Below are 60948 nucleotides of genomic sequence, written 5' to 3'. Positions count from 1 at the left end.
GCAGCGAGGGGCCCTTATCCCTGAGGAGTCTCTCTAGCAGGAAGCCAAACCCCCACAAACAGAATGAGGTGAGGAAATGTCTCTTCCAGTAAAGGCAAGCACCTTCCTTTCTGGGGTCACAGCCAGGCCACAGCTCCCCATCCCCCTCAAAGGAACCATAATACACACACACACACACACACACACACACACACACAGGAGACACTGAGAAAAACAGAAGAGAGAAGCTGAGGAGCACAGGAAGGACAAGCCTCTTTTATTATCCCAAAATGCAAAGTCTTGAAGGCACTTACAATAACAAGGCAGGAGAGGAGGGAAGAAGGGGGAGGGGAGAGGTGGGAAGCATGGAGGTCGGAGGTCAGAGCACAGAGGTAAATCAACAGGCCCCACCCTGGTCACCACCCTGCATGAAGGAAAGGAAAAGCTACAGGGCCAGGTCTGAAGCCAGTCAGGGTGTCTAGCTCTACAAAAGATACAAATCCATTCTACAGAGGATTAGGAAATTAGGAGCACAGGGCATCAAGGGGCAGGGCTGGCAGTCACGAGTTAGTGGTTCTTTGAGGAACACGCTCAGCAGTAACACGGGCCCTCAGGTCCCCTGCTGGAAGAGGTCTCTGTACATCTCGATGAGACGAGCGGCTTCACGCTGTCCAGAGAGCAGAGCACCATGGGTGGTAGAGTAGTACTTGCGGTGGGTGGCCTCACCCGAGAACAGCACCTGCATGGGCTGGGCAGGGGATGGGGAAGTTGAGGGTGGAGGAGCAAGAGAGACCAAGAGGCTACCTGTCTGCCCCGGAAACCCCCATCCGTACTACAAGTCAGAGGACTGAGCAGGCATCTGAGATGCAGGTTTTGCTGCTTGCACAGGATGAAGAGTTGCCCACCCCACCTGGCCACCTTCCCCTGCTTCTGCCCCAACACCAGGACTCAGTTCTGTCTGCTCCAAGGCTTTTAGGGGTCCTGGCTCTGCAGTCTCAGAGGCTCACTGTGCCTCTTTAGCAGTGAACTCAGGGAAAGCAGTTTAACCTCCCTAAGCCTTGGTGTTCTCATCTGCAAAATGGTTTATACCACCTGCTTCCTAGGGTGGTGGAAGGATCAAGTGAAACAACGTATCTAAAGCACTTAGAACCTGGAAGAACATAAGCACTCAATAAAGTTAGGCGGCAATTTAACAAACCTTTATGGAGCCCCTGTTAGGATCCAGGGACTGTTCTGGGCACTTGGAAGATAAAAGGTGACCAGGCTGCTGCTTTGAGGAGCTTCCTTGCTGGTGGGGAAGCCAGACACGAAACCCAATTATTAATGGTGTCATATGTGATGTGATGAGTATTTGGGTGAGGTGCTGAGAGCCCAGAAAAGAGGTTCATGGTTGGGAGGTGGGGGGGAGCACACAAAGCTTCCCAAGGACAGGACCTTGGGCTGCTTCTTGGAAGACGGTAGGTAAATAGGCAAAGGACGTTTCAGAAAGAAGTGGGGGCAAAAATGCACCAAGGCAGGCCTTGTTCAGGGGACAGTGACAATTTTGGTACAGCCAGGTCTCAACCTCGAGAAAATGAGCTATCTAGCTGGAGTCCAGGCAAAGCACAAGCGCTTGCATTTTAAGCTTGAGTTTGGACTTGACCCCAAGGCATCTCAAACTGAGTGAGCAAAGGCACCAACTGGGGACCCTGGCAGGTCTGGAGTGGGCTGGGAGTCTGCATTTGTAACACGCTCCCATGTGATGCTGGAGTTGCTGGTCTATGGACCACCCACTCTGAGTAGGGAGGCTTTAACCCACCAAAAAGGAGCACACAGAGGTGACAAAACTGAAAGGGGGAACTCATATTATGGCGGAGGGCAAGGCTGCCTGCTCCCACATCCATTCTCCTTTCTCCTCAGTAACAAAGCCCTGCTTTTTTAACTGGGCCCACTGCCATCCAGAATAAAAATGATGTATCCTAGCCTCTCCCACAGCTGGAACAGTCATGTGACTGAGTTCCGGCCAGTCAGCTTCAAGGGCACTGCTGCTCAGAGACACTGGTGCAGCCCCGAGGGTCCCCTTCCTTCCAGCCTAAAAGGCGAATGTGAGAGCAGCAGCCTCTGCAGCCCTCTGGGACCACACGGGGGCCTCGAAGATGGCGCAGGATGCTCGCAATGCGAGGTCCTGACACCGCCTGGATTTCCCTTGGTGTGATACAAGCAACCTTCTGTCTGGCTTAAGCCACAGTTGTTTTGGTTTTGTTTTGCTTTTCAGGAGGATGGCTGCAGCAGCAGAGAGGGCCTTCTCCTCTCTCCACCTGGCGCGGCGCACCTTGCCGGCTGTTGGCTCCACACTGTCAGATGGAGAGAGGCTGGTGGAAGCACCAATTCCACACACAAAAAAATTGTTTTAATTTTGTTGGAGTTTTAACATTTACTGTACGTGCATGCTTACAGGGAGGGACTCAAAATCCACTTTATGGGAGCAGAAATATGCATAACTTTCTTTCATATTTATTTACCTTACATATTATTTATTATATAGTTGACATACTTCGGGGAAGGATAGGTAGTCTCAATTTTATATTCTAGAACACTGAGGGCAAAAAGGGAAAACACATCGGGGAAACTCGGTTCCCCTGAATCGCTGCTGTCCGACAGAACTTTTCAGGGCCGTAGAGATGCTCCAGAGCTACAAACCCTAGCGTAGCAGCCACCGGCCACCTGTGGCTATTGAACCTGAAATGTGGCCAGTGCAGCTGAGGAACTACGATTTTAATTTATTAATTTGTGTTTTAATTGACTTACATGAAATGTGACTCATGGCTACCAACTGGCCCGCACAGCACTGAATGGCTGTTTTTATAACCTTAAGAAAGTGTTTAAGGTCTCAGGCTGATTCCATTTTTTCTTCCAGATGTTAAGTGCGCAATTTGTTTTCTCTTCCATTCTAGGAGGCCCTCCACCCTGTCTCACCTTGGCACCCCTCAGTGAATACCACCCTTCTCCCTCCTCCCCCTGGGCAAGCACTCATGCAGGTATGCAGCCCACCGCTCCAGGCCCTCCTCCCCCTGACCGCCCCCCACCACAGACTGAGCACACCCACACTCACCGCTGTCTTGGAGCTCTCTGTGTATGGCAGGGGCTTGGCCAGCTTCTCCACGTCTGCCCCACTGGAGCCCACCTGCGTGTACGAATAGGAGCCTCGGAAGTAGGGATTGCTGCCCCAGGCCGAGCGCAGGATTCGCCGCGGTTTGGGAATGTTGGGGTTCCCTGTTGGTGAGTCAGGAGAGCCAAGAGGAAGAAGGGTAAGAAATGGCCGCACACGGAAGACGCCCTGAACAGAGCACCCCCATCCACCTCCAGGCTCCCAAGAGGCCCAGGCTGCTGTGAGCAGGCTGCGAAGATGGAGGAGGAGGGAGGCTGAGGTTCAAGCTGTGTACCCCTCACGCCCCCTTGTGACCCCAGAAAACCACTGCATCTCCCTGGGCCTTAATTTTCCTATCTGAAAAACATTCTAGAGAATCACGTTTCCTTCCAGCTTCAGGGGTTCTTGTGGGACTTCCCAGGGGCAGTGGATGAAAGATGTTCAACCAAAAGAATCCAACAATAAAACACAAATCCATCTCTTAGCAGGGCAATGAGGAAGATACGGGCAATCTGAGGTTTGGCGGTGACCTCTCAGTCAGCGCCATCAGCCCTTAGGGAAAAGAAACACAGAGCCTATGGTTTTGAGCGTCTCGAGCTCCAGACAGGCGAGAGCCCGCAATTTAGGAGCCTGAGGCGGAGACGTGGCACCCGGTGGCAGCTCTCCCAGCGGCGGCGCCACCCCAGTTTCAAAATGCGTGCAAAGGAGAGCTACCACACGGCTCAGGGGACGCAGAGGCCCTGGCAGGGGATGGCGGGGGGCTGGAGAGAGGCGGGTGGGCACGGGCAGCGGTGGCGCAGGGCCGCACCTGTGAACTGCCGCAGCATCTCCGTGCAGATCTCGGCCACCGCCTCGTCGTCGCACTTCTCCATGACCAGGGCCTCCTCCCCGCAGATCCAGCCGCTCAGCACGTGGCCGTAGCGCTCGGGTGGGTAGAGGACGTCAAAGCCGCAGATCTTGCGGTACCACAGCTCGGGAGGGTAGGTGAGGGGGCGGCTCTCCGCCTCGTCCTCCCACACAAATTGTAGGCTATTGCACTCGGGGCCCCAGAAGGGCTCCTCGAATTCCAGAAAGATCTTGTCGGTGGTGCCGATGCCCAGACGGTGGATGGCAGCCACCTTCTCGGTGGGCAGGCCGGGCCGGAAGAAGCTGGCGTGCTGCTTCTTGAGCACACCCAGAGACACGGTCACGATCACGTGGTCCGCCGGGATCACCTCGCAGTCCTCGCACTCCACCAGCACGGGCCACTGCTCGTCTTCGTCCCGCCCGCCTCCCGGGGGCTCCCCTCCGCCCCGGCCACCCTCCCCGTTGTGATTGTGGTCACCCCTGCCCCGGGGCTCAATCTCAGGCCCCCGGGGGTGGCCCGAGGCCTGGTCCCAGTGCACGCAGCGGACGGGTTTCCCCAGCTGGATGACGTGGGCTGGGATGCCCTCCGCCAGCAGCTCCACTACACGCATGAAGCCTGAGGGGATGATGTGGTGGGCCCCGGGGATCTCCGTCCACTCCCCGAAGGCGCTCAGGGACACCTCGTCCATACTGTGCGAACTGCTCTCACAGCTCTCCACCTGCGGAAAGAGCCACAGAGAAGCCAGGTGACTCCCAGGGCCAGCCAGGAGTCAGAGTCTGACCTCAGAAGAGCATGCCCTCCTCAGACCCACATTCCCTAGAACGGTCTTCCTCACTCTGGCACCTATACTCAGGTAAGCTCCCACATGCATAAAGATACCTTCAGGTACTGCTGGATCATGGCGAGCTTCAGGCGCTTGGTGTCCTCTGGGTCGTCAGGGTCGTCCCTGATGCGGTTGCGCACCTCATCCCGGGTGAACACCCCCACGCTGTTCTGACTCTCAGCATTGACTGGTTTACCATGCCGGAAGAACTCCTGGGTCAAGTTATAGACCTGCCAGAGAGACCCGAGGACACTGAAAACATACTCCCTCATCTCACCTCCACCTCAGACCAAAGGGCCCCGATACTTCCCAGGTGTCCCCAGATACACCAGGCCTGCGACCCCTCTTCCCTTGGTGCATCACTGTGGTGCTCAACGCCGCAGTGGGACTCAACGGGATCATGGTTTGAGGGTGGCAAGCTCCCCAGGGCAACCAGCCTCCGCCAGGCGCCAGCTTCCAAGGCCTCCTGGGCTGTGAGGGAGGTGGGATGGGCCCTGGAGGCCCTGTTGCTGAGCCCTTGCTTAGAAAAGTGAAATATTTGGTGTTTGTCCAGTTTGTGGGAAAGGAACCGCCCCTCGTGGGCTCTGCATGGCCAAGCGGACCACCGCTTTAGCACCCACTGCACACGTTTCCCTTTTCCAAGAACCAAATGCACTCACCCCTTCCCTGCCACCTCTGCCCAGGCATATCTGCTTCGCTCTCTCCCAAGAGGGCAGTCTGGAATGGCAACCTGGCCAGTGTGTTTGGGGGGTTTTTAACCCTCACCTGAGGACATTTTTTCATTGCTTTAAGGGAGACAGAAGGGGAGGGAGAAGGTAGAGAGAGAGAAACACTGACGTGAAAGAACACTGATCAGCTGCCTCTCATACACACCCCAACCAGGGACTGAACCCACAACCTGGGTATGTGCTCTGACCGGAAATCGAATCTGCAACCTTTCAGTCTACAGGACAGCACTCCAACCAACAGAGCCATACTGGCCAGGGCCTGGCCAGTGTCCTGAGAGGAGGGGAGCAGCGGGGGCTCTGAAGTTTGACTCCCAGTAGATGCTGCCTGGCCCTGCTCATATCCACACAGGGTGCTCCCTTTACTGAGGACTCAGACTCAGGTGAAAAAGAGGGCTGTGGAGGGGCAGGCACGTGGAGGGCAGGGAGGCCCCAGCGTGCCAAAGAATGGAAGTGTGTTCCACAGGCATATCTTATGAAGAACTTCAACCCACATCTCGTCAACAGAAAGAAATGAACAACCCCTTGGGTAGGTCCCACTGCCTTTCCTGCCTGCCTGGTATATCACCCCCACCAAACACTGGGCAGGTCTTCCTGAGGAAAGGAGGCCAGCCCTGGGCCAGACATGGGATTCCCCAAAGGCAAGGTCCAGGCCCCAACACTCATCAACAAATGTTTACTGGGCTCTTTGCCAGACACAGGTTGTAAAAGTGAACCAGACGGACATGGTCCTGAACATCTGCCCTCACTCCAGCTGGGGAGACATCATAAAACACGCTACGGCAAGAAAGAGCCTGGGGGTTGTGAGACCGGCCCAGACAGCCTTGGACAGCCAGGAGATAGCCAGGTTGGCAGTGGGAGGGAGAGGAAAAGTGTTTCAGGCAAAAGGAACAGCATAGTCAAAGATGAAAGAGAGGGAGAGAGGGGGAAGGGGAGAGAGAGAACGTATCATGCACTGCAGTTCAGTGTTGCTGACGTGAGCAGCGAGGAAAGAGAAAGTTGCAAGAGATGACTCTGGAAAGGCAGGCAGGGGCTGCGGCATAAAGGACCAGGGGTCTTGTCAAGAACTCTGGCATCACTGAAGGGTTGTGACCGTGACCACATGCCCACTCTCCCTCCCTGAACACCGGCAAATGCAGGCTCCTTGGCCAAACATCGGTGGCTAGTGCTGATTAATGGTGTTTTTCCCTTCCTAAAGCACACATTTGTGGGAATGACATCTGCCCTTTAACCCAGTCCTGCCACCGACCCTCAGGCTGCAGAGTTGGGGTGTCACTGACCACCCCAACCATTCCACTCGAGGAAAAGACCGCCACATGAGAGACAAAAATGAATTAAACATGCCTCTGAAGTACAAAATATAAAGAAGTAAATGAGTTAAATTGTTTACTTCTCCTCCCTTTAGTCACAGATGCTTATGTTGACTAGAGGCCAAAATGCCCAGCTGAGGAGTAACAAATTTAGGCCACCTATATGACTCTGTGTCAGTCACCAACCAAGACAGACATAACTGAACATGGGTTTTTCATATGGGTACCATCTCCTAACCTGGGTTAAGTGACATCTTCCTAATGTGACCCAAAGGAAATGGGACAAGCCTATAACAGCTAATATTCACCCCAATCCTCATTAAGCACCTTTCATCAGAATCTCATTTAATCCTCATGACACTATGTAGTAGATATGACTATGTCCATTTTACAGATGAGGAAAGTAAGGCTCAGAGGGGCTAAATAACTCACTTGAGATTATACAACTAATAAATGGGAGAGGCTGGTATTTGAGTCAAGGCAGCCTCGCTCTAGAGAGTAAAGTCTATGACACTATTGCAACTCATTTATTTGTTAACAAAGATAATGCATTCAAATGAGAAGCCCTTCAAAGTCACCACCTTTGGAGGGAAGCTGCATGTTTGTTATGAAACCACCCTCAGGCAGGGCTTCACAGGCTTAGAGCCCACTTCTCTAGAATGGCCTCCAGTACGGGCTAGCAGCCACACAGGGAAATCTATCTCTGGACCTCATCGTTAACACCTTTGCCCTCAGACCCAAAGCATCACCACCCAGACTGATAACCCACCTCATCCATCTTACTTTCTACAACTCACACTCTTGGATTTCAAAAATCAAAACCACAAGCAGAAGTTCACGATGATCTACCTTTAAGGACATTTAAAAGAACAAGTAAGTCATGGACCCTGAAGGTAATTCTCAAGAGGCATCCATGCTTGAAACACTCACAACCTGAGAATCAAAGCATTACTGATTCCCAGTAGACCAGGAAGTTGCATACTGAAGAATACTGGTTCTTATCTACTCATTAATACTTCAGTCTCACACTGGCTAGGGTGGCTCAGTGGATTGAGTGCCGGCCTGACAACCAAAGGGTTGCCAGTTCGATTCCCAGTCAGGGCACATACCTGGGTTGCAGGCCAGGTCCCCAGTAGGGGGCATGCAAGAGGCAACCACACATTGATGTTTCTCTCCCTGTCTTTCTCCCTCCCTTCTCCTCTTTCTAAAAATAAATAATAAAATCTTTTAAAAAAATAAAAAATAAAAATAAATAATTCAGTCTCTTTGCACATGTGTGAAAACACACAATACCAAGGGATTGTACACAACATACCTTGTGGGTTCACACACATTAAGCCAATCTCAGTGAGCAGGGATTACCCCAAAACAAGGGTGATTCCTCCATTCCCATGCCCAAGAGACATAGAAAATGTAAAATTGGTGTTTCTTGGCCAATTACAGACCTGGAATAAAGGATCTTTATAGTATAAATAACAAGGTATCAGAGGGCAGAGCCTACATGTTACCTTGCTTGTCCAGTGCAGTTCACAGCACCACTGAAAGATACTAAAAATATTAACATTTTTAAAAACCTGAATAAGACAAGGATATATGCCACTTCTAGCCAACATTGTACTGGCAATACTGGCCAATGCAATAAGGCAAGAAAAATAAATAGTCTTAGGCTGTGCTGTCCAATACCGTAGCCACTAGACACCTGTAGCAACTTAAAATTAAATTAAATCAAATTAAATTAAATTAAATATTTACTTACTCAGTTTACTAGCTACATTTCAAGAGCTCAAGAGCCACGTGTGGCTAGTGACTACAGTACTGGATAGTACAGGTATAAGACATCTCCGTTACAGTGGAACGTTCTATTAGACATTGCTGGTCTGAGGATCAGAAAGGGAAAAAAACAGAATTCTCATTTTTTGTATAGAATTATAGACATACAATTCCAAAACACAATTAGAATATAAATTAACATATTAATAGATACAGTATTAGACTTAAAATAATAATTTACCAAGGTAGCTAAAATCAATATATAAAAAATCAGTTATAGTTCTATGTACAAGGAACAACCAGAAAATAAAGTTTTTTTAAATTACCATTTACAAAAGTATCCAAAAGCAGTAACAACAATCACCACCTAAGTATCTAGCAATAAATCTAATAAAAGATGTTTACAGCCTTTGTGCAGAAATATTTAATCATGTGTACCAATAATCTCTTATCTAGTAGTTCTCCACTCGTCATCATTCTATCCATACATTGTCCTGATGTTCCAAATGCAGGGTCCAGAGAGTGTGCAAGGACATGACCAGGATCTTAGAAGGCCCCAGCAGGTCACTTGACTCCCTCCGTACTGCCAAGGTGCTTCCTGCCCCCATACTCTATACCTAGCTGCCCTGCTAACATCTCACCTCGTTGTATAAATCGCTGAATTCCTCAACCACGTCCTTGGGGATCCTGCGGCCACGGTTGGTAAGGTAGCAAGCCACGCCATTCTTGGAGTAGAGGCTGATGCGGCCCACGCTGCGCTCCCCATCAGTTGTCTCTTCCAGAAGGCCGTTGGCCTCTGCTAGATGATAGATGGGATTCCCCTGGGAGCCATGGATCCAGGTAGCTCCCAGCTCAAAGGTGGTGTGTCCTGATGATGACAACAACAGGCTCTTAAAGGTGTGGAAACTTCTTCAGAGAGGGCTAGAACACTGCCTCACCCTCCTTCCTCTAGAAGAATCATTCCACCCCCACAACAGAGTAGGACGGGTATTAGGATCGCCCTCTAGCAACCACCAAGGTTTTCAGTGCATGAATTACACTTTATAGCTGAGATAACTGCCACCCTGAATGACTCAGTGACTTGCCCCAGAGTCACCACACCAAAATAATTAGAAGTGGGCAGACCAGAAGGCACCAAAAGCTGAGAACCCAGTGCCATCTCCAGTGGGTTCTTCATGGGCACTGGGAGCATTAATTACTAATCCTTCTTTAGAGCCTCAGGCTTGGGGCTCCCCAAAGAATCTTGCTTGGTTTGAGCTCCCAACAGGAACAGAAGAGGGCCAGCATCCTGGAGACCCTAGTAAACCCCAGGGTACAGTAGGGAGCTCCAAGTCACACAGCCACTGCGAAGTGATGTCCAGGCATGTGGTATCCTTCCTGGCTCCAAACACTCAGCAAAGCAGGAACAAGGGAAGCATTGCAAGGTCAGTGTCCCACCCCTATCCCCAGGCTCTGCCAGGGGGCGGAGCAACACAGAGCAGGCCCCAACCTGAGGATACTTCCTGCCCTCTCCCACATGCTCCTCTGCCTGTGTCATCCTTGCTACACCCCTGCATCCAAAGGGTACTAGTTACTCTCTCCAGGTCTATACCCCCCCACCCCCCAGTGTCCTGGGGGCCGTTCACTCTTGACCCTTGCTCTTACTACTGAGATTCACAGCTTCCATCTCACACTGCAACAAGTCCAACTGTAGCCTGGGCTTTCAAGCCTGGGTGTCTCATACACATCACATGCATGTATGACCTTGCCTAGACATGTTCTCCCCTCTCCTGGCAGGTCTGCCTTGGTGTTCCTCACATACATCATTGTACAAGTACTGCCTCGGTCTTCTCACTCCTACCCAACTCCCCCCATCACTTGAGACCCACTCACCTCCCTCTCCTGGGTCAGTCTTCCTGCTGGATTGTGCATCCTCACAACCTCCTGAAGCCTCATGTCCTCCTCCTCGCTGCCCGTACCATCATTTCGCTGCACAGCATGTCTCAGCAGTCAGCTACCACTGAAACTGGGCTATCTGTCCTCATGTGTTCTGCTTCTATGTGAGACTCTAAATGTCTTGTCAAGATTCAAAAACCACAGAGGCAGCAGCCCCTTCTCTAAGACTCCAGGCCAGCCAGTCAGCTGTAAAGCAAAGAATCCCGTGCTTCCCTGCCGGCTGTCTCTAGGTTTACAAATGCCTTGGATGGCACCTCCATCCTTACTGCTGACACACTCTCCTGTGTGTGCTGTGTGTGCCAGGTGAAGACAGGTGCAACTTCACATACGCCATCCAGTAAATTCTACAGGGGAAGACTCCTAGCGTGATCAAAGTCTCTGGAAGAAGAGAGAAGGGCCCCATGTGTCTAATTTTGCTTAGTCTAAGGCCTGACCACCTATTTCTCTTGCCCCATTCATCAAAAATGGGCACACAGCATCTGCTTGGCCTTGCTGCCCGTGAGGGAACAGACACAAAATCCTATGGTCAATGCAGCCCAGAGTGCATGATTCCTGCCTGCTCAACCTCTCAATGGTCAGAGCCCCTGGCTGGGAAGCCCTGGCCTCCCACTGCATTTCAGGCAATTCCCCATCTTCTAGGACCCTGGCATAATGTGCTCACCCCTGGGGTAAGTCTCTTAACCTGGCTCCTCTCTCCAGAGTCCTCGTTACTCTGCAACCTGGACAGACCCTCGTCCCAGACAATTCTAAGACCTGTCCATCATTCACAAGGAGGCCTCAAATCCCCTTCCACTTCCACTGCCCCAAGCTTCTATTGTCCCAGTTAACTCTTAGTCATAATATATTAATTCACACTCAAAAGTTAATGACTAATAGAAGCTCACAGAATTCCTTCTTGTGAAATAGAAACTGGTCTGTCCACAATGAAGAGAGTTTGATTCTGGCTATCCCCTCCCTCCTAAACATTGTGAATCCAGGTTCCAAAAATGGAGGCCAAAACCCTACCCTGCCTACCTCAGAGGGCTACTGAGAGGGGCAAAGGAAGCTTATGGAAAACATCCAGGCAACATGCACGATGGAACACTTACCCAAGAGAAGAAGCTAAAATAATGAGGTTCCATGCAGGGTCAAGGCACTGGGGGGCAAAAGGTGGCACTCACCGAGTTTCACGCTCTCCACACGGCCTCCGATGCGGCTAGAAGCCTCAAGCACAGTGACATCCGTGAAGCCCTGCTCCAGAAGCGCTTTGGCTGCAGCCAGGCCAGCCAAGCCGGCACCGATCACCACCACACGAGGCTGTCCCCTTCTCCGAAGGCCACGACTGAGAGGGTCATCCGCACTGTCGCCACTGGATTCACAACTTTGCATACCGTCCGCACTCGCCTCCTAGAAACCTGAAGGGAGCAGGGATGTCACAGCTCCCCTACGATGGCTTCACTTCCCATCTGCCCCTAGGGGCGCTCAGGGGCTCTGCCCTCAAGGGGAGACCTTGAGCCCTCCCTGTCCTCCTCAAGGCCCTGGAAATAAGAGCCATATCCAAAGGATGTGGGAGGGAAGAAGAGACACAGGGAAGGAGAATGGAAGGGATGTATTATGGGCCCCCACCAGCAAGCTGGAGAGCTGGGGGCCCACTTTGAGCCCCTGAAAGCCATCAATCCCATCCAAAACCTATTAGGCACTACTCCTTCCCCAAGGCTGAGACAAAAGCCAGCCAGGAAGAGGGTGACCAAGAAGAGAAACTGACCCTGGCACTACTGACCCTGGACCAGCTGGGCCCAGCATAACTGCTGTGGTTCAGCTCACACCAACCCAAGGATGCTCACACCAACCCCAGATACTTACACAGCACTGGGCCCTCTGCTCTCCCTCCCTTGCCTCGCTCTTCCCTAGCACTCTCTCTTCCTTGCCCCTTCTCCTCTCCTCTGGATTTCTATTGGTCTTTCACAGCCTCAATAAGGTGGCAATTTGGTGGGAAGGACATAGTACTGCCCTCCCCCCAGAAATGCCACAAGGCCAGTATTGGATGAGCCTCTGCTATTCCGGGTAGACCTCTGGTTGTTTTCCCCCAGCCATCCAGCCCCTCAGCCACCACAAAGCAGCAAGGAGCCCAGGAAACAGTGGACCATGAGGACCCGTGGCACCAGAGGCCAGACATCAAATTGACAGTTACACTAAGCCAGCTTGCTCAGAGACGCCAGGCTAGGGAGCTGATGGCTAGGAGGCCAAGGGGGTCCCTGAATCTGGCCCAAGGGCTGGGAGAGGCCACCCTCCTATTCCCAGAGTGACCACAAAGGTCTGAAGGTGTCCATGGGTCACCCCCAGGAGGCCACTCAGCTCTGATTCTGTCCCTGTTTCTTTCTGACCCAAGCAACTGAGATTCCAGTTGCCTTTGCTGAGGTTTCGGTGGCAGAAGATGCAGATTCTATCAGCATCCAGGACCTAACAACAGAGCAAATACGGGTGGGAGGTGGCTGCTGGGTGGCAGACAGGGGGCAGCTAAAAAGCTGTCATCTGTACCTAATATGGCATATTCCACCAACCAGCCATGCTAAAGAATGTTCATAGCAGGTTTATTCATAATAGCCAAAGCCTAGAAACAGCCTAAAGGTCCATCCACAGGACAATGGATAAATTTACTGGGCTATGTATAGCATCCATGCAAGGGAATGTTCTCAGCAATAATCCCAACATTACACTGGGCCAAAGAAGTCAGAGATAGAAGAGCTCATACTCTGACTCCATTCCCTTAAAGTTCACAAAGAGGTCAAATCAATCTGTGATGACAGAAGAGATGGTGGGAGGGAGCCTGCAAAGGATGAGGAGGGGACGTTCTGGGGTGGAGGAGCATATATCTTGGTCTGGGTGGTGGTTACAATGTATGTATAAGGATCCACAGAGTTGGACATTTAGCATGCGGGCCGTTGCCTGCCTGCGTGTGTATACTCACAACCATTCAGATATCCATTCCTGGCTCCCTATAAAAAAAAAAAAGCTGGCACACTGACTTCCTTCTCCACACATTACAAGGTCTAGTAAAGGGGTCTTTTTCCCAAAACGCTCAGGCTGAGAAGCTGCTCCTCATGCCTCCCCCCATCCACTCCACCTGCCCACACCACATCTGGGCATGGGCTACCCCCAAATGCCCTCCAAAGCCCCCAGGCCCTGGTCAACTCAGTGCAGAAATGATCTCTCAGAAGGCCAGAAGGTGGTGCCCAAGGCCCAGAGCTCTAAGGAGGGGCTGGGCAACTCAGACTGGTGCCCTGCCCCCCTCCAGGACAGCTGCGGTCTCGGCTTTCCCACTCTCCCTCCCTCCTCCTTCAGGCCTTTTGTCCGTCCACCACCCCCTACTCCCGGCCAACCCCTCCTGATGTTCCATCCATGCCACAAGGGGGTCAGGGCTGGCTGAAATCCATTCCTCCCCTCCCCCTTTCCTCCCCCAGGTTCTCCAAAGGGAAGTAAATCTAGAGGTGAGGGTGTGGCTGCCTGCACCCCCTGCCAGGGCAGCCAGCAGGTCTGTAAACACACTGGGTGGGGGTGCCCGGAGCTGCCGATGATGCCACCACTGCTGGGCACCCAGCGATGACGCGATAGGATGTGGCTCTGCTGCCCTCCCTGCTCCCACACCCAGGTCCCCAGGGCTGGGGGGTTCTGCCTACACGTTTATTTCTGGGCCTCCATTCCTATCCCCAGCCCTAGGCCACACCCCCCAAAAAATCTCTTTTATACAATACAGGGGTGGGACCAATGCAGTGGTTCTCAAACCTTATTAGTGGAACCTCTTCTCCAAAAGCTCCTGTGGAACAAGGAGTGTGGCTGGGATGAAACTGGGGACCTACCCCCACTGAAGTCTCATCACCAGACCCCCCAGGTTCCCAGGGCAGTACACCTAAAAACCCAGGTCTAAATGAGCTGCTACCTTGGGCAGCAGGTCTCAGGAAAGAAGGCCTGGGGTGGCAGCACCTTCCCAGCCAGCTACCTGAACGTCCTCCTCTCCGAAGTGGCCAGCTTGTCCTCACTACATTGGTGTAACCATCAGATAAGGCCCTAGTGGATGTCACAACACTGTCATCATTTTCATGATCTTCTCATGTGTGAAAATAATTTGTAGAGTTCTGTAGCTAAATTATGAGCACACTGTCTTTGGGACCCGGTTCAGGAATGGGTTGTGGGAAGTGCAGGCAGGCAGCTTGCCTTTAAAATGAACACAGAGAGAGCCCTGGCAGGTTGTGGCCCAGTTGTTTGGAACATCCAGTATACCAAAAGACTGAGGGTTCAATTCCCATTAAGGGTGACTACCAGAAGCAGCCAGTCAATGTTTCGGATGTTTCTCTGTTACATCAATGTTTCTCTCTCTCTCCCCTCCCACCCCCCTCTAAAAACAATTAAAAAAATATCCTCTGGTATCCTCTGGTAAGGATAACAAATATACAAATAAATAAATGTTTAAAATGAACACAGAAAGAACCCTGAGTTCCCAGTATCAGAGACCTTGAACTCAGACAGGCATCACACATGGGGTGCCACAGAGGAAAACAGGTAAGTGGGGCCATAGAGGTCCCCTGACTTTCAGAGCTAATTCCAGATGGGCCTGTCAACCCCTGGGACCCCCAAGAAGCCAGAGAGGCCACTCACACAGCCCACAGAGGGCAGAGAGATAAGGAGTCAGTGCCCCATTCCCCATATCAGCCTTCGGTGCCAATACACCCTAGGGCCCAAACTGAAAGGGAGAGAGCAAACCAGGTGCAGGGGACACCTACTGTGTGCTGGACCCTCAGCTAAATGCTGAACTGGGCCTTCAGGTGCTCTGTTACCTGGTTGGGGGTGGGGGGAGCAGCTTGTGTGCCACCGGGTTGTGTCATCTTTCCCTTTCAAATTGTTTTAGTTTTGAGAAAATGCCTTACTGAGGAAGAAGAATCACTTAACACTCCTCAGTGCCGGCCTGCCCTTCTGTAGACTTGGAAGAATAAATAAATAAATAAATAAATAAATAAATAACATCCGCTCCTTGATCTGTATGCACCGGAGAAACAGGACACCCTGTACTTTTCGAGCAGATAAAGGAGAGAAGAAAAAAGTGCTGGCTCAGCCAGGCAGGGAGGAGGAGGAGGAGGAGGAGGAGTGGTGGGGAGGAGAGAGGCGGGAGGCACAGGGCAACAGCACTTGCCTTCTTGTTCCTGCTTCTACAGCAAAATGGGGGTGGGAGCCTGGGGACCCCATGTTCCCAAGCAGGCCAAGCCTGGTGAGCTTCAAGAAATCAGGCCAGACTCTGCATGAATGTCTCCCTGCCATTCAAGATGCCCCAGTGCCCCAGTGCCCCTCCCCCCATCCTTCTTCCCATTCTGGCCTGCAGGCTACCATTCCCCGGGCTACCCAGAGCCAACAATGCCCCGACTGCCTTGCCCAAGAAGCCCAACAGGAAAGAGGGCAGCAGGGGGAAGAGAGAAGAAACAGGGAAGAAAAACCCTGTCCCGTGGCAGGGTCACCAAACAAGGATGGATGGAGATTAGGAGGCCACCCAATGGGAACAGGCTCTAGCAGCCAAGCATGTGTCCACTTCCCCCTTCCACCCCCCTCTCTCAATATCCTCACCAGTTGCATTGGTCACCCTGAAATCTACCCTCCAAGAACTGCCTCCTAATCATCAATTCCTAGAGACATGTTTTAATCCTGGGCTCCCACATCTGACCCTGCCCATCCCCTCCTGGAAATGCCCAGAACTGAGCTGGGGGCACCACGCATGTCCTTACACTTTCCCCATGGTGGTTAAAAGCACTGGAGTGCCAAGCACTCCCAGGCTCAAAAATGAAGGCATCCTTCATGGAACACCTGCCCTTATCCATCAGGTCAAGCCATGTCAACCCCACAGCCCAAAAAGCTATTACCTCCACCTTCAACTCCCCTGGGCGGCGGCCTGCCTCCTCCACCTGAATGGCACTCCTGCAGAATGGCTCAGCCATCCCCTCAAAGACAAGCATGGCCAGGCCTCTCGTTGACCAGGAATAAATTCTAGCCATTCACTGAGCACCTACGATGTACCAGGCATGAGAAAGGCCTTAGCCCTTGACCCTCTGGTCCTAGCTGACCTTTCTGGCTTCAGTTTTCACTCACACCCCTCAAACACACACACATACCCCAGCTTCATCAAAGCCTTGAGCATCCCCAGCACAGCCCAGCTGGTGGCCCATGGGAAACATCCCTGCCACACATGGCAGCGAAGCTGGCTCTCGGTTTTCTTAAATGCTCCCCGTGTGCAGGGTACTATGGATATGCAGCTGTGTGGCTGCATAGCTGTCTGTTACTTGAACGGTATACCAGCAAGGTCTACTCCACTGATGTTTCCTAAAGCAACAGACCTGGAAATGCAAATTTCTTGTGCTGATTCTGCTCTGCACCCACCACCACCTGGCCCCTGCCTATTCTCAAAACATGGGCATCTCACCCCCAGGAAATCCTGTTGCCTATTATTCCAGAGTGAGGCTACAACCCCATGATCACTGAGCAAGGCCACGGTCCCAGGCTAGACTGATGACCCCTCCCCAAGCCTAGGAGTCAACTGCAAGGAGGGTCAGTGGTCCAGCTCAGCACAGGGTGCCCCTTCCCCCTCAGTGTTGGAGTTCACTTCCCCGTCCCCAGCAGTGGTCACTACAACGAAGGGCCAGTTCCCCAAGTACCCTTCCAAATTCACCCCTCAGGAGAAACAAAAGATGTCTACACTTCCTTGGCTCCCCTCTCAACACAGGCTACTCCCAAACGTGTCTTCTTCCTGTCCTTTTCTCAAGGTCACCCAAGTGAAAGACCCGAAGGAGAAGAGCACGGCCAAGGCACCTAGCCCACCTGACTCACCCCTCAGGGTCCAGCCTCCACCAGCTGAAGCCCTCCAAAACAAGCCTACCCCTTCCAACCAGCAGGCTCCTCCCCTCCTCTAAGCCCTATGACTGCTGGCGTGAGCCCTCCCAGGGCTGGGGTGACAGTGGGGGGGGGGCACCTGCACCCCTCCCAACCAACCTTGGGGAATTCCAAGTCTCTCCTCCCAACCCATACTCCTAATGATTAAGGGCAGCAGCCCTACCTCAGTTTCCCTGGAGGGACCCCTCTGCCTCAGGCTTCCAACAGGAGGGGTGGGGTGGGGGGCTTTCAAGGGAAATCTCTTTGGACTGCCTGGCAGGTCTGGGGAGGGATGTGGATTCTCTAGGGGCCCCCCAGACAATGCAATTATTCTTCAGATATAAAAACACCCAGAAATCCCAGACCAGCTGCTTTGCACAGTGGCCCAGACAAAGGGGCTCTGTGTCTGCCTGCAGGGCCCCTCCCACCCCTCAATCCCGGGAAAGGGCTGGGCCTGAACTCCTCCCAGCCAGACCCTCCTCACCCAGGCTGGCCAGCCAGGAAGTGAAAGAGGCAGGAGAGCTGGGCCAGGCCTGGCCAGTGACTGATGGCAGGGCGGGGGAGGGTCAGATACAGGACAGGGACAACTTGTGAGCCCAGGACACACAAAGGAAGGGAGAAAACACTGGCCTGGGAGCCCAGGTCCCAGCTCAGTCTGTCCCTTGCCAGGTGACCCCTTCTCTGGGCCCCACCTGGCCAACACATCTGGACTCACCCCATGGATACAGCACATCTGTACCCCTGGACACACTTCTCTAAGTCCCATCAGATGCTTAACTGCCTCCTTTAGCCTTCAAGCTTTCCCATCTGTAAAATGGGGTCAGGTACACTACCTAGTAGGACTGCAAGGGCCACCTCAGAGAGGGAAGGAGAGGGAGGAAGGCCCCAAAGAGACTAGTACGGAGGTGGGAGCCACCTCTCCTAGGGCCCAGAGCTTCATGGCAGTTGAGAAACCCCAGCCTTCACATGAGCTCAGACCCTGGTCTCAGCCTGGGCTGCAACCCTAATTCCAGACTGGGCCTTGAGCCAGACATCAATCAGGCTCCACACTGTCTCCACCCCCAACCCTATCTCCACCCCCAACCCTGTCTCCACCTACACAGTTCTGGGGGTCAGGCCAGGTCTCAGAGATGGGGGCCATTGGCCAAGTCCAAGCTCATAAAAGGGAAAAGGCATGGGTGCCTCATTCTGCAGAGCCCTCCTTCAAGCAGTCCTCCCTCATAGGCTGAGGTGAGGAAGGGCTCTGGGGGGCGCCCTTCATCCTTCCTGGCATTTAAACTTCTCTCCAAATGCAGTGTCTTTGTCTGGTTGTGGGGAACATCTCTTCCCCACAACCAGATGCATAAAGTCCCTAAAACACAACTTTAAAAGCCTTTGTAAGCCTTTTCAGAAGTGGGGAGCCAGCACTACATGGAGAGAGGCAGCCCTAGACGGGGTGTTTGGGGGGACAGAGCCAACGTCATGGCCTGCACAAGCACTGGTGGCAGGGGACTATCATTCTCGGAGAGGTGAGCACTGTGGGCCAGCCTGCATTTCCCAGGATGTCCTGCAAGGCCAGAGACTCAGATGGACTGTTCAAGGGACCTCAGCTTATAGCTGCCTGCAGGGACAGACCCTGAAGACCACCCGCCTCTGGCTAGAAGCCTAGGTGTGGACAGAGGAGAAGCAAACATGGAAAGAAGCCCGAGAAAGGGTAGGGTGTCTCTGATGGGCATAACGCTCAGCTGGCAGCCTTGACGACTGTGCAGCTGGAGAGCAAAACAGGCGGAGATGGGCCAGGACAGAGCCTGGGACTGAATTTCTGTCCCCATGCCCACCCCCAAACAGCTTTACCCCAAACGCCATCCTAAAGATCCCACCTTCAGCAAAAACAAGTGAGTGAATCACTCTCTAACAACAGATCAGATCAAGTGCTGGCCTTGACGGTTTCTGAACATCTGTGAACCTTTCAAAGCCGGGGCCAGCCCCATGGCTCAGCTTCCGTCTCCCACCCCAGCTCCTCGCACTCCAAGCCCTTGTTTCCCACCTTCGTGTGTGTCTACCTGCAGACGTTATGTCTGGCAAGGGAGGTATTTACCTCTCTGCCAACAGAGCCCACATTCTTCCACTCAGACCTTAACAGAGGCAGGAAAACCCCATTCCCCCTCGGCCCAGACAGAAGTCAGGGTCTTAGAAAATGACCATGCCAACCCTGGACAGGAGCGGAGGAAAAGAAATTGCCCAGGCAATAACTTCTACTCCTAACCAGGGTGGCCTTTGGAGAGTCCATTGGTTTGAGCCTTGGTTTCCCCATCTGTAAGTGGGAGTAATCACTCCTACCCTGAGCAAGGCCAGCACCAACCCCAGACCAATTAGCCAGCCTCCTATACCCCCAGAAAAGTCCTAAAGGCACCAGTTTCATGGTGGCTCCCTTGAGCAACCCCTAGGGTGAGACCCCGTAGCCTGGATTCCCTCCCTCCAAGCAGAACCTGACCCCTCAGCTCAGGACCCCTCCAGGAAGCCAGCAGCCACAGGACTGTAAGAGACCACAAAGTTGGCCACTGTCCTAGCTGACGGTGTTATTGCAAAACTGCCTTGGGCGTGGGCAGGAGAAGGAGGGTCAGTGGTCCTCGGGTACTCACTCCCTGGGAGGAAGTTCTCCTAAAAGGGCTGAACGTAGAGAAAAAAAAAAAAAACGCCTCAAAACGCCTCAAAAACACCTCAAAAGCCATGTTCTGAACCCCCCAAGTCACCAAGGCCCTTGAGGACCCTCAGACACACACACATGATCAGAAACACACACTTTGCTATGTTTCACTTGGTGATACAACTTGATAAATAGTCCCCTCCTTCAGGACACCTTACAAAGCCATGCTTTTCATATAGGCTGCGGGGCCAGGTCACTCGTTGAATACCCGCAGTGTCTCTACTACTGATTAGGTGAGCAACCTGAGCATCGGTCTCCTCATCAGCAGAGTGGGAACAAAAGGGAGCCTGCCTCACAGGGTTCAGTGTGACGATGAAGAGTGCTTAGCCCACAGCCGGGCACGAAACAGCGATGGTTCTTATGTTTATATTCCTACAGGCCCAGGACACCGGCTGTGGTGGGGGCAGGGCGAAGTCCAGCCAACAGAGAGGTCACAGACCCTGCTGCGTGACAATTCCATGACCTCCAGGCCTCAGAGACCACCACGCACCCTGCAGTGACATGCTGCGATCTGATGCCAGGGGAGGCACAGAGGACTAAAGGAGAAGCTCCCCGCCCCAACTTGCTGGGGCCACTTGGCCCTCCCCGGAAGGTCTGTGAGACTGCAAGTGTAATGACAGCAATCTGGGTCCTGTCACCAGCCTCCAAGACGGCCCTCAATGCCTCTTGCCTCCTTAGTCCTTGTGCCCTAATCTAGTGCCCTCCCCAACTGACCTGTGTAACCAATAGGACGTTGTGGAAGTCACAGAGTGAGGCTTCTGAAACTAGGTCGTAAACACAGTGTGCAGGTACCATATGATTTAACTTGCATGTGGAATCTGATGAACAAAATTAACTAACAAACAAAATAGAAGCAGACTCATTGATACAGAGACTGACAGCTGTCAGAGGGAAGAGGGGGTGGGGGGCTGGGTGAAAAAGGTGACGGGATTAAGAAAAAAAAAATCAGACTTGGACAACAGTATGGTGATTACCAGAGAGAGAGGGGATGGGGGAGGTGGAAGAGGGTAAAGGGGGGGATTAATAGTGATGGAAGGAGAATTGACTTTGGGTGGCGAACACACAATACAATGCACAGATAATGTATATTAGAGTTGTATGCCTGAAACCTATATCATTTTATTTACCAATGTCACCCCAATAGATTAAATAAATTAAATATATAAATGAAAACACACTGTGGCTTCCACCTTGCTCTCATGGACCGATTCCTCGAGAAGCCAGTCACCACATCCCAAGGCCACTAAAGCAACCCTATGCAGAGGCCCAGGAGTCACGGAACTGAGTCCTCCCACCAAGGGCAAACCATGTTCCCAAGCATGTGAGTGAACCATGGTGGAAGCAAACCCTACCCCCCAGTCAAGCCTTCAGATGACTGCAGCCCAAGGCATGTTGCAACTGCTACCTCCTCAGGGGCCTTGAGCCAGAAACACCCAACAAAACCATTCCCAAGTTCCTGATCCACAGAAAGTGTGAGGATAATGTTTCTTGCTGTTTTACACTACTAAGTTTTGGGGTGGCTTTTACATAGCAAGAGGTGACTGACAGAGTCATCAATTCTTTCTCCCAGGGAACCCCTCAGGGTGGGGATCCTAGGCAAACTCGCCATTCCCTCGGGGCCACAGCTCCCTCTGTTATGAAATTCAGGGCTGGGGTGGAGTGAGCAGAGAGCCTGGCCTAGGCCCCACCACTCACAAGGCCGGGAGATAGGAACTCCTTCCCAGCCAGCACGCTAGACTCACCCGGGGATTAAAAGACTGACACCCAGCCCCCACACTGAGTCATGTAATCAGACTGTTGGGGTTGGGGTCCCGGCATGGATATGTTTTTAAGGGCCCTACATGATGCTAGGGTATAGCCGAAGTAGAGAATCACTGCTCTATAGCAGACTCCAAAGGCAGACTCCGGGCCCGCCCAGGGACATCGAGTCTGCCTGTGCAGAACAGGAGGAGGCGGAGAGAACAGCAAGCCAGGCAGTGCCCAAGATCTACTCCCCTTCCCCCAGCTTAAGCTGAGGGTCTCCCTCTATCCCCACTCCCTTGCAGCTGCCCAGCTCCCCAAGTCTGTAATGTGCCTCAAGCTAGACGGGGCCAACCTCCACTTTTGGGGACCACTCCCTTCAAAAGGACCCTGGGTGCAGGATGGGGTCCAGCTCTGAGGGATCTGGGGGAAGACTGTTCCTTCATCTGAAAAGGAGGATTAGTACCACACCTGCTCTGCCCTCTCAGGGGTCCTGGGCTCCCCCTCAGACATCTTCAGAAAGATTTATATGTTTTGTCTCCCCCAAGGCACAGCCCCGGGGAGAACATGGCAACGGATTCAACAAACAGGTACACAGCCAGTTAACTCACAGGTACAACCTGCAGTGATAAGAATTTAATAAGGACTGTAATGAAGAATGTGGGAGGGGCACCTAACAGGGGCAGGGAAAGGGCTCAAGAGAAGATTTCTAGGAGGGACAGAAGACGTGAGCTCCAGGCAGGGGAGACTGTAAGTGCAAATTCTCAACACTGCTTTTCCCACCCTCTGGCAATCACCCTGCAAACCCCAGCCCCACTTTTCTCAGGTGGCCACTCACCTGACCCGAGCCACAGTGCAAGTGTGGGGGGCTTTCCCTGAGCTCCCCAAGTCAGTCAGACACATGTAAGCTTACCCCCACGAGGACACCCAAGAGAAAGGGCAGAGTGGCCCCAGCTCCCCAGATGGCACAAGACCCCACGGGCAGTGGGGTGTGCAGAGTGGCCCCTCTCCCAGCCCCACTTTATCAGGCATCACCTGCAGCCCCACCACCCAGAGAAAGTGGGAGGAGGTGGGCAGAAGGGTCACACAGTCACTCAGCAACAGCACAGGCACGCGGGGCCAGTGCACGGTGTGGGGAGAAGTCTGCGTGGGCACAGGACACCCTTACCACAGTCAACTATGATCAAAAAATATTAAACAAAAAGTTCCTGAAATAAACAATTCATAAGTTGTAAATTGTGTGCGACTCTGAGTAGCGTGGTGGGAACCTCACACCATTCCATTCCATCCTGGGACGTGAATCACCCCTTTGTCCGGCAAGTCCGCTTACGGGACAATAGGATACTTGACAGGCAGAGAGACCACGTCCACATAACTTTTATTATAGTACATTGTTGTAATTATTCTATCTTATTGTAAGTTATTGTTGTTCGTCTGTGTCTAATTTATAAATTAATCTTTATCATAGGTATGTATATGTTCAAAAAACTTACTATATATGGGGTCTAGTACTATCCATAGTTTCAGGCAAACACCGGGGGTCTTGGAACATGTTCCCCGTGGATAAAGGGGGCTACCACATTTAAAAATGGTTAAATGGTAAATTGTGTGTTACGTATATTTTACCACAATAAAAAGAACAAGAACAAAAAATCTAGTAAGCACCACTTTATGCCAGGCACTCGGGACACAGCAGCAGCCAGAAGCCTCCCCTTGGAGGATCTAACATCAGGGTAACAGGTGCCACAAGAAAGGAAAATCAGGGTGAAGGGAGAAACAGCTGCTCTGTGTGGGGAGGTGAGGGAGGCCTTGCTGGTGAGGTGACAATGGAGCAAAGAAGTGACAGGCAGGAAAACAAAAGTGCTATGGTGACTTCCTGGGAACTTGCTGAATGACAGGATGTGGGGGTGAGGGCAAGGGTGGGGTCAGGATGACTTGGGTGACCAGTCCTGACTCTGCAGGGACAAACCTTGACACGTTCTGCGTCAACTGGTTACCCCCCCTCCCTTCGACAAGAAGCCTGTGTGGGGCAAGAAAGATGAGAAATTGAGGCCAAATAACTTGGTGCAAGACCTACAGGGGGTAGGAGAGCCCCGGTGGTCCAATTCCAAAAGCCAGTTCTCCCCTCAAGACTATCACCAGCATTCCTAAAGCTTCCCCAGGCCACCTGACCTCCCGCTGCAGGGCCCAGCCCATCCCCACACACACAGCTCCGGGCCCCTCTCCCAGCCCCACCTCATCAGGCATCACCTGCAGCGCCACCCTGACCAGCCCCTGGGGTAGTGTCCCCGCACAGACAGCCACCCATCTGCACCTGGAGCACTTGAAACCTGGGAGGTGTGAGCTGGCAGGCGAAGAGGTAGCTTCCCTGCCAGGTTCCTCCCCTCTCCCTGCCAGGAGCGCAGCCCCACAGTTCTGGGGTGAAGGAGGACTGCCCAGTCAGCACTTTCCACTGACTCTTTCAAAACCACTGACAAAAACCAAGGCCTGTGAGGCAAGCTCAAGCCCAGGCGTAGTTCCCCCTTGCTGGCCCCTCATGACTCTGCACAAAGCCTGACTGTGCTTCAGCGCCAGCCCCCAGGGGGAGGGGGTTCGAAAAGGGGGGTCTCCAGCAAGCCCATCCTCTCTCCAAAGCCAGCCTGGGACCCGTGCTCTCTGCCTCCAAAGAGACACTGCTGCGCCGATGGCAGAGCTGAGTATCCAAGGCTTGTGGGGTGCAGGCAGCAGTTCTGGGAAGGGGGGCCTCCCTTCACTGTGAGCTCTTTTCCCACAAAGCTCCCTCTCCTATGGCCCCCACCCAGCACAGTTAACCACAGAATGAAGGTGGCATGCATGATCCCAAAACAAAAAAAGAAAAATATCCCCCCAAATCCAGCCACCAGGTGAACCACACAAACCCCTACTTATTGAGTCCATCATGGGCCAGGCCCCATGCTGGGCACTCTCCATTCAGGGTATCATTTAATACTCCCAAACACTTGGGTGCCTGTATTACGGGTGGGGAAACAGGCTCAGGGAGGGTCACAGGTGCGATGGAGGCCCCCCTGATAAAGTGAGGGCAGAGCAGCGCTGGACGACACTGAGCTCATCGCTTTCTGCCCAGCGCTGGCTCGGCTCTCGGGCCTGCGCCAGCCTTCCGAGGCCGCAGGCCTGAGGACAGCCCCAGCCTGGCCCTTCTCCTGTCTCCCCCCCTCCCCGCCCCCCACAGACTGACACTGCACACATTGTGCCAGGCCCTCGGGGCTGCCCGGCAGGAGTCGTCCCCAAGCCTGGCAGCTCAACCTGGCTGCGGTGCCAAAACTTAGGGCCACCATGGGGAGGCCACCTGCCTCCTGCCCGGGGGGATGGTGGGTGGGCTTCAGGCCATTCGAGTCTCCCTGCCCCAGGGGGGCTGGCTCAAGGCTCCCCAGGCACTACGTTATGCCAGGCCACAGCCCTCTGCCCTAATTTTCATCCTCCAGAAACAGGGACAGGGATGCTGGTCCAATTGCTGTGCCTGCACACACACAAGAACAATTCAAAGAGCAGCTAACAGACTTCCCTATACACAGCCACCTCCTCTCTCAATGACCCAAGACTTCTCCTACCTGGTAGCCACAGGGTGCTGTGACCGCTTTTCCTTTCTTTTCTTTTTTTTAATATATTTATTGATTATGCTATTACAGTTGTCCCATTTCCCCTCCCTTCACTCCACTCCATCCCGCCCACCCCCTCCCTCCCACATTCCCCCCCTATAGATGATGTCCATGGGTCATACTTATAAGTTCTTTGGCTTCTACATTTCCTATACTATTCTTACCCTCCCCCTGTCTATTTTCTACCGACCATTTATGCTACTTATTCCCTGTACCTTTTCCCCCTCTCTCCCCCTCCCACTCCCCTATTGACAACCCTTCATGTGATCTCCATTTCTGTGACCGCTGTTCTAACAAGCTGAACACAGGGTGACAAGAGCCCAACAGAGGGCTCTCCGTGAGCTCAAGACCGAAGCAGGGCCCCCAGCAAGAACTGAAACCGGGTCTGCAAAGCCGATGGTCTTCATTTCAAAATGCACACGTGGACCCTGAGCCCACGATTTAATCCATGAAACACTTACGCAGTTAAGACAGTGAGCTTGGACAATGAAGGTATTCTTCCAAGTCCTTTTGTTGCGTTCAAAGAGAGACTTAATAATTCACCAGCTTTTGAAATCTAGAAATGTTTATTCTTATAATCCTGTCATCATTATCACTATTTCTCACTGAGCCCGCCTGAGGTACAGAGCGCAGTGCTAAGCATTTCAGGTGGAATGAAGCAGCGAATCCGCAAGTCAATAGCCCCATTCTGCAGAGGTGGAAACTGAGGTCCAGAGAGGTTCCACACCTGCCGACTGGCAGAAGGCACTCCAAAATTCACTTAGGCCCTGGCCGGGGAGCTCAGTTGGTTAGTGTGGACCTGATACACCAAGACTGCAGGTTCGATCCCTGGTCAGGGCATATACAAGAAAACCCGTGAATGCATCAATAAGTGGAACAAATCAATATTTCTTTTTCTCTCTCTCTGTCCCTCATCCCCGAACCTTTCTCTCCCTGCCCTCAAATCAGTAAATTTTAAAAAAGGAGAGAGAAAGAGAGAGAGAGAGCGAGAGAGAGAGAGAGAGAGAGAGAGAAAGGAAGGAAGGGAGGAAGCCAAACAAAATTCACTTAATAAAATATTAAGGTTCCAGCTTTACTCTTTTTTAAAACCAAGGAATGAGTCGAGTTTATTGTCTTGAGTTACTGTTTCAAATTAAGTCCAAAGTTTTCCATTAATTGTATATGATTTTTTTAATTAATTTTCAATAAAAAAGAGAAAGAGTAAAAGGGACCTGTATGTTTAACATTTGCAGGCCTCGTTTAAAAATCTTTCTCAAGAATGTTTGTCCATTGGTGGTCCTGAGTGTCTCTGCTTAAGTCATCTTAAAATCTAGCTGACTCTAGGTCTAGTCTTTTACAGTCCAAAAACACCCACCAGCCCCCACACCCCGGGGTCAGGAGTTCAGGAAGCTGGCCTGGCTTGGGGTAGGGGGAGGGGATCTGGTTGTGCTTGGGAGGAATGGTTGAAGTTTTGGGGACAGGCCCTGAGGGATCTTTGGGGTGAAGAATGGGCATCAGACCAGATGTGCAAGAACCTGGGTTAGAGACCCAGTCGTATCATTTTCTGGGGGTGCCTGCGTCTCCTTCTGTCTATGAAATGGGCTAATAGCTCAGGTCTCACGAAGCCGTGAGGGAGGACAGGCACTGTGGGTGTGCCAGGACCTGGCACAAAGTTGGCAGAGGGTGGCTAGGTTCTTTGTTCTGTTTTCGAATAAATTACAACTTATTTCCAAGTACTTCTGGGCTTCAATCACACCTTCCTTTACACCCTCCTCCAAGTGGCTAGAGGGTAAAGGAATCGGACTGGGGTGTTGGGGGTGCTGCACTCCCCCAGCCAAGCCACCCTGCTCTGGCTGAACCCAAATGCTTTTCGTCCTCCCTCCTCCTCCCAGCATGTTTAGAGAGATCAGGAAAAGTCCCCCCACCCCCTCCCCGCCTCGCCCTGCTTATTTGAGGAAGAAAGAGAAGGGCAAAACAGGACAGGAGAGTGTAGCTGGGCTGGGTAAGCAAGCTTGCTGAGCATCCTCTGCCAGGGCCCTCCTGTCTGCCCGATTTTGCACCATTAAAGTGACTTCCCCTGGGACACGGTTTGAAATGCCGCACCCCGTCACCCCCACCTGAGCTGCTGAACAAAGAGTCCTCAGAGTTCAGAGGAAATGAGTTGTGGCAAGGGGCAAGGCAGAGTGGCCTCTCTGACCACCCCCACCAACCACAGGGGAGGACAGGGAGAAGGGAGCAAGGGGCCTGGAACTCCCCCTTCTCCCTTCCTGCACTTGCAACACCCCTTCCAGGATGGCGACAGGATGAGATTCTCAACCTTTTGGGGAAAATGACTCAGAACTCTGAGAATCTGAGGATAAGAGTCATGTTAGCAACCTGACCCCTCCCCATGCTTTGAGTTGTGAAGGGGCATAGCAATTCAGTGAGGAAACCCAATGCTGGGGGGGGGGGGGGGGGGAGTGTCCTGTGCTTTCTACCCACCACCACACCCCTGCCACGTTTCTCACTCAAACACTGCCCTGCTCCAAAACCTTCGATGGCTTCCCTCGGTCTAATGAATGGAGGCAGGAGTCTGACACCCCCTTCCCACCCTCAGCTCCCATCTCCTACACTCACCCACCAGATCCTCTGACTCACACACCCAGACTACTTCCCGGGGCCCATCACAGCCTGTGAAATCTCCTCATTCTGCCCACATCTTCCCACCTGCTGGCCACTCCTCCAGGAAGTCAGTCCTGGCTCCCCTCACCCTCACTCTTTCTTCTACTCTGCTGAAGATCACCCCTCTGGTCTAAGCAGGACCTCACCCCAGACCTCACCCCAAGCCTCACCATGCTCTCTGCTGGCCTTTGTGCCGCTCACTTCCCTGAACACTGTCCCCTTTCCTGGCACCCTCCTGGAGACTCCACCTGCAGCCATGTCAATCACACTAAGAGCAGCCAGCAGGTACTCAATTATCACAACCCTACAAGGGAAATAATGTTATTCCCACAGTACAAATGAGGAAACTGAGGCACCAAGAGGTTTAGCTTCTTGCCCACAGGTCCCAACCCCACCTCTGAGATGAACCGCTGGGAGAGCACTTGTAGAGTGAGGAGATGCAGGGGCGGTGGGGTGGGAGGCATTCCCAGAACCCCGAAAACCCAGGCCCAGCTATCACTGGGTCCTGGGCACCATCCCAAGTCTCTCCCTCTCCCACCCAGGGAAGCAGAGGTGTTGCCACGAGAACCCAGAGCTGGCTCTGGGCCCCAGTCCCCTCCAGGCTGTCCCTCCCTCTGCAGTGCCCTTTTCTTCCACTGACCGTCCAAATGGTACCCATCCCACCAAGTCCACCTCCCCCAGGAAGTCACCCATCCATGCTTCCTTCCCTCTCTGGCACTTCTGGACTTGGGTGCTACCCATGTTTGTAGTCTTTCACGAGCAGCAACGTCATTCCACGTCAGCCCTCCGCCTGCTCAGTTTCCCGGTCAGTGGGATATCATTAGGAAGTCTTCAAAAAATAGATTTCCAGGGTCAGATTATTCTGGGAAACACTAAATGGTTTCTTTGCTTCGGGACTTGTCAGAACCTTTAATTCTCTTAAAAAGTTTTCTGAATCTCCCACATGGTGGTCGAGTAAAGTTGCCAGTTTCTGCCCTTATTTATCCCCTGAACCCTTGAAATTTCTCAGAACAGTCTCTGAGAAATGCCACCCCCTCCCACCTCATCAGGACAGCCTGGCAAAGCAGAGGGCACACAGGCAGACACTGGGCCCCACCGTCCTTTTAGGAGGCGGGGGGACTTCTGGGGAATTCAGCCTGAGAGCCACTCCTGGCACCGCCCAGGCCGCAGAACCTTCCCACCTCCCTTTGGGTGAGGTGACTGACAACCGTCCTGCCAAGGTCTGAAGGAACCCCATCTGAGCAGTGCCCTCAGATACCGCCCCCAACACCATGCCAAGTCCAGAAGGCAAAAGGCCTTGAGAGACCCCAAAGCACACTGGACAGTTCTATGCAAACTGCTCATTCTACTCCATTGTTAGCATGCAAGTTTTAATATTAAACCAAAGTTAAAATGTATTCAGCTGCCATTCTAGGAAGAAGTGGTGCACCACCCAATAAACCCTGTGACTCTCTCCCCTGTTCCCCAGGGAGAGAACAGAATCCCTCAATTTACAAGAAACTAAGGCCTCCAAGGGGAGCAGACACTTGCCTGTCATGGCCCAGCCAGGGCTGCAGCAGAGAGAAGCACCTAGGCCCCCCCACTCCAGGCGCACCCGGAAGGGGGCCCAGTGAGAGAAGACCTCAATAGCCGTGTCGCGCAACCATTGGTGGTAGCTGCGAGGACTCACGCAGGCCAGGCTAAGGGATGCTGCCCTCTTGGGAGGGATGGCTCAGCAGCTAGGAAGATTCTGGGGGCTTTTAGGAGAAGACGTTATGTCTGGGGCTGAAGTCAGCTCTTTCCCCAATCTCCTTGGGCCAACCCTGGATGGAGGAAGAATGCTCACCCCAGATTGGCTACCCACAGGGCTCGGCTGTGGGCAAAGATAAGAGGCGTACATGCTGCCTGCACGTCACCCTGCCCTGGGACAGTCACCTAAGACACCCTCCTGTGGTCTTGGGAGCTCATCATGCCAAATACCCTAGAAATCAGGCCTGCTTCCTGGCCTGACACCCAAGGCCCCAAAGACCCCTCACCCAGCCCCACATCCCAACACCCTGCATCTTGCACCTCTACCCTGCCTCCATCTCAGCCCACACACAGACAGTCCCCACACCTCCCAACACAGTCCACAGGAGTCTGGACGGCCCCCCTTTACCTGTTCCAGGTCTCATCTGACCTGCACGCATCCCTGCACATGCCTGGCCCAAGTGCTCGATCTCAACCCCTCGCTACACAAAGACGGCCCACGGACCTGCTGCGTCACACCGTCCAGGGGCTTGTTAGACAAATAGAATCTCAGGTCCCACCACAGACCTGCTGAATTGGACATTTTACCACACTTCCCAGGTGATCCACCGTCTGCCGGAGTTTCAGATGCACTTTTACAGACCACTGTTCTAATCAAGTCATTGCACCTGGGCCTGTAACCTTCAGTGGCTCCCCAGGGGGGGCCTAGTGAGTCAAGTCCAGACTCAGCAGCTTGGCAGTCAAGGCCTTCTCCAATCTGCCTTCAACCCACTTCTCCAGGCTTGGGCTCCCCCCTCCACCTTAGAAATGCCATCCCTGCTCTGTGGGCCAAAGCCACTCGGGAGTTCAGGGCCCTGTCAAAGCACTGCCTCCCCGAGGAAGGTGGTCTGAACTACACCTCATTTCATCACGCCTGGCAGGGCTCACTCCCATTGCCTGGAGAGAGGGAATCCTGTCCTGTGTTCCCAGTGGTTGTGAGCACGGGGCTGAGACACAGGAGATGCCAAGTGATGCCCGAAGGTAACAAAGCCCCGCATCCAGTCGTCCAGAAGCCCACCCTCAGCCCCTGCCTGCCAGCCTCTGGCTCTGCAACAGCTTTCACCCCAACCCAGCAGACAAGGACTCGGGCAGCACGGATAGGCCTCTTGCATCCTGCCTGCCAAAGAAAGGGCACTCCCCGGAACTAGCAGCAATGTGCCTGCTCTGTGCCTCAGTTTCCCAAAATACAGAAGAGAATGCCACCAATTCCGCCTCCGTCCTTTCCTGGTGGCCTAGCAGAATCTGCCAAGATAGATGAGCAGGGGATCAGACATTGGAGCAAAGAGACTCCATCCCTGTGTGGTCAGCAAATCCCTGCCTGGCCAGCCAGCCAAGCCCCTGGGAGGCCGAGTCACCTGCCCAGAGGCATCCTTTCATGACCAAACAGGAAAGCCTCGCAGGACAGGGCTGCCACACCCTCCTCCCGGCTCCCTCCTTCCTGGCCCAGTTCCTCTGGGCTGGTGTCCCATGGGAAGTCCTCCTTCATACCCGGGTCTGCAAGAAGGCACTCAAACATGTGACCTTGAGGAGTTCCCAGCTTCTACAACCCATGAAAAGCAAAGGCAGAAAGCCTCTCGAATCCCCTTTTACAGATAGACAAAAAGAGGGAAGGACAGGCCCAACACTGATGTGGATTAGGCTCTTTTCAGTTCCCATTTCTCTGTTCACACAGCTCAGCTCCCACATTCGACCCAGCCCTACTCTGCCCGCCATCCAGGTTTCCCAAGGCCACGTCAGAAGCTCTCCCCCACAACATTCTAGATGGAATCCAAAACAGGCCAGTTTATCTGCAGAGCCCCTTCCTGACCTTCCTGGGCTCTCCAGAGGCAGATGAAGAGGGCAGTGGGGCAATGCTAAACCCAGAGGGGTGACAGTCTAATGGTGGCATCTCAAGCAGGGAGCAGCTATCTTTGTACCAAAAGATGTTGACATCCCCAGCACCCTAAAATCACAGTGTGTATGATGCCCAACTCTTCAGCCTGGGCCTGAAACCCTCTTGAGAAAAGGTGGGACACGTAGCAGAGAACCTCACTGAGCGAGGATCCCTTCTACCTTACGGTTATGATTTCTTTCCCACCTCACCACCAGTCCCCAAGACGTGCCGTCTGCATGTCACCTGCCTGTCTGGAAGTCTGGAAAAACCACTTGTTTGTTAAGAAGCCTTCATTCAGCTGGAGACTCTCTGAGAGGCATGAGAGAAGCGGCAGCGTGGGGTAGTTTAGAGCATAGATTCTGGTTGCCTGGGTTCAAATCCTTATTCTGATGCTATTGCATCATATGACTGTGCCTCAGTCTTCCCATCTGCTCAGTGGAATAAGACCTACCATACAGAGCTGTTAGGAAGATTAAAGGAGTTAATATCTGTGAAGTCATTGGAACATTACCTGACACAAAGTGAGAATAGCAGGACCCTGGCCCAGCCTCTTGGCCTCTCTCTGATCTCCCACCCAGGATACCCTCCTTGCTCCCATCTATCCCAGGTCACACCATCTTTCTTGGTCACACCAGCCCAACTCTAGATCTGGACCCCAAACCCCCAGTTCCAGTACCCACCTCACAGTGTTACCCAGGTCCATCACCAGTCTGCCTGTCCAAGGCCCAGCTCCCCTCCCTCCCCGATCTGAGGCCCCCTGGCTCTTGGCTCTCCATTCTGGTAACACCAGCCACACAATTCAATTCTCAGCTGGCTTCTCTGTTCAAAGCAGGGAGCTGTAGGTAGAAGGACAGGGTCTAAGAGAGAGACCCCCAACCCCATCCTTTGTTCCATCCTTTCAACACCCTGGCCTCCGGGGATGGGCACCCATCCATCACCCAAGTGAGTAGCCTGAAATAAATTCCCAGCTGCCCAGACCACTCCCACCTCCTGAGTTAGGGAACACACACACCCCCCTCTGTTAACCCAGCCTGAATTTCCACCAGAGCAAAGGAAGTCATTTATCCCCAACCCACAGCGACCCCCACTGACTCCACATCCGTCAGGCCGCCCAGTCCCCCTGGACACACAGGCCTGCTTTCGAGACACTTGTACCTTCTCTATTTCCCTTTTTCACATCCCACTGGCCCCCTCAGATTCTTGCAGCCATTTATTTGCACAACTTCTTTTGTGGAAAGAAAATAAAAATCTGTGGTGTTCCTTGAGGTTTAAAGGGGGCTCCTGTGCTAACTGCAAAACCCACCTCTTCCTGCCTAGCCCAGCGCAGACCTTCCACCTGGCTCAAGATTTCCTGAGCAGCTACGTGCCAGGCACTGTGGAGATGCTCCAGATACAGCAGTGGGCAATTCACTCAAGGTTCCAGCCAGACAAAGTAAAAAGAGAATTGTAACAAATGGTTACAGACTGTGATAAATATAATGAAGAAAGTAAAACAGGGGCTATGATGAATTACGGGGTGGGGAGGGGCCCTCTACCAAGGCTGGGAAGGCATTTGAGAAAGGCAGACTTAAGCTGAGACATGAAAAATAAAAAGGAGCCACGCCAGCCCAGAAGGGAACCCTGAAAGAACTCTCCAGGCAGAGAAAACAGTACAAGCAGAGACGCTAGGGCAGAAAAAACTTTGGGATGTTCAAGGGCAAAGTGATTCAGGTGTGGCTATTAGGAAGAATACAAAGGGACAAGGAAAGGCTGGAGGAAGTCTGAGAAGGCCAGATCAAGAGCGGTTCATAAGCCAGGGGAAAACTTTGAAATTTCATTCCAAGTGCAGTAGGGAGCTCTGGAGGGTTTTAGAGAATAAGATTTTCTAATCAATATTTTTCTATAGACTTTCTGTTATAAGAGATTAGAAGAGAGCAAGTGAGGACTTGGGAAACAGGTAGGAACTGCTCCAACACTCAAGTAAGACAGAAAAGGTGGCTTGGCCTGGGGCAGTAGATTGGGGTGGTCGCAGTGAAGGCAGAGCCTGAGATAGATTTTGCAAAAAGAACCAAAAGGATTTGCTGTTGGACGGACTGGGTATGGGGAGGCAGGCAAGGGGAGGAGTTGATGCTACCTGCTTTCCTGTCTTTAAAGCTGGTGGGCTCACTGAGACTGGCGAGGCCTGCAGAGGACTTGGGGAGTGCAGTCGGGGCTCTGTCTCATCCACATGAAGACCACCCGGGAGCTTTTCATCCCTATGACACATCCAGGACACCATCTCATCCCATGGGTGGCTAGAGATAAAATTTGCTACTTAAAATCATGAGGATGAAAATGATGTACATTTAAAATCTGTGTGTTTGTAGATTAATGCTTGATTTTAAAAGTCCTAAGAAAGAGAGCTTTGAGAATGAGAGCTTTGGGGAAAGGCAGTTGTGTAAACAGAAGGGAGTCAAGGGAGAGGAGGGGGCTGAGGACAAAGCCCTGAGATCCTCCAACATTCAAAGTTGAGTGAAGTTGTCCCCAGAGATGACTAAGGAAGGGCTAGGCTAGCCAGGGAAAGAGGAGAGAAGCAAGAGAAGCCAAGAGAGATAATTGGTCCTAGAAGGAGAAAATGATCATCAATAAGGCTAAGGGAGGTCAAGGAAGACCTGCTTGTGGGGATATGGAAATCCCTGGAGACACTGACGGAAGCGGGGGTGGGCAGGACAGGGGCAAAGGGGCAGTTTCAGTGAAGTAGTGGGCAGAAGCCAGCTCAAGGGGGCTGAGGAACCAAAGGGATGTGCTCCAGAGGGGCAGCCACAGACGGCTCTCTGGCAGAGCTTTGCTGCAAGAAGTGGCTCTGTTGCTGAGGGAGAATGAGGAATGAAGGCAGAAGGGGGACTATGAAATGTGGGGTGGGATGGAGGAGGGTGCCAAAGCATGAATGAACACTGCATGAATGATCCGGGGGAAAGAAGCCACTTCTAACACTGGAGAGGGGGAAGTAATTGAAGAATGGGGGTCAGGGAGCACAGCACCTTAGAGCCCAAGTGGAGGTATGGGCCTGTGGCAGGAACTGGGATGCTTCACGCCCCTTACAAGAAAGAAAGGGAAGAGGGGGAAGGCAGCAGAATACAGATGTGGGGCCTTCACTGCACATACTTTCACATGGCTCACCTACCCATCCCTCCATTGGTGCCCACTCCAATGACCCCTGGGGCACCTGTCTGTTTCGCTGCTTGGACAGGCGGTTCTCCCGTGGACTGGCACCGGATGTGCCACCACCAGCAGGTTCTGCAAACAACCTGTGGACACATCTTACCATGCGTGTCACCCACAGGGCTTACCTCATCAGGCGGTGCCCTTTCCTGGTGCAAGCTCGGAAGGGGTCTACGGGTCCCTCACCGGCTCTACCAAAGCCCCAGGACAGAGGCCTCTCTCAGCCCCTTCCCCAAAGTGAACCCTCCAACACTCTACCCGTTTCGGAGCCTGGCTCTCGCTAAGCTCAGCGCAGCCTAGTTGGCCCATCAGAAAAAGCTGCTCCCCACCTTGTCCAGTGCCCCTCGAGGAGACCACCAGTACGCCCGCAGGGAGGGCGGCCCAGCCTCTCCCCTTGTCCCGGCCATCGCCCGAGAGCCTTCTCTTCTCTCCCCAGCGACCACCCTCTGGGCGGCCCCAGTCCTCGCGGGGCGTCAGCGCCCGGCTTTGTCTGAGCCCACGGAGCGCGCCCGCCAGGCGCCCCGGGCGCTCCCCAGCTGCACGCAGCTCGCAGGGTCCGGCCTGCCTTCCACCTCGGAACTCTCGCCCGGCCCGCGCAGCCCCGTCTCGAAATGACCGGACCCCCGGCCCGACCACCGCCTCCCCCAACGCGGGCGAAGGGGGCGCGGCGCCCACCGCTCTCCGCGAGCCTCGGGGAGCGCCCGAGCGCCGCGCCGGCCGCCGGAGTCCTGGACCGGCCGAGCCTTCGGGACTGCTCCGGGCCCCTCACCCTCCCGCGGCGGCAGCAGCCTCTGCCAGCCCCGGAGCGAGGACCGCGCGCCCGGGGCCGGGGCCGGAGAGCGAGCGCACCATACCTTTCCCTGCTGAGCCGGGGAAATGAGTCTGCGGCGAACGGCGCTCCAGCCTCGGCCTCCTCCGCCTCCCCTCCTTCTTCAGCCGCCTGGCTTCCTCCTCCAGCCGCCACCGGGACCGTAGGGGCCCGAGCCAGCCGCCGCGGCCTGTGTGGGGCCCCGCTCCGCCTCGCGTCCCCGGCCCACCCCGCCCGGTCTGCTCGGCCCGGCCAGCGATCCGCCTGCGGGCGGGGACGCGCCCAGCTCCTCCCCGGGCCCGCCCCCTGGAGGGCGGGGAAACGGGTGTTCCGGGGCGACTGGGACCACTGTGCCGCGGCTTCAGCTCCCACAGCAGCGCTCCCTACCAGGGCCCCCTCTCCCCCGGCCAAACCGGGCGCCAAACGCCCCCAACCGTCCCCGAAAGAAAAGTGGCCAGCCCAGCACTGCCAGTCCTGTGCTGGGCAGAGCGTGGGGCCGAGGCTGCCTGCCAGACGACCGGCAGAGCCAGGACGCGTGCCTCAGTTTCCCCGCGGAGTTTGGAACCGCCCTCAAAAGGAAAAGGCACCTCTCTTTCCTCCCAGAGCTACCTTCACTCCCGCAGACCCTCCACCGGGGTCAGACGGCTTGTCGCCAAGGACCACCCCCAATCTCATTTTCTCCCCAACACCGCCGGCACACCCTCGATCCCATCCCCCAGCCTCCGAGAATCTCTCTCAAACTCGTAACAGCAGTGGATGGTGGGTCACTCAGAATGCTACAGCCTGTCCCTTCGCAGCCCACGACCATGAGAGGAAGTGTCTTCTTTAAGAAAATATTCTATACTGGTACCCACTGCCTTATCTTTGATTTAACAAAAACGAAGCTAATACAATTGTGAAGATCACTTTTGTTTTTCTTTTTTTTTAAGTCACAATTACTTGGAAATTATTTGTTTCCTGAGGTTCTGCAAGCACTGCTCTAGTTCCTTGTACAGTTGTTCATTTGCCCTAGTTTAACGGGGGCGCAGGGAGCCCTTGGTCTCTGAGAATTTCATTCTCTTTAGCCCTGTACCCATCTTCAGGGCCCTCTGGGGCTGACGGAGAACCAGCCTAAGGCGCAAGCCCTCAGTGGAATCCAGGCCCCTGCCCTGAACATCTTTCAGACTGAGGAGGGTGCCTCACCTAACCCAGACCCCACAGTGAACCCACCAGGCCCAAGGCAGAGCAAAAGCCCCCATGGGTCCAGAGATCAGGAGGACAGAGGTGTCCCTGCAGTAAGGGTTCTGCACGCTCCCCTGCCAGAGGAACCTGAGTGGTAGAGGTGTTGGGAAATCTTCCCAGGCAGGAGAAAGGGAACTTAGGAGGCTGATCTCGGGCTGCAGCAAGAAGATGCGGATACCCTCCCACCCCATGGCAGGCCCTAAAGAATTATATAGAACCCGGCTGGATGGATAAGGGTGCTGGTTCTTGACTCACTCCAGATAGTGGGAAAATGCCTTACATGCTTGCTAGGGCAAGGGTCTGTTCCACTGACCAGCACACCTGGGGCACTGGGGAAGGGTGCATTAAACAGTCTTTGAGGGGATTTTGGGGAAGCAATCCCTGTTCTGGCTGGGACCTAATTGGTGGGTGTGGCAGCGGTCACACCACGGCCAGTCTGTCCTCCACAAGCTGCAGGGCATGTACTTGGTGGATTTCAGATGAGGTTCCTTCTTAGCAAAAAAAAAAAAAAAAAGGTCTTGTCATCGTCCAAGCTAGCCCCTCCACTGAGAAGCCTTTTTTCCTGTCCATGACAAACCCTTATGTCCCCTTGGAGTTACATGTTAGGCTAAATGTCACCCACTCCTCTGTGAATCCTTTCCCAACACCAAGGACAATAGAGTGTTTATGAGTGGGCTCTCAGGATTAGATTTCCTGGTTTGAATTCTGCCTGCATGTGGCTTCTCTGTGCTTCAGTTTCCTCATCTGTAAAATGGGGTTAATAAAAAATACCTATTCATTCCAAAGAATTGTTATGAATATTAAATAAGAACACTAACATATATGGACTTGACAACTTACAAATAATAAAACTGTATTCAAATCAGCTTGGTGTAATCAAATAGAAAATGAATATGCTTACATAACAGAAGACTCCAGTGGTATGACTTATCTAGATACCGAGAGGCTCAAAAAATATCATCAAGACTCAGTCTTCCTCCCTCCATCTCCCATGTCTGCTCCTTGCAGCAGCAAGATGGCTGCCGGCAGCCCAGGTCTGCATTTCTTTCAGCTGTCCCAGCAAAAATGCAAAATTATATCAAATTAGCTCTTATTGGGTCACATAGCATTGTTTGGGCCTGAATCACACGCCCAGCCCCAGCATTAATCCCGTCCAAACCACAGGGATGGAGAATGAAGAAGGGTGATGTTGGAATACTGTTTACAATTAGAAGGTGAATCAACCCAGAGCTGTGTGCCAAGCACACAGTAAGTTCACACCTCGCCTCCCAAAGGAAATATATATATACATAAATATATATATATGTATATGCCATTGTTGAAGACTTTCATCATGTTTCTGGAATGCATAGTGGCTTTTGAACATCCTTCCATGTTGAGGGAATCTGCCGTGTCACACATCTTGCACCCCCGCTATAAAGCCAGAAGCTCTCTTTCCCAGCCTCCTTTGCAGATGGGGCACTGGCGTCATCCAGGCCTAAAGCCAGAGGCACCACCGAGGATTTTTATGTGGAAGTAAGCAAGGTCAGGAGAAAGGTGTCACCCAGAATCCATTCAGGAGGATGGTAGCAAGGAAGGTTTTAGGGACAACAATGACAGAGGGGCTGGAGTACTTGCCAGAATACATTTCAGTTGTCTGTTGCTGCCCAACAAACCACCCTCAAAACATAGTAGCTTAAAACAACAGTGATTTCTTATTTCCCACAACTCTTTGTGGTGACTGGGCTCAGCTAGACAGTTCTTCTGCTGCATTTGAGATCACTAGGGACATCGGCTGGAAGCGGGGCTGGGCCTGAAACAATATAAATGGCTTTTCTCTCCATGTGACCTCTCCAATAGGATAGTCTAGACTTCCTTACCACACGGCAGCCTGGCTTCTCAGAGGGTAAAAATGGAAGCTGTTGAGCACCTGAAGACCTAGGCCCAGAACTGCCAATTCATGATTTCTGCCACATTCTATTGGCTACAGAAAGTCAAAAAGCCAGCACAGGTTCAAGGAGAGGGTAAACTGACTCCACCTCTTGCTAGGAAGAGTGGAATGTTGCGTTAGTTTGCTAGGGCTGCTACAACAAAGTCCTATCCCAAGGTACTGGGTGTTAGGACTCCAACGTATCTCCAACACACTCGACCTGTCTATGAGGGTGGAACATGATTCAACCCACGAAAAAAATGCGCATACAGGAATGGAAGGACTCCTTGATAGTCATCTTTGCAGATAATGTACCACAGAGCAGAAACTCCAAATAATACCTCTCTCTTATTTTTAAGAACAGATTTCTGGGATAGGCAGTTTCAACTAGGGCCCAGACTTTAAACATTTCTTCCAAATCACCACATCAGCAGCCTCGGGTATAACCTGTTTCCCTGTTGCCTCAAGGTGGCCTGAGGAGCCTAATCGGCACAGAATGGATTAGAGCTAAAACAATTCTTCGTTGTTTGCTCCCAGAACAACAAGGGGGAAAAGGTCAGGCCCAGGCACCTGATCGGCTATGAGGCCTTGAGCCAGTTCAGCATGTTCCCTTCTGTCATCCTTAAAATGAGTGTAAAGATAAAAGCCTGTCTCTCAGGGTTGTGGTAAGGATTGAAAGGAATAAAGGGTGTGAAAAGCAATGTCAAAGCCATCAGGCCCCCTCTAGATGTCATTAATATTAGCATCAGTCTCGGCTACATTGATACAACTGACTGAGACCCTTTTGTGTCGGAACATTAGTAAAACACTGGTCAGTCAGTGTAGAGCACGGTTTACGAAGCACTTCCACACCCCGGTCACAGGGAGCAGGTGGCCCTGGGCTGTGAGGGCAGAGTAACAAAGAAGGGTGTTTTTTTTTTAAGGTTTTATTTTTTTACTTTTAGAGAGAGGGGAAGGGAGAGAGAAAGAGAGGAGAGAAACATCAATGTGTGATTGCTTCTTGTGAGCCCCCTACTGGGGACCTGGCCCACAACCCAGGCATATGCCCTGGTGCCCTGACTGGGAATTGAACCTGCGACTCTTTGGTTTGCAGGCCGGCACTCAATCCACTGAGCCACACCAGCCAGGGTAACAGAGAAGGGCTTTAAAAAGTGTTAGTTACAGTAATGTTGGCTGCTGTAACAAAGAGACCCAAGAATACAGTGCTTCAAACATAATATATATTCTTATCTTACCCACACAATGAAGAGGCATTCCCATTGCATGATGGCTTTCAGCAACCTAGGCTCATTCCAACCTATGGCTCCAGCAATCACTAGCGGCAACAATGCCAGCAGCAGAGGAAAGCCTTACCTTGAACAAAGACATTACTTCTACTCAGACACCATTGACCCAAACCAGTCACATAGTCCCACTTTACTACAAGGGAAGCTGGAAATGAATTCTAGCTGTGTGCCCAGGAAGGAGGGGAGGGAGTGATCTGGGGATAACAGGCAGCAGTCCCTGCCATTAGGGAGTTTATAAAGTTCTAGAAGGGATGGGTCACATGTGCCCAAGGAAGTGGTTTTTCCTGGCTGGAGGATGTAACTTCTCTGTTTGACTGATAAGGAAACGTAAATGAAGAGTATCTTTGCTCCCCCAGAGTTTTCATAAGTTATGTCAAGTCCATCTGATTGGAAAAAGTTAGAAAACAAGAGAACACATGGCTCAAAACCAGGCCTGCATGGCCATGCAGTAAATAAAGATTAAATCTGAAGCCAAGGCCACACTGTACACCTCTCTTGTCCTCTCCACACATCCTGACTGGTGTCCTTAGGTTTCTCCACCAGGACAGGACTCCCTGATCTTCAGCCAACATCCTTGGTCACTGTATGGCTGTCCTGACGGAGCAATGATGTATTGATGAAAAGACACTAACAGTCACAGACGAAGGATACAAGTTCCATTACTGTGGCAAGGCTCCAAATTCGTACACTCAGGAGCGGAAGATACTACATCAGGCTCTGATGGAGAGAGACACCAGCACCTGTGGCCTTCAGGTCCCCCCTGAAGGAAGCCAGCCCCTGCTGAGACCACCCAATCAAGACAAGGCTCCTGACAAGTCCACTAAAGCAGGACTTCACAGAATGTATATGAAGCACCTGGGGACCTTGTTAAAATGCAGGTCCCGATTCAGCAGGTCTGGGGTGGGGCCTGAGATTCTGCATTTCTAACAAGCTCCCAGGGGAGGCTGATGCCTCTGGTCTTCAGGCCAAACTTTGAGTAGCAACACTCCGAAGCAATGGTATCAATGTCAGCTGCACATTGGAACGACCTGAGAAGCTTTAAAAGCACTTCCTCCTGGTACCACCCACCAAGGCTCTGACACAGGGGACCTAGGGTGCTCCTTGGGCCTCCTGGTTATTCCAGTGTGTGTAGCCACTGCTCTGAAAGTGCCCTTTGCTGTTTTCAGGGATTTGTACCCTTCTGCCTGCTCCCCACTTTCCCAAATGCTCTGGCTCTCTCTGCCTGCTCAGCCTTTATTTTACTGAGTAAGGGAGTTTGCATATTTTTTACTAAAATAATCACCATTTTGTGAAAAAAGAGCCAATTAAACACATCAAAATGGCAAATAGAAAGCAAAAATGAAGTCCTTTAAATTGAGCATTTTTTAAAGTGACATTTGAAAAATCTCACTCTTGTTCTTCCCTTCCTCTGTCACTGGTGCCCAGTGCAAACACCCCTGGAAAGTTGGCCATCGAGATAAGCAGGGCCTTAACTAATCCAAAACTGAGTATAAGTAGATGGGAAATGTTTGCCTTTTAAAAAGGATAATTTGCCCTGGCTGGTGTAGCTAAGTGGATTGAGTGTGGGCCTGTGAACCAAAGGGTCACTGGTTCAATGCCCAGTCAGGGCACACACCTGGGTTGTAGGCCAAGTCCCCGCCAGGGGGTGCATGAGAGGCAACCACACATTGATGTTTCTCTCCCTCTCTTTCTCTTTCCCTTCCCCTGTCTAAAAATAAAATAAATAAAATTTGAAAAATAATAGAATACAAAATAAAAAGGATAGTTTATTACCTGCTTTACATCAAAACAAAGAAACATTGAGAAAACCTTAAAATTTATGTGAGTTTTTGAGGGGAAATCCCGGACTTCAAAGTCATTCAGGATTTGCTGCAACTGCCTCAGGTTGGGGGTGGGGGCTGACCTTTGGAGGGCTTGGAAGGGTTGAGAGATTTAACAAATAAAAAAATGCAGGACACCCAGTTCAATCTGCATTTCAGACAATGGATAATTTCCTGGCAGAAGCATGGGCCCCTCTCACACAGCCATGAGTGGTAGAGCTGCCCCCACCAAGCCCTGGTCTCTCTGGCTCTTCACACCCCAGTTGGCGTGCAGTCAGGCCATGAGGCAGACCATGGCAAGCTCAAGATGACCACAGGAATTCTGAGAACCCCCTCGAACCATCAGAGGGCATCCACCTAGACTCTCAGCTTATGTGGGTTTTCTGTGGTTTTGGTCTTTTTTTGTTTTTTAAAGATTTTATTTATTTATTTTTAGAGAGAGGGGAAGGAAGAGAGAAAGAGGGGGAGAGAAACATCAATGTGAGAGAGAAACATAGATCAGTTGCCTCTTGTATGTGCGCCTACTGGGGGCTGAACCTGAAACCCAGGCACCTGCCCTGACCAGGAATCGAACCGGCGACATTTCGATTTGCAGGGTGACACCCTACCAACTGAGTCACACCAGTCAGGGCCCTTGGTCTTTTGGTTGACAATCTTTGCCTTCTTGGGCCCTTGAGCCCTGAGTTTAGGAGTCAGGCCCTAGTCAAGCACCTGGAAAACACAGAGCACCGTTTTCTCAGCCTTGGTCCCTCACCTCTATTAAAATATCCATCAACACCACCATCTTCCCCCCCCCACAGATTCTAGCCTTGCTCACACCCCTTTGCCCACTCATACTACCAACCCCTGGGAATCTTGTCAATCTCCAGCCCAGCTCTCAAAAGCAGCAACTGCACAAAATGTGGGGAAACCGAGTAAAAACCACAGAGAAGTGTCTCAGAACACATAAATTAAAGAGAGAGGAGCCCAACACTGAGAGGTGGAGCAGAAAGAGGATGTGGTAAAGGGTGACCGATTCCACAAGCCCTTTTCTTACTCTGTGGTCCTAATTCCCGTACGTAGAAATGGGAACTCTGAGCAAGATGCCTTCTACCATTCTGTCCTCCGGATACTGCACTTCTCACTTCTGAGACCTGCCCATCTCCGAGAAGCTGTGCTCTGTACTCGTCTTCAGTCAGGAGATCTTCCCTGAGTCAGTGCCAAGTATGCTGGGCCATCACCGTCAGCAGCAGAGGAGGTGACCTCAGCCCAGCTGACTCTCCACCAGCATCCTAGACAACAGAGCAGAGCAGCCCAGGACCCGTGGATTCTGTGGGGCAGACTGACCTGGTCATGGCTGAGTGTGTGTGCCTGTGTGTGTCAGCATCCTGGCCCCCACCCCACCCCGCCCCAGGAGGCTGTGGTGGACAGCCTCGCTGACCACAACCTGCTGTGTCAGCAACAAGTAAACAGGATGAGTTGACTGCTGCCTCCATAAGCAGATGCCAGTGGCCACCTAAACAGGAAAGAAAACGCTCGACCATCATAAGGAGGGTGCGGTGTGCTTCACTACTCTGTGATGTAGGAGAGAGGGGAGGAGACAAATAGAGAAAAACACAGATGGGCAGAGAGAGGTCGTGAAGGAGACAAAAAAGAAAGCCAGAGCTGGCAACTCAAGCAATACGGAAACCAAGGCCTTGGGCTGCTGTGTTTCCACCATTGTTCTATGCCCCAAAGGTGTCCCACTGGAGCCCCTACTTGCCAAGCTCCCCTGCCTCGGGCCAGCCTCCTCACATCTGACCTCCTGGCTCTCCTCCTATGGAGGCTTCTCCACCCTCCCGCAGGTCCTGTTCAGGGTACAGCTTATCCTAGAAATCCTCAAGGATGAAATTTCCTTTCGCATAGAAAACTTTCCATAGTGTGTCTCCAGGCAGATATATTCCCAAAGGACTCATCTTCTCTCCTTTTGGGCCACTATTGGGTCTACTCACATTGTAATACACACGGTTTCTCCCATTTTCGAAAAAGGACACTGAGCCCTTTGTGGGTTCACCCAAGGCCACCAGCAAATGAAGAACAAACTTAGCTTCCTGCCTGCTAGCCTTTCAACTCCATCCTCTTCTCTGGGCCACTTATTGCTGATCTTTCTTGGCCTATGTCCCCAAGTTTTCGTGGTAATGAATGGTGACGAGCACCCAGGGCCGATGACTCAGGTAGGGGGAGGCTGGAGCTGCCAACTTCCTGGGAGGAGCTCTTATCCCTTAAACAGACCATCTGAGTCACTGGGAGATCCTGGAGGTTGGGAGAGGCTGACTCATCCTCATCTTTATTTCAGTTCAGGAGAAAAGTCCTCACACGTAAGAGAACGATCAGTTCAACCTTGTTTCCCACACACTTGAAAACTGGAAGTGAGCCGGGTAGAAAGATGGAGCAGGCCTCAGGAAGGGCCTTTGTGACAACCCTGGAAAACATGACCCCAGAGGGCAAGGAAAGTCCAGGGTCCTCTCACAACACTGTGGGCAGGAGCGAAGATCAAGACACAGGAGATTCAATATTCAAATTCAAACTCAGGGCAGAGAAGTATATTTGAAAGATGGTGTTTGCCTTGCAAAATAATCTTTTGTTAGAAAGCTCAAAGTTCCTTTAAGTGGTGTTCCACTCTGGGCAGTTTCCAGGGTTTGCTTATAGATTCTGTCACTAGCAAGAGAGAGGACACTCCCAGAGCTCATAGCACTAAGAACTTCTGCCCCTAACAATGGCACCTGTTGGCACCTGCAAGTTACAGACCATATCATTCCCAATGTCTCTGGTTCCTTCACTGTAGTTCAGAGCCTCACGAACTTTTCAAATCACCAGGAGAGCTTGTGAAAAACACAGATGGTTGGGTCCCACCGAGGAGTTTCTGATTCAATAGGTTCAGAGTGGTAAACTGATCATTTGCATTTTGAAAAAGTTCCCAGGTGAACCTCAAAGCACTGGTCCTTGAACCACACTTCAGAATCACAGTTGACTTAGTCCCACCTGCCTGTGCTCGCTACTAGGTAAAGTCACTCAACCTCATCACTGGCCTCTTTTTACATCCAGGGCCACAGAGCTCAACACACCCACTGCATTTCCTGTAGGTGTAGCCTTTCCCACTCTTTGTTTTGACTTGTTTGCATCTCCTTCTCTGTCCCCAGACCTCTGACACCCCCTCTTGAGAAAACAAAAGCTGTGTTTTACATTGCTTCACTCCTCACTGAGGAAACAGATGCCGTTAGCTTCTTACCACCAATCTTCAGGCCCACCTGCCTGGGGCCCACTCTGGAGGAGGTGTCATGCTCCCGTCCAAGGCCCCTCACGCCACTTGTGTCCCTCCTTCAGTTCTCCTTTCTCTCCTAGTTCTGCCCTCGCTCCCTCTCTTATGGGAATAGTGGACCATTCCCACAAGCACACAAACTTCCAGTATTTCTCATCAAACAAAAAAGGCTGCCCTAGACCTCCTTATCTGCCTCCCACTACCACCCCATTCCTCATCTAATATTCACCCCAAAACTTCTCCAAAGTATGTGGATAGTTCCCATCACCCCTTCATTCCTTCCTAACCCACCCCAGTCTGCCTTTCTCCCTCATCATGGCACTGAAACCCTAACAACTCTCTCGCTGCCGAACCCAGTGGTGCTCTCCTCACTCAGTGTCTGAGAAACAGTCTACACTGCTGACCACTGCCTCCTGCTGAGAAGGCTTTCTCATGTGAGCTTCCTCTGCCCCACCCCCCCACTGGTTCACCTCCTACCTCACTGGATGCGCCTTGTCTGAGTGCTGGAAGTCCCTGGTCTTGAAACCCACCACCTCCCCTTCCCCAGACTCTCTCTGGCCTCTTGGCTCCAACATGGTGTCTGCTAACTCTGCATCTACAGCCCGTGATCACTTCCCTGAGTTTGGATTTTTATCCAAATAGCTCTGAGCACCTCAAACTCAACATGCCCAAAATAAGACTTTTGATCTCCCCTGCCCAGCTTGTGTGTGTGTGTGTGTGTGTGTGTGTGGTAAAATATACGTAGCAGATATTTACCATTTTAACCACATCTAATGGACAGTTCACAATAACATTAAGTACATTCACAATGTTGTGCAACCAATCAATCACCACTGTGCATTTCCAGAACTTTTTCATCCCCCCAAACTGAAATGCTGTACACACTCAATAAAAACACCCCTTTGCCCCCACCCCTAGCCCTCGGCCCCTGGTAACCACTATTGTGCTTTCTGTCCCTATGAATTTAACTATTGTAGGTATCTCATATAATTAGAATCATGTGGTATTTGTCTTTTTGTGTCTGCCTGCCCAACTTTTTCCTCCCCCAAGTTCCACTACCCCCCAGTTGCCCAAGAATACTCCCTAGCAAATTCGTTTCTGAGCTATTTTTCTTCAATTTTATTTTTTCAGTTATTTCTGCTTTGTTTTTTAAAAATTTATGTAAATATGGAAAATAAATTAGCCTAGAAAGAGATAACACCATGTACCTACTTCTCATATTTAATCATGGTTAATATTTTATGTCAGTGGCTTTGTCATTTTAAATACAAGAAATAAATCATTAATTCAAATTGACATCTCCTTTTAATCCCTGTCACCAGAGACAACAATAGCTCAATTAAGTATTTATCACCTAGCCAATTTTATAATATACACCTATATTATATATCATTTAATCAGATATACATCAATTATAAAATGCACTATTATTTTAAGCTCCATTTAAAAATAAAAACTTGACCAATTAAACTATGGCACAATACTTTCTAATCTTAGATTTTATTTAATACCTATTGAAAGAACTCCTTTAGACTTATTTAGACATATATATTGTCATACTATATGTCATCAAATCTAAAATTCCATCTATTTTAAGATGCATCCTATTCAGAGAATTTTTGTAAGTGTGTCTTAGAATCAATGAGTTATGACTCATCGCTTGTGTGCACACATAAGGAAGTTTCATGCAAAATAAAATTGGTTGAGTATTAATAAACTTCTCATCTAGAGTTCAACTCCTCTGCATAACTTTTTTTATATTAATAAGTTTTTTCATACATTTTCAGGTTTACAGAAAAATTTGATCAAAATGTACAGAGTTCTCGTGTACCTTCTCACCTTCCCTCCCAATTTTCCCAATTTTTAACTTCTTGCATTATTGTAGTGTATTTGTTATAATTGATGAGCCAATATTATGTCAATATTTTTTAAAGATTTTATTTATTTATTATTTTTAGACAGAGGGGAAGGGAGGGAGAAAGAGAGGGAGAGAAACATCAGTGTGTGGTTGCCTCTCACACGCCCCCCACCAGGGACCTGGCCTACAGCCCAGCATGTGCCCTGACTTGGAATTGAACCGCCCACCCTTTGGTTTGCAGGCTGGCACTTAGTCCACTGAGCCACATCAGCCAGTGCTATGTCAATATTTTTTTATTTCAGTTTCTATTTATTTTTTTATTATATTTTCATTTTTATCGTATTTATTTTTTAATCTTAAATTTTAAATTTAAATTTCTTATTTTTCAATTACAGTTGAAACACAATATTATACTAGTTTCAGGTGTACAACCCAGTGATTAGATATTATATAACTTACTAAATTATTATCCTGATAAATCTCATACAACCTGACACCATGCATAGTTATCAGAATGTAACTGACTACATCCCCTATGCTGTAGTTTACATCCCAGGATTATTCTGTAATAATCAACTTGTACTTCTTAATCCCTGCAACTTTTTCACCCATTTCCCCAACACCGTTCTCCCATCAGGCAACTGTCAAAGTGTTCTTTGTGTCTATGAGTCTGTTTCTGTTCTGCTTGTTTATTTATTTTGTTTTTTAGATTCAGTGTTGATAGATATATTATTTACTGCCATTTTATTGTTCATATTTTTGATATCTTTTCTACTTCCTGTTCTTAGAAAAGACTCTAACATTCCATGTAATACTGGTTTGGTGGTGATGAACTCCTGTAGCTTTTTCTTCTCTGGGGAGCACTTTATCTGCCCTTCCATTCTAAATGATAGCTTTGCTGGGTTGAGTAATCTTGGATGTAGGTCCTTGCTTTTCATCACTTTTAATATGTCTTACCAATACCTTCTGGCCTGCAAAATTTGTGTTAAGAAATCATCTGATAGCCTTGGGGGAGCTCCCTTGTAGATAACTAACTGCTTTTCTCTTACTGATTTTAAGATCTTCTCTTTATCTTTAACTTTTGGCATTTTAATTATGAAGTGTCTTGGTGTGGGCTTTTTAATGTTCATCTTATTTGGGGATTCTCTGTGTTTCCTGGGCTTGTATTTCTATTTCCTTCACCAGGTTAAAGAAGTTTTCTGTCATTATTTTTTCAAATAGGTTTTCAGTCTCTTGCTCTCTGTCTCTTCTCACCCCCATGATGTGAATGTTGGTACACCTGAAGTTGTCCCAGAGGTTCCTAGCACCCTCCTAGCTCTTTTGGATTCTTTTTTTCTTTTTGCTGTTCTGATTGGGTGTTTTTTGCTTGATTATATGCCAAATCACTAATTTGAATTTCAGCTTCACCTACTGTTCTGCTGATGTCCTGTAAATTATTCTCCATTTCAGTTAGTGTGTCCCTCATTTCTGACTGGTTCTTTTTTATGGTTTCTATGTCCTTTCTTAGGCTGTTGAAATTCTCTCTAAGTTCATCTACTCTTCTCCTAAGTTTATTGAGCATACCTCTAACAAGCGTTTTGAATTCTGCATCTAGTGGATTGCTTGTCTCCCGTTTGTTTGCTTTTTTCCCATTAAAACTTGAGGGTTTTTATTAATAATATATTTTCAGATCTCCCCATATCAGCACATACAGAGCTATCACATTATTTTAACAGTTGTATAATAGTTCATTACACAGTATACTGCATGTATTTAACCAATCTCCTATTGATTCATATTTAAGTTGTTTTTAGTTTTTGTGACTATATCTGTAAAGATGTGGCAGTTTCATAGGTGGTGAAAGAATGTATACATAATTTGTTGGGTATTGTCCAGTTTATTAAATCAATTTTCTTTTCCACCAACATTTGAGAGTTACAATTTTGTTTAGTTCTTTTTCTGAAGTTTTTCAATTCTTTCATTCAGGACATGTTTCTTTACTTCTTTATCTTGACAGCCCCCCTGTGTTTATTTCTGTGTATTAGGTAGAACTGCTGCATCTCCCAGGCTTGGTAGAGTAGCCTAATATAGTAGGTATCCTGTTGGGTTCAGTGGCACAGCCTCCCCATTCACCTGAGCTGGTCACTCCAGGTGTGCCCCACCCTCCCACACCCATGGGTGGTGTACACCCTCCTGTTACAGTTGAGCATTGATTGCTGTTGTGAAGTGTCTGTACAAATCCTTTGTCCATTTTTATTGGTTTGTTTGTTTTATCATTGAATTAAAATCTCTTATTATACCCCACCTGTTTAAACAGAAGAGCCTTGAAATGATTTCATTATGTGTTTCCTTTAAGCCATATTTTCCTGTCTGTGGTTTTTATCATGTATTTCAAAATAGCCATAGTCTTTCTGATGACAGCCAATACTCTGGCCTTGAAATTACTTTTCTCTCAATTGGGCAAAGGTCAGAGCCATAACAAAGGAGTGCTGTCTAGGACTGGGAAATAAATGCCATGGAAAAATGCATGAATGCATTTTTTTCAATGGAAAGATGTTTTAGCTGGGTATAGCAGCCTATGAATTTTTTTCCAATACAATAAAAATATCATTTCACTTTCTTCTCACTGCTCTTGTCATCTAACTAAATGTAATCTGTCTTTTTTTTTTTTTCTCCAGCTGCTCTTAAGATTTTTCTCTGTGTCTTTGGTCCTCTGTAGTTTGATTATGATGTATTTAGGTACAGATTTCTTTTTAGGTAGACTGTTTGGAATTGAGCTTCCATAATCCATAAACAGGTATCTTTCAATAGTTTCAGAAACTTTCCAGCTATTCTCTCTTGAAATATTGCCTCTGTCCCTATCTTTTCTCTTGTTCTTCAACTTCTAGAACTTTGATTAAATGTATAATAGAACTTCTCATTGTGTTCTCTCAGCCTCTGGCCCTCTAATCTGTATTTTCCTTTTTTTTTTTTTGTCTCTTGAGCTTATTGTCTCATGGTTCAAATAAATGCCCACAAAATGCATCAAGATGATTGTACTGGGTGGATTGGTTGCCCATGGCTCCTGGACACCTACTCTATGTGTCTGTTAGCTAACCCTCCACTGACCCAGCTAGCATCCATACATTGTATTATACAGCAACAATAACTTCTTTGAGAAAAATGTCATTCTCAGAAATTGCTTTGTAATTTAAAATTAGGGTGACCTGGGTTTATTTAGGACAGCCCCTGCTACTCTTACACAAGCATCCATGGCTTCCTCTTTCACTTTCATAAGTATTCTGTTTTGGAAATTAAACTATATGAAGAGCAGCTACATATAACATAACAGGGATTTGCTTCCTTTGGTAACATGTTTACTATATTAACTTATCTAATGTTTTTAGAGTTGACAGTACAATTTTTAGGTATTGAAAGAATGTCTGATTTTCTCATCATTCCCTATTTGCCTAAATGTATGGTTTTATTTTTTCCCCAATATAATCACAACATTAAAAATTAAACAGCTTATGTTCCAAGTCAGCAGAAAGTTTCTGGGAAACTGATTTTCAAAGCTTCAGCAATGGTTCCCACGTGACACGTCAGTTACACCAGCTTCTCAATGTTTTAAAATACCTTTCATCCAATTTAAGGGGTTTGGGAACTTCTTCAGCTTTTAGTTATATCACTTGGTGAGTGATAGGCAAGCTTTTTAGCCATAACACAGCTTCAACTCTTTATAGGGTTTTTTTCATTTTATTTCATAAAATCTCTGATATTTGTGCTGTAAAACAAAAAAAAATTGAATTACAATAATTCCTTCAACACTACCTAGGTTCTTTTGCTTTGCTGTTCTATTTCAATACATAGAATATATACAACCTTCTTTTCAATGCCAAATTAATGTAATATTGTTAGGTAATTTAAAGTGGTAATGAGCTTCCACACATGATGTGCCCACATCACTCAAATGAAATGATGACGGTATTAACAACTATAGCCAAGTCCATCCATGCTCAGGCCGTGACAGCTCCATCATGACCTTCATCTGGCTGAAACAATCATAAGGTACCTTCACTTATGAGATGTATTACAATAAAAATGTTAAAATTTGAAAAAGTAAATATAAAAAATAAAATGTGAAAAAATATGCATCTTAAGCTTGATGAAATAAGGTAAATACAAAATTTGATAGCATTATGAGAAGTAATTGACAAATCCATGATCTCCACATAAATTTTCAACAAATATCTTTTAATAACAGGTAAACAAAGTAGATTAAACATTTTTAAAGAATATGGATGATTTTAATGATAGTATTAGTAAGTTTGGTCTAAAAGATATGTATAGACCAGCCTAACAACAACAGCAATAACAACAAAACTGGGGTGTGGGGAAGAGACAGAAACAGAGAGACACACACATACACAGAGACAGACAGACACAGACAGAGAAGGAAAGGTGTCCAGAAACAAGAACAAGAGGTTAGTAACTGTTAAAGCTGGTAATGGATACATGAAGGTTCGTTAGATGTTTAAAAATGTCCATAATAAAAGGTAAAAAAAAAAAATGAATGGCTGGGCTCTTCTGGCTGCTGTGTGATGAAGACCCTGATGGGAGCAAGGATGAAAACAGAGAGACCAGTAAGACGCTAAAATGACCAAGGTGCGAAAGACTGGCTAAAAGTCACGTTCATTATAATGTGCTTGTAGTGAATGGCCTCAACGACTACTCCTAATCATTGACTATAGGCCACATTAACTTTATAAGTGTCTTGTGATTCCAAAGGTAAAACCTACATGTGAATGGTCAGTCTTCAAAGTTTGGTGATAATATGAGGTTTATGCATAAAGTGGGTGATTAGACAAGTCAGGTTCTCAAATTTCTTTTACCTCAACTGTGGCAGCCACCTTCAAGAGGTCCCATAATACGCCTTGTCTTCTGGTATTCACACCCCCATATAGTCTTTTCCAACTTTATATCAATGCTGGTCTGTATCACCAGCCAAATATGGCAGAAGTGATGGCATGTGGTTTCTGAAGCTAGGTCGTAAAAGACATTGCAATTTCTGCCTTGTTCTCTTGAGTTGATTCCTTTGGGGAAAGCCAGCAACCATATTGCAAGGACACTCAAGTGATCCTATGAAGAGGTCCACACAGTGAAGAACTGAGGCCTTCAACCAATAGCCAGCACCAACTTTCTAGCCATGTGAGTGAGACAGATCCCCCAGTCCCAGTACAGCTTCCAGATGACTGCAGCAGCCCTGGCCGGCATCTTGACTGCAGCCTGGTGACAGACCCTGAACCAGAACAATCTGGCTCAGCTGCTCTTGATGACCCTCAGAAATAGTGAAATAACAAATGCTTGTCGTGTTAAGTAAATTTTAAAGTAACTGTTATGCAGCAATAAATAACTGATACACCAGCTCACAGTAAGAAATAAATTATATATCATGACCCAACACATACATACACATGTATGTAAAAATGTAGTAAACTTCATGAAAATTAAAAAATGCAAAGAGAGATGTCTGAAATTATGCTTACCATGAAGTGAGGCAATTCAGAAACTTGTGGCTTTCTACTTGGTACTTTTCTCTATTGTCTAAAATCCATATGCATATGTTATCATTTTAAAAATAAATAAAATTTAACTTAAAAATTATCTTTTTCTAACTGGAAAAAATAATAATAAATAAAAGGCATATACAGAACCTTGCACCCAGCAAGAGGAAAAAAAAACCATTATTCTTCTCAAACACTTACATAATATTTACAAAAATTAACTATAAAATACTTACCTGTCAGGGGAGATGCCATGATCACAAAGGTGGTCTTCCCAGGGCGAGGCTGATCCATTGCACTCTGGATATGCTGACCCCTGTGATTTCCCCAAATGTGGGAAACTTGACTGCAGAATTTGTGGTAGTGGGGGACTGCGTTCATGCCCTCCACTGAGGGGGAAAAAATTGACCATAGAGCAATTCACAACCAATGGCAAAGAATAAGTATCATTAATTTTCTCTTAATATAAAGCAGTTAACTTATAAATACCTTTTTGATTAGTTAACAAAAAAGTAACTAAAAAACTCACATTTATACATTATTTAAACGTATTTCTAAATTAGTCACAGATAAGATAATAAATTTACATAAAATCATGAAATACTACAAATATGAAATAATAAAAAGACAACATATTAATGAATGTAGTAGCTGTTTTTGGTGCCCCAGCCACTTCCCTTTCTTTAACCACAGTCCTTTAACAGGCCAATGTGTGCATCTCCAGCTTCTATGAGTGCTGCCTGCCAGCAGCTCAAGGCCTCCCTTCTCCAGAGACCTGCCCTCAGTTCACGGGAGCCCTCAGACCTGGGAGATTATGTCCCCACCCATCAGTATAGACCGCCCCCACTCCATGGCAGTCTATAGCCAATATATGACTCAAATAGGAGTGCCAAAGTCTAGCCCACTTGCCTCAAAGTGGGATGAATTCTGTGGCCAGTCATGCTTCAGAGCTCCCATGGATCAGGCCCAAGTAGCCTCCAGCTGAGAACACATCCTTGCTGAGCTCCTTCCTCTACCTAATCCAGCTTCTCTCAGCTACCTTATTCTGAGAGCCCTCTCTCAATAAATCATATACACAAGAATCCCCATTTTAGGTTCTACTTCTGGGAAACAGGATATAAGAGTGACAGGTAGCCATAAATGATAACAATAGAAAAGAAGACAGGCTGGAAAGGGTTGAGCTAATCAGCCAACATTAGGCATGAGGAGAAGAGTAATAGAATAAATCCAAAGAAAGTAGAAGGAATTAAATAAAATTTATAAATTAAGTACATATACAATATATGAGAAAGAAGACATAACTTAGCAATATAAAAAATGAAAAAAGATGCGTAATAATAAAAAAAACAGAAATTTAAATTACAAACAACTATAAAGTATAAACAACTTTTTGCTACTAGATGAAATGGGTAGCTTCCTGGAAAATATATCTATCCAAAACTGACTCAAGAAGAAATAGAAAAGCTAAATAATTTTATAACCATTTGAGAAATTTAATCAAAAGTTTAAAAATCTACACTTTAAAAAATAGCTTTGTAGGTAGTTTCTTCAAAGCATTCAAGAACAGATTGTTCCAATCTCATGCAAATTGTTGCAGAAAATAGGAAGAGAACATGCCTAATTCATTTTATGAGATTAGAAATTCCTTGATACTCAAGTCAAACAAGAACAAAATGAGAAGGAAATGTCTTGGAGCAATATCACTTATAAACAGATATAAAAATCAAAGCAAAATTTTAGAAACTGTGTCAAGCAATGTATTTAAAGCAACAATATGTCATATGTTAGTTGGATTTATCTCTAGAATCAGAAATGGTTCAACATTAAATATATTAAGTATTCACTTCATTATTAATTTTAAGATTTTATCTATTTATTTTTAGAGAGAGGGGAAGGAAGGATGAAAGGGAGAGAAACATTGATGTGCAAGAGATAAATTGATTGGTTGCCTCTCACACGCCCCCAGTGGGGAACCTGGTGTGCAACCCAGACATGTGCCCTGACTGGGAATTGAACTGGTGATCTTTCAGTTCATAGTTTAGTGCTCAGTTCACTGAGCCGCACCAGCCAGGATATCATTATTAATTTTAAAAGTACACAAGGTTATCTTAAATTTTAAAATAATTTTTAAAAAATTAAACTTATTAAAAATAAAAATTCTTAGGTATCTAGAAATAGGATGGAACTTCCCAAACCTGGTAAAAGGCATCCACCAAAACTCTTTAAAAATCATATTTAATGGGGCAACATTAAATGCTTATCCTTAAATTCTTGATAAGGAAAGGAAATCCAATGTCACTGCTTCTACTCACTTTATACTGAAAGTGATGACCAGCTTCCTTCTAAAAGTTCAAGATAACTAACTTCACATAGAAATATACAATAGAAAATTATCAGAACTTCCAGTCAAGATGGAGGTGTAGGTAAACACGGATTGCCTCCTTACACAACCACAGCAAAAAGTACTCAGAATCATCAGAAAATTGAGCTGTATGGAAGTCCAAAAACCAAAAAATTAAATAAGTCACATTCATCCAGACAGGTGGGAGGGGCGGAGATACAGAGATGTGCAGAACTGTGGAACCAGTGGTTCCACACCCACATGTGGTAGTTAAAACTTGGAAGGGATACCTGAGAGAAAGGGATCCCAGCCCCTCACTAGAATATCCAGACCAGGGTTCCAGGCCAGGAAGATAAGTCCCCACAACTTCTGGCTGTAAAAACCAGTAGGGGTTGGGGCGGTGGAAAAAACTAAGGGATTCTCAGGAGTCTCATCTTAAAGAGACCAAAATGGACTTAGGACTTATGCAGACTTTCTCCCTCTAGGATCCAGGACCAAGGCAGCAGTTGAAAGGGCACTAGTAGCATACGAGGAGAAACTGAAGTGTCTGGCATCAGGGCAAGTGCCAGGGGACAGCTTCTTCCCAGACAAAACTCCAGAGGACAGGCACTAGCACTGTCCCCTTTCTGAGCCATCCTCCACACATAGCCACAGAGCAGTTGACGTCATATCTGAGACTCCATCAACCTGGTTCACACGGTTGCCCCGGCCTGGTGATTACCTAAGGCTCTACCCCATCCAACTTATGGATGCACTTTTCTACAATAGACCATGTTACTAAGACAGGGAGTCAAAGCTGCTCTACCTAAAACATAGAAACAAACACAGGGAGGCTGCCAAAATGAGGAGACAAAGAAATATGGCCCAACTGAAAGAACAGGACAAAACTCCAGAAAAAGAACTAAACAAAATGGAGATAAGCAATCTATCAGAGACAGAGTTCAAAACAATGGCTATTAAGATGCTCAAGGAACTCATTGGGTACTTCAACAGTATAAAAAAGACCCAGGCAGAAATAAAGTTTACACTAAGTGAAATAAAGAAAAATTTACAGGGAATCAACAGTGGAGTGGATGAAGCTCAGAATCAGATCAATATGTTGGAACATAAGGAAGGAAAAAAAAACATTCAAGAAGAACAGCAAGAAGAAAACAGAATCAAAAAAAAAAAAAAATGAGGATAGGCTAAGGAGCCTCTGGGACAACTTCAAACATACCAACATTCGAATCATACAGGTGCCAGAAGGGGCAGAGAAAGAGCAAGAAATTGAAAACTTATTTGAAAAAATAATGAAAGAAAACTTCCTTAATTTAGTGAATGAAATACACATACAAGTCCAGGAAGCACAGAGAGTCCCAAACAAGATGGACCCAAAGAGAACCACACCAAGACACATCATACTTAAAAAGCCAGAGGTTAAAGATGAAGAGAGAATCTTAAAAGCAGCAAGAGAAAAGCAGAGAGTTACCTACAAAGGAGTTCTCATAAGGCTGTCAGCTGATTTCTCAAAAGAAACTCTGCAGGTAAGAAGGGACTGGCAAGAAGTGTTCAAAGTGATGAAAGGCAAGGACCTACAACCTAGATCACTCTCTCCATCAAAGCTATCATTTAGAATGGAAGGGCAGATAACGTACTTCCCAGACAAGGAAAAGCTAAAGGAGTTCACCATCACCTAGACATTATTATATGAAATATTAAAGGGGCTTATTTAAGAAAAAGAAGAAGATCAAAACTAGGAACATTAAAATGGTATAAATTGACAACTGTCAACAGTTGTATCTAAGAAACAAACTAAGCAAACAAGCAGAACAGAAACAGAATCATAGATATGGAGATCATTTGGATGGCTATCAGTTGGGAGAGGGGAGAATAGGGGGAAAAGCACAGGGATTAAGAAGTACAAATTGGTAAGTATGGAATAGACGGAGGAATGTTAAGAACAGCATAGGAAATGGAGTAGCCAAAGAACTTATATTCATGACCCATGGACTTGAACTAAGGGGGGTGGCAGATTGCCAGAGGGAATGGGGGTACTGGATGGAAGGGGGCAAAGGGGGGGAAATGGGGACAACTGTAATAGCATAATCAATAAAATATATTTTAAGAAAAGAAAATTATCAAGGTCAAATTTCATACCATGTTTCTATTAGAAAGAAAGAAAACAAGGAGCAAAATAACATCCCTACAGACAATAAACATGAGTCAAAAGATGTGAGCACAAAAGAGATTAAAAATGTAATCTACTCTATCCTAAAGAGCCCCAGGATAATGAGACTGTATAAGAAACAGCAACATAAGTCTAAATAGAAAAACTTGGATGGAAATTGACAGCACTCAAGAAAGAAATTTAAATAAAATTAAAAATCATTTCAGGAATGAAGATTAGACTGGAAGGAACACAGTAAACTTCCATTTAAGGGTACAACCTAGGCATTGTACACATCATTTCCACTCCTATCCCACTGACCTGAATACATAGCCTTATCTAGCTACAGAGGAATCTGGGAAACGGGGTCAGAGCTGGGCAATCAAGTGCCTACCAAAAACTTCCGTTGCTATAGAATAAAAAGGGAAATAGAGAAGATGGGGTACAATTAAGTAATCTTTTTAAGTCCACCACTGTGGCCATGCAAACCCTCCTGACCTTACGTGGAAAATCCTTTCCTTTACCCAAGGGAGATGACCCCAAAGTCTTATCCAATGAATGATTCTACATCAGGTCTATGGCAGATGTGGGGCTCTCTGCACCAGGTCCAGATAACCTTCTCTGTGTTCAGTGACCTCTAAAATAAAAGACAAGAAATCTGGCCCTTGCCACACATGGGGATGTATGCAATGCTGGAGTGGAAACAAGGTAAGTGCAACAAAAACTCTCATTTGAAAAATGGGAGAAAGGGAATCCTGCCCAGCCTTTGGTGGTCCAAGCTACGATCAAGCCCTGTGGGTGGACAGAACTCATGGAACTCGCTGCCCTGACAATGGAGTGAGTTTTGGGGTTGGCTGATTTGGTTCTGCTCACTTTCTATTTGGCAGTGGCCTTGCCCACTTGGCCAATTTAACCCTTCTCAATTTAAAATGGGCTCTAAACCAAGTGCCTCCCTGGGTTCTGCATAGCTTTCACAGCTGGCTTCTGACTGGTGCAGGTCTGGGGTTGCTTTAAGGATTGCAGACCACACTTAAAGTTTCGTTAGCAATCCAGCCCCTTTAAACCCTTAGAAGGCTTCAGGTGTATGTACCAATGCTCAATTTGATGTTTAAGTAATCTTACTCAAAAAACATCTTTTCTTTTCCTTTTCCCTTTTTTTTTACCTTTGAAAACTCTTACTTTCATTCATTGACCTCTATGCTATGACATGTGTTATTTAGCTTAATAAGCCTCCTAAGGGCATATGAAATAGTAGACTTGGATGTTCCCATGTATGTGTGTTTTCCAATACCAGCAAGCAGTCCTCCTATTCTCAGCAGACACTGACTGAGCAGACTAGAGTTCAACTCAATTCTGACACTATTTGCCTGGAGATAGGTCAGATCTTAGTCCCACAAGACTGACCTCCCTCCTTCTGCCTTCAGGCACCAATCATAAATCCAGATTGTCACCTGAGTTTCTGAACTAGTGGTTACAAATTAAAGATCCCCACAATTCCCTCCTTGGGTTTGATTTATTTGTTAGAGCAGCTCACAGAACTCAGAAAAACATTTTGGTTTTTAGATCGGTGATTTATTATAAAAGGATATAACTCAAGAACAGCCAGGTGGAAAGGATGCATAAAGCAAAGTGTAAGGAAGGGGGTACGGAGTTTCCATGCCTCTCCAGCATGCCACTCATCCAGTATCTTCATGTGCTCACCAACCAAACAAACTCCTTGAACCCCATCGTTTTGGGTTTTATGGAGGCTTCATTACATTAGCATGATTGATTAAATTATTGGACTCAATCAACAGCCCCTCTCCACTCCCTAGGTGGGGGAGGAGAACAGAAAGTTCCAACTCTCTAATCACAGAGTTGGCTCCCTTGGCAGCCAACCTCCAACCTCAGATGCTTTCCAAAAGTCACCCCATTCACATAAACTCAGTGTGGTTGACAGAGGTTTGTTATGAATATTGTGACATGTTTATTGCTCTTACCACTTAGGAAATGCCAAAGGTTTTAGGCGCTTTGTGTCAGGAACTGGTAACAAAGACGAAAAGTATATTCTTTATGATAAATCGCAATATCACAGATGTGACGATAACAACTATGTTCTGATCTTTGCTGCTGGACAGATGCCCATTGTACAGCCAAGAACCCTTCCTGTAAATATTTGAGAAAGCCTGGGGTTCCAGTCTTATCTCTTGCTTAGGTATCCTTTCAACGCTGTCTCTTACAGATACCCAGATATCTGCAATGTTTCACCTTTAGGCTCCTTATGTGGGGATCATGCCCTCAGGTCAGGTAGCCCTTTGGGGAAGGATCCAAACAACTCTCTTTGCCTCTTGTATGTAGCCATATTTGGTACAAGAAAACTAGCCCCTTTGACCCACCACCCCATGGACTGCGGTGATTTCCCAAACACAGTCACATTCCCATTCAGATCCCAGACAGTCAGTTCTAGACACAGTCTTTCACAAATCAAATTTCTCGGATGAATCCGATACCAGCTTACTGGGGCCTGCAAGCTCCAGGGACACATATCAAGCTTTCTGAGTGGTGCCGTCAAAGCCCCTCTAACTTGGCACTAGATAAGGGGAAGCACACCTCTACCTCATCCCAAAGGAGATACAGTCATAGCTCTGGAGTCTCCAAACAAATTCTCTCCAATTTTAAACTGTCTCTTTGCCTCACCAACGTCTTTTATGGGCCAGAAATGGAGGGTCACCTAAGGTTCCCAAAGCTGGTTTTTGGCAATTCTTTCCATGTCCTACATAGGTGGTCTAACAGAACTTCCTCTTGGTGCGGAGATTGGGATGGAGCCACCTATTTTCTTAGGATCTTAGCTGAAATCAAGATACAAAAGGTCCGATCCTGCCGCATTCGTTAACATCCTGCCATACTCCAGAGAAGGTGACAAACAACCCAGCAGAAGCCTACAAGCCTTGGGGATATTTTTCAACCAGGAACATAAAGCTAAATTAAGCGCTTCCTCTGTGGGAGGGAATGTGGGGGAGGGGGGCGTCACTTAATTCCAACTCTTTTTCATGAATGAAAAAATAAATAAATAAAAAGCATTCACCAGGAACATCCTCACAGCTCGGAAATTCCAGTCAACTCGCTCCCAATACCACTTCCTGCTGCAGAAGGAAGATGGGTTCCGTTCCAGATATTCTGGTCCCAGCCTTGGCTGGCTTCCCTGGATGGTGTGTTTATTTGGCAGTTGCCACATTCCTCCTCCACCCCCGTGTCCCATCACAACTTTTCTCCTCTCTGGCTGGATACTAAGGAACAACAGAGAATGGGAGAGCCCATTTCAAAAAGCTCTCCCTCCATCTATCTATCCATCCATCCCCCATTTTCTTTTTTTTTTTTAAGGGTTTTATTTATTTATTTTTAGAGACAGGGGAAGGGAGGGACAAAGAGGGGGAGAGAAACATCAATGTGTGCATGCTTCTCATGTGCCCCCTACTGGTGACCTGGCCTGCAACCCAGGCACATGCCTTGACGGGGAATCGAACAAGCGACCCTTTGGTTCGCAGGCCAGCACTCAGTCTACCGAGGCACACCAGTCAGGTCCCATCCCCCATTTTCAATTCCTTCCTATCACTCACAGAGCAAACCCTTATTTGTATCTCCCTGAGTCCCATTCTGCCTATCACTCAAGATCCTGGAACCTTACTTCCACCCTTGCCACTCCACTGAAACTGTCCTTGGATTGTAACATCTTCACTCCCTGGCAGTGTTCTAGGTCCTTTTGGCACCAGGTCTTGGTTTTCCACTCACCTCTCTGGTCAATCCTTCTCAGCCTCTTTTTTCTAACTCTTAAATGTGGCAGGTTTGGGGCTCAGCCCAT

The 60948-nt window shown here is 48.9% G+C and overlaps 1 protein-coding gene and 1 non-coding gene across 8 annotated transcripts; one reads left to right on the top strand and one right to left on the bottom strand.

Annotated features, from left to right (window-relative positions):
* Positions 1 to 228: 228 nt before the first annotated feature.
* Positions 229 to 35968, bottom strand: SMOX (spermine oxidase). 7 transcript variants are annotated; one of them, XM_053926596.2, is made up of 9 exons: positions 35777 to 35968; positions 33856 to 34015; positions 11677 to 11910; positions 9223 to 9449; positions 4833 to 5006; positions 3915 to 4671; positions 3071 to 3231; positions 1178 to 1267; positions 229 to 727 (listed from the first exon to the last, which is right to left on the bottom strand). In XM_053926596.2, the coding sequence occupies exons 3-9, from the start codon at positions 11882 to 11884 to the stop codon at positions 590 to 592; spliced, it is 1755 nt and encodes a 584-aa protein (XP_053782571.1). In that variant the 5' UTR covers positions 11885 to 11910; positions 33856 to 34015; positions 35777 to 35968; the 3' UTR covers positions 229 to 589. The 7 variants fall into 7 exon arrangements, with proteins under 7 accessions (XP_053782571.1, XP_045050604.2, XP_053782570.1 ...); XM_045194669.2 differs by lacking the exons at positions 33856 to 34015; positions 35777 to 35968 and adding exons at positions 32423 to 32578; positions 33046 to 33846; XM_053926595.2 differs by lacking the exon at positions 33856 to 34015.
* Positions 35969 to 52851: 16883 nt separating this feature from the next.
* On the top strand, positions 52852 to 53015 carry LOC112304269 (U1 spliceosomal RNA). Its single transcript, XR_002974721.2, has one exon. It is a non-coding gene; the product is annotated as a U1 spliceosomal RNA (small nuclear RNA).
* The last annotated feature ends 7933 nt before the right edge of the window (positions 53016 to 60948 follow it).

The sequence above is a fragment of the Desmodus rotundus genome, chromosome 6 (assembly GCF_022682495.2).
Source record: "Desmodus rotundus isolate HL8 chromosome 6, HLdesRot8A.1, whole genome shotgun sequence".
NCBI classification, from domain to species: Eukaryota; Metazoa; Chordata; class Mammalia; order Chiroptera; family Phyllostomidae; genus Desmodus; species Desmodus rotundus.
Note: the sequence above shows the minus strand (reverse complement) of the source record. Positions and strands in the feature narration are given on the sequence as shown.

Excerpts from the sequence above, each read along its gene's own strand:
- SMOX (XM_053926596.2), bottom strand. The coding sequence starts at position 11,884 with ATGCAAAGTTGTGAATCCAGTGGCGACAGTGCGGATGACCCTCTCAGT. Across the intron at positions 4,672-4,832 it reads TGATCCAGCAGTACCTGAAG|GTGGAGAGCTGTGAGAGCAG; the intron begins GTATCTTTATGC and ends CTCTTTCCGCAG. Across the intron at positions 1,268-3,070 it reads CAGAGAGCTCCAAGACAGCG|CAAGGAAGCTCCTCAAAGCA; the intron begins GTGAGTGTGGGT and ends CTTCCCCACCAG.